Genomic DNA, 72,089 nt, shown 5'->3' with positions numbered 1-72,089 from the left:
AGGAATCCGCTTAAAGCTTTAAGCTTAGATTATGTGTGGACTCTGTGTATCAACCAAGCCTTTACCAGAAATCTGCATTGACACCTGTTCAAATATGAATTAAAATGCCATTTTATTCCCATTCGGTTTGTGTTCTTTGTGCAGAACTATTTGGAAACCAGGTGGGATCGATCATGAGTGACTGGCAGGGCAGAATTTGGGCTCTCTATGTTGTTCAGAGTTAACACCATCAGATGGTATCAAAACATCATTTGATTTCTGTGTGATTAACTTGCCTTACATTAATGAAGACTTTATTAAAGATTTAGGGCATGTAAATAGTTGTATTCATTGGTCATCAGACTATGGGCCCCAGTTGAATATGTAAAATATCCTAAAGTAGTTCTTGCACTCAAGTATATGCATATTGTAAAATGACACAGTGAGGGGTTCCTTGATCATTTTCCGTTATCTTGCAGCCATGTCTGACTTGCTAATTAATGCAAATCCTAAATACACCTTTTTAAAGCAATTTTGACTTTATTGTCTAATGCTCGGAGAGAAGGCTGTCTATTAGTGGCTCAAAGAGAATGGTTTATATGTAACAGGCCAGAGACATAGTACTGATAGATGGAAAAGTAAACCAGGCAATTACAGCCTTTCAGGTTCGGACTTAAACCTGCATGTAGAATCTGGATTTGAAACCCTTTAGATTGTATGTGGTTAATCAAAGACTCTTTTGTCCTAAATAATGAAATATGCTACGCTGCTGAGGCTAATGGCATAAAGTTGGTGGCCATAAGTCAAAGATCACTAGGAACACACCTGTAGTCAAACAAACTTGGGTTTATTGATGTTTGCTGCAGCACGGGAGACCCTATACCGTGGGAACCTGGGGTGACCTCAGGAAAAAGGTAATAGAAGGAACTTTGGGCTTGTGCTAGGTGATTTTGGGGAGGGTTCAAGGAAGCTGTCAGGAAGAAGGAGTAGTTCTCCATTTGGATATCTTAACGAATTTTCTCTGTGAAGCCAGAAGAGGCTGAATCTGTAGCTGATTTAACATTCAAAAGTCAGTCACTCACATTAGCTGGGAGAGGGAGGTATTTGGTGACTTCAGTGGTTTCACGGTGACCTAGTGTGCGTCTGTGCTCAAACATCATTATGAACTGAGTTTGTTTTAGTCTTGCTTCGCCATGGTCACAGAGTGGGCTTGTCTGATGTTGGTCATCTGTGGGATTGTGTTCAACAGGAGAACACCATGGCCTCAACGTGTCTACCAGGCCAGCTCTGGGTACGACTTTGTCATAGTCAGCTCAGGCTGCTATAACAAGACCCAATAAACTAGTGGCTTATAAACAAGAGAAATTTATTTCTCATAGTTCTGAAAGTTTGAAGTCTGAGCTCGGGGTACCAGCATGGCTAAGTGAGGGCCCTCTTCCAGGTTGCAGACTCTGCCAACTTTGTGTACCCTCACAGGGCAGAAAGAGAGCATGCTAGCTCCCTGGCCTTCTCTTAAAGGCACTAATCCCATTCATGAGAGCCCCATCTTTACAGCCTAATTACCTCTCAAAGTTCCACTTCCAAATACCACCATTTTGGGAGGGACACAACATTGCATCTGCTGTACCTTCCTTCAAAAGAATGAGTATGACGAGTAGAAATGGGGATAATTACTATTTCCTTCTAAGAAAAATATTGGAGTTTGATGTTCCTTCAGCTCAAGGTATGGGGAAATAAATGTTTGCTTCAAAGTGGGAAAAGAGCTACCCTGATTCCAATTTAACCACGTTCAACAGCCCTTTCCTTCAGAAAATGGAATTCCTCTAGTTCCATAGAACCACCAATCACCCCTACAATCACCCTTCTCTACTCCTTAGCAGGAAGTGTTCACGAGCAGTCAGATCATCGTCTTAGGAAACCAGTGGATATAACAGAGGTCTTCTGCAAAATGTAAAATATCTCATTAAGGAACTGTGAACTCAGCAATGTGATATCCTAACATTCCAAAATCTTACTGAAACTTTATATTTTTGTAGCTTATTTCTTAAATCTCTAACTTTTCCTCTCTGTACAGGAAAATTGGAAAACCTCAACAGTGAAGTCAGTTTCATTACATACAGTACAACTTTCAACCCCTTCTGCTCTTTGTATGAGTTGAAGACAAGCTCATGGATCAGTGTAGATCAAAGTTTTATTTAGCTTAAGGATCAGGGTTTTTTTTCTGTCAAGATTCCATTATCATGTTGATATTTGGAAAATGTTCTAAATACATTTTTTCAGCATTTTTAATCGTTAGCTAGAAATTCAAGAATAATAAAAAAGAATAAAATACTATTTTCCTGTATTTGGTTGAGCTGAAGAAAGGACTGTTTTTTTGTTACTTATGACTAATTTTTAAGCTTTCCTCCACCACAACCACTTTATTTTCACAGCTTTTAACCAAGGTCACGTTCAGGTTGCTCAAATCCACTGAGTGCACCAGAATATATTGTTCTTCCACTGAAAATTTATTTAAACATCCATCTGGGATTTTAGTCCTTCAATCTAAAAAAAAAAATTTCATGTGAATGAAATATTCTTTGCCATTATTTAATAAAGAAATATAAGGTATTCCTTAGACAATTGTCTGTTAGGTAACATGATTTGGAAAACACTGCCTACTATTAGGTAGTCATTTCAGTGTGTTAAAATTGTTCTTCTGATAGTTAATCTCTGCATCGGTAGCAGGTAAAATGATTATCCAATTCCTGGTAACCTGCTGGACTCACAATGTCCAGATTCTGCAGGTGCAGAAAAATAAATAATTCTTAGAAGAAAAGTGAGTCCCTCAGGTTCCTAGAGAGTCTGTACTTTGTTTAAAACAATTCATTTTTTTTATGTTTGGTGTAACTTTTCCTTTGATTATATGGTGTTTTTTCCCCCAATATAAGCACTACACCCTTAATAAAACGATTGAATTTTAAGTTGCCTGAGGGGAGAGAGTGCATCTAATATCTGCTAGTTTACTAGAGGCCCAGGAACAGAACTCTTCACTGGTAAATCCTCAAAATATTTTCCTTGATTTACTTAGAGGTAGTCTGAACTATTGTCTGAATTCTATTTCTATTTCTACTCTCGTATTCAATAAATTCAGAAGACTGTGTGCCAAATTCTGCCTTATTGAGCTGCAGACATTTTCCTCACTTGGAAATAATTTTATCTCCTCACTCTATTCATGATTAACTTTGGAAAAGTTTAAATTTGGATACTTTCCAGTCCTTTCTTAGGACCACAGTAGAATGCTACTATCTTGATTCCTTGCAACTGCAATTATAAAGATATGCTGGGCTAGTAGAATCTTAGATAACGCATTAAAAAAATTTTTTTAAGAACCCTAAAATTCACCATAATTTACAGGTAAAACAATAGAGCCAAGGAGAGGTTAAGCCACTTTTAGTAGGTTTTAGAATAGGATTTAGAACCGATCTAATTATCTCAGATAAATTACGTTGTTAATTGATACATGATTTTCATTACCGTTGACCCATTCTCCTTGAATATACATAAAACATTATCATTAGGGATCACTTGAAATAATCGAGGTGTTTTTATTGTTAGTGAGAGATATTGCTATAACATTAACATTACATTTTTAACAATGAAAAGGATGTTTTACAAGGACATAGTTTGTCATAAGTAATATTACTAGAGGCCAAAATGATAGAAGAAGCAGAGATATGCCTACCAGTATATCATATAAGGGACTTACATATTAAAATATAAGCTGTACTAATGAAAAAATCAAATGTATCAGAAACTACGTACGTAATATCAGAGAGAGAGTAAAATGTTCACAGTTGCCAATACAGGAAAGGACAAATAAAGGGTAAGTAGAAGAGAGAAAGAGAGTGGATTAGCAGGGATCTACAAATTAGTTCTTTGCTTGTGCAGAGCAGACATTAAAAAGGATGTTCTATCCTATCGGCTACTTGAAGTGGACTTTTATCACCTGCAGGCCAGCCAGTCCCAGATTTACGTTTCTGGCATAATGGGAAGCTGGCTTCCTGCTTACACAGTCCAGGTATAGCTTCCCCTATACCTGGGCTACTTAACCTCCACCAACAGGTTCAGCTCTAACCCAACCGATTGGATGATTTGGGCCAAGGGCATTAAAAAATACAAAGATCCATGGATTCACAGCTTGACAATTCAGCATCAAATTGGCTATACTGCTTTATTGCTGGAACCCTGTCCATCTTGCATCCTGGTTCTGTTTAGTATCTCTTTGCCCTGTTCTTTGTGGCTTGGCTTAGCCTCGTAACCTGTGTCTACCGATTGGTTTTTGTCTTATTCTTCATGAAATTAGCTTTCATCTAAAAGTAACAGAAAACCCAACTCATGCTATTTAAGCAGTAATGGGGATTTATTTGTTCCCATTACTGGAAGAGTCAAGATAATCTGAGTTTCAGGGATTATTTGATTGAGCAGCTCAGAGGAATCATCAGGGTCTTAGTTGCTGGTCCATTGCTACACTGTCTTGCTTGTGTCAGCTTCATTCTAAGGTGAATGATTTAGTTAGCTGCTGCAGTAGATAAATCCTGAATTCTTGGAGGCTTTACACAACAGAAATGAACTTCCTGCTCACATCATCATCTGAAGGACATAGGTTCCTCCCAATTTGCGGTTCCTCTCTCTTCTAAGTCTCCAGAGTTCTCTACAGACAGGCAAAAGAGAGCTTGGGGGAGGCATACCTACTTCTCGTCACTGCTCAGAAATAACACACAGTTCAGTTTATATTGGTCACCAGAATTTAGTGACATGTGTATGTGACCTCCCTAAGTGCAGAGCATATAGAAAATGTTTTACAGCCCCCAGGAGGAAGAGGAAACAGGTTTCAGTGACCACATAGCACATTGTCTGCCATGGTTCCCTTCCCAATGGAAAAGCAAAATGGCTGTAGCACTTCCGGGATTCTCATCCCACACCACATCATCCCAAACTGGAGAGCGGACCGTTTGCTGGCCAACAAGGCAAAGGAGAATGAGAAAACCTCCTTCCCCAAATCCCCAGCATGCCACCACTTGTCTCTTATTAGCACAGATGGAGTCTTAAGTCAATTACGGAGCCAGACTCTTTTACTAGGCCAGGGAAATGCCATGTCTTGCTCCATATTCACTAAGCAATGTAAAAAGAGATGGGACCACTTTTAGCCCAATCAACCCTTCTCCTGGAACTAGGAGTGGGTCAACTTCACCTAAAGAACATGGACTGCATGCAGAAAGATACACTCCTGTACTGTGTTGTTGGTAGCAAAAGGGAAGGAAGAGCATATACTGTTGTGTTCCCTTACAATGCATACGTCTCTGTCTCTCTCTGGGCTGGATTTGCCCTTGCTCCCCTTTCCTGCATCCTTGTGCATCTCCAATCCTCGTGTGACTTTAAGTCAATCCCCAAGTTTCCAGTGTAGACCACTACTGTGTTTGAATTCAGTGTGCCTTCTATTTCAAATTCTTTCAATGTCTTGTTTGACTCCTGGGAAAATGTCAGCCTGTTTTCTACTGATAGCATCTTCACTCCAAGCTCTCATCCCTCTAATTCTGCAAAACCAATTGATTGGCTGTCTTGATAGCAGAAGTCTTCTCTGGCTGTAATCCTTGCTATTCCCAGTCTGGCCTGTCAGACTTCAGCACTGACATTCTACAGGAGTCAGTTTGAAGACTGACACCTTGTCTTATGACTTAAGTAACTGACATGCAATCACTCCCATTTTGATAGGGAATAAGTTGAGCACAAGAGAAAAGAAGGTAGAAAGAGGAATTGAGGGACCACTATGTAATAACAGTGCTGCAATTATTTTTGAGCTCTCACATATGGTGGGACAGGCAACTTCATCAAGTCTAATTTTATTGAATTTTTATGATAGCCCTTTGTCACAGATACTCTTCATTTGCCCTTTAACAGATGAGGAAGTGGAAGCTGGGAGAGGCTCAGTATCTTTCTCAACGTACATAAGCCATGAGTGATGGGGTCAACATATAGACCCAGACTGTGTGACTATGACAGAAGGCAAAGAAAAAGTAGATCGGGACTCCAAAAGTAAAATGTACCAGCTTCTCAATTTTTTCAGTAACTGGACCTTTCTACTTTTATTAAATCAAAACTCTGCTTATTCATTTACTGTTTTAAGATGCTTAATATTGCAAGGCACTATGCCAAGACGTGTGAGTGGATGAAAAGATGAATTATACGTGAGGTGACCTTACAAAACTTTTTACCTAATGTAGGAAAAGGATATATTAAATGGGATATTAATATGTTTAAAACACACTAAATTAGGGGCCACCTGGTGGCATAGTGGTTAAGTTTGCACACTGCATTTCTGCAGCCTGGGGTTCAAAGGTTCAAATCCGGGGCGTGGACTTACACACTGCTCATCAAGCCTGCTGTAGCAGCATCCCACATACTAAATAGAGGAAGATTGGTACAGATGTTAGCTCAGTGACAAATCTTCCTCAAGCAAAAAGAGGAAGATTGGCAACAGATGTTAGCTCAGGGCTAATCTTCCTCACTAGAAAAAGAAAAACACTAAGTTAAATAAATAAAATATATTCAATATTAAAAATGTAAACATACTTAAATGTTGAAATGTATGTCATGCATATATCAGAGGATCAGTGGCCCACTTACAATGCCTAAAGTATAAATAAGAGGTGGGGAAACAGCATTGAGCATAAGCTGCTTTTCTAAGAATCTTCGAAGAGAATAGTCCTAGGAGTGGTGTAGGGTTAAGGACACGTTATTACATTACTTTATTTTATTTTAGAATTTGAGAAGATTGAATAAGTATAGGTTCAGGAGAAAGAGCCAGGAAAGGGAGAGCCTGATGACTAAACAGAAAAGGAAGAAAAAAATTCAGATGCTTTTTGTTTAGTAGATTAATATAGACTTTTAGTAGCCTACAGTTACTGGTTTCTAAACAGTACCTTCTCTTGCGTGTTTTTCTTTGGCTGTTTCATCTCTTTTGGCTCTCAGGCTCAGAGAGTTGGGTGAATGAAATGCCTCAGTTCATGCTACAGCACTATCATCATTGGGTCTGTGCAACATCCTACGCTTACTTTTTTCACTTACATCCTTATTTCCTCTTATCTCATGTCCCCACTCCCGTTTCCCTTCCTTTCCAATACTTCAAAGGCAACCATTTTATTTTATTTTATTTTTTATTATTATTTTTTAGTGCAGTATCATTGGATTATAACATTATATAGCTTTCAGATGTACATTGTAATATGTTTTGAATTCTGTGTAGATTACATCATGTTCACCACCCAAAATCTAATTATAGTGCATCCCCTCACATGTGAGCCTGGTCACCCCTTTTGCCCTCCCCCCTCCCCCCTTCCCCTCTGGTAACCACCAATCCAATCTCTGTCGGAGGAAACCATTTGAATCAACTTTATCTGTTTACCTTTGTTTCATCATATTGCTGACAAATTTTGTATTATTGTTTTGTGTGTTATCACAAAAAAAGCGCATCATATCTTTAAAGTCGTGCATATCGCTCTGCGTTCGCCGTTGCTTCCACCTCCTGAGTGATAGTCCTCTTATGAGTCACCTATGGCTCAAGGTGAGAATTTCCTCAGGATTACAAATAGAGAGGAAAGTTATTGATCTCTTTGAAAAACTCTACTGGGACTTTAGACTTAGAAAACGTTGAATATATAAATTAATTTATGGATAATTGATATTTTTATAAGATTAACTCATCTTATCCAAGAGCTTCCAAATAAAAATTTTTGTCTATAGACATCTTATACATGTTTGATTTAGGTAATATTTAGGATATTTCTTGGTTTTTCTTCCTATTTTATCTTATTTTTACATATATTATTTCATTTTTTATTTTTTGACGATTATTCCTGGTGTAGAAAAATGCTATGAAATTGATTTATATCCAGAAAATTTGTTGAAGTCTTACTTGTTCAAATAATCTATTAATTCTATTTTCCCCTGGTAGATAATCATATAATCTGTAAATAAGAAATTCTCTCTTCTCTTCTAATACTTACACTTCTTCTTTCTTTCTCTCTTATTGGGACTTGGACCTGGAATTCCAGTGTTATGTTCAATTGTATTAGTGATAATAGCCTTTTTCTACCTCCTAAATGTAAAAGACTACACCATTATTTTCTCAATTATGTTTAACATCTGCCATAGATTTTTTTTATATAAAAATTTTCCAAGTTAAAAAAATTCCCTTCTCTTCCTGGGTTGCCAAGAATTTTCATCATAAATATCAAATGCTTTTTCTATATTGATTGGGGTATTCATTAGTTTTATCATTTAGACCAAGGATTGGCAAACTTTTTCTGCAAAGGGCCAGATATTAAATATTTTAGACTGCAGACCACATACAGTCTCTGTCACATATTCTTAGTTTTATTTGTTTGTTTGTTTACAACCCTTTAAAAAAGTAGAAACCATTCTCAGCTCAACGGCCTTATAAAAACAGCCTACAGGCTGGATTTGATCCATGGGCTGTAGTTTATCAATCCCTACCTTAGATTATTCCTGTGATAAATTGTAGGGACAAATTATCTGATGTTAAAAATCCTTGAATTCTGGAATTCACACCACTTGATGGTGTTATATTATTTTTAAATAATATATTGGATTTGGTGGCCTAGTACTGTATTTTGCCTTTAGGTTCATAAAGTGTAATAGACCTGAGATTTTATTTTCTTCTATTATTTGTGTGGCTTTGAATCAATATTCACAAGTCTAATATTAGGTTGGATCATATGAAATTGTCACTAATAAAATGGGCTATATAGCTTTCATGCTTTTTCAGTTTTCCAGAAGTTTTATAAGACTGCAATTAACTAGTAATTTACAGCTTAGCTGAATTAACCTATAAACCAAATGGGTCTAAGGTTTCTTAACAGAGGAATATTTTACCATTGCAATGGTTTAATACTTATTGGTCTCTGAGTTCCCTATTTGATCCAATTTTTGATATTTTTTGTTTTTCTAGGAATTTATTCATGTGATCCAGTTTTCAGATTTGTTGGCGAATGCCGGTTTTAATACACTTTTGATATTCTTTTAATCTCTATGTGTCAGTGCTGATTTTTCCATTTCCATTCTATATTTTATTTATTTGCATCTTTTTCCTTTTTACTTCTTCCCTCTTTTCTCTCTTAATCGGCTTTGCCAGCCATCTATTTTATAAATCAGTTCAACAAATGTGATTTTGAATTTGTTAATATTTTCTATTCATTCTTTCATCTGTCTCAGCCCTTATCTTTATTTCCCAGCTTCTCATTTCTTAGAGTTCCCTTTCTTGTTCTATTTCCAACTTCCTGAGTTGAATATTTAGCTCATTAATCTTTCTTAACTCTTGATAAAAGTATTTAAAGCTATCAGTATTCCTCCAAGTTTGGCTTTAGCTGTTTCTCACAAATGCTGAAACTATATATCTTTTTACATAACTATTATGTATCTATACTTGTATTTATCTAATTATCTATGTATCTATCATTTTTTTCATTATCTATTTGCAAATATATTTACATTTCCTTTATAGTTTTCTAGTTTTGTTAAAGACTATTTAACAACATGTTATTTAGTTTAAAAGCATATGGATTTTTCTTAGCTGTTCTTTTTTATTTATTTCTAATTTAATTTAATTTTGGTAAAATAAAAATGTATAAAGTACTGATCCTTTGGAATTTATTTAAGTTTCTTTTATGGCCTTATACCTGACATTTTTTTAAATGTTCTATGTGTTCTGGAAAATAATCTATATTTTATGCCTGTTGAATAAAGCAGGATAGGTAGAGAGAGAAGAGATCTATACTAGCTCAAGATTTTTCATTGTATTCAAGTCTTCAATATCTGTGTTTATTTTGGGTCTACTTGTTCTATCAGTTTCTGAGAAAGGTATTCCAGAAACAACAACTATAATTGTTGATTTATATCTGTCTTCCTGCTGTTTAGTTGTAGCTTTGATGTATTTGGAGTCTGTATTTTATTAGATGGACATATGTTTATGGGAGATAGATCATCTGGTCCTATTGTATCTTTTACGGAAACAATGCTCTTATCATATCTTCTTACATTAAAATCTGTTTAATCAGATATTGGTATTGTTTCCTCAGCTTTCTTCTTAGTTATTTACCTGGTATATATCTCTCCATGCTTTTATTTTTACCCTGTTTGGGTATTTTTAAGTAGATCTCTTATGGAGAACGTATTAGTGGATTCTATTTCTGAAAGTCTCAATTACTATATTTTAAATTTACTCAATATCAGGCAAATCTTTTGATCACAGTTTCATCTGTAAACCCTTATGGAGAAGTAAATCCCAACTCTGAGTTTTGCACAGGGATGTGGGTAAAGGATCAAAAGTGGAGACAATCGGTACGTGTTTCCATCACCTCCGCAGGGATTTTCCTTCCCTGGTTATTATTACACAGAATCAGCGTCAGCTGTCTGGGATGTTGCTGCCAATTTCCACTAATAAAGAGCAGGCAATAATTATCCAAAGATAACAGAGGGAGAATCAAAAGCAAAATTTTACAAAGATTTTCCTAATTTCTTTTCTCACCGCCACCTTCAGTGGCCTCCTGTGCCAATTTTCAGCCATTCATGGTTCAAATACACACCAATTTAGGAATTATGCTTTTACTGTTGGATCTACAAGAAAAAATTGGCTAGCCCAAGGTCACAAATATTTTTCCTATGTTTTCCTCTAGAAATTTTATAGAAAAAAATACCTTACAATTAGGTCAATGATTCATCTTGTGTGAATGTTTGTGTTAGTTATGAGGTATGGATGAAAGTTCGTATTTTTTCGTATGGCTAACCAATTGTCCTAGCACCATTCATTGAAAAGGTTGTCCTTTCCCCATTGAATTGCCTTGTCACCTTTGTCAAAAGTCAGTTGACAAAAAAAAAAGATCAATTGACCATATATGTATGAGTCTATTTCTGGACTTGCTTTTCTGTCCCATTGATGTATTTATCTATCTCCATGCCAATAGCACAATGTCTTAATTACTGTTAAACTTTGAAAGTAGGTTTTAAGTCTCCAAATTTGTTCTTTTTCAAAGTAGTTATGTATTTTATAGATCAAATTCATTTTTATGAATTTTACAATCAGTATGCGTATTTCTACAAAAAGATGTTCAGGTTTGTTTTGGAGGGTGGGTAAGATTGCAATTAATCTATAGATTCAATGGGGGAAAATTGATATCTTAATAATACTGAGCTTTCCATTTCTGAACACAGTATACCTCTTCATTTATTTAATTTTTTTAAAACTCTCTCTGAGTAATTTTTTGGCTTTCAGTTTATAAATCTTGCATATTTTTTGACAAATTTATCCCTAGGAATTTCATAATTTGATGCTATTTTAAATGGTACTTTAAATTTCAGTTTCAGATTGCTTGTTGCTAATATATAGAAAAACAACTGATTTTTACATATTGATCTTGTATTATGCAACCTTGCTAAATTCACTGCTATTTTTATAAATTCCCTGCTATTTTCTACATAAACAATCAGATTGTCTATAAATATAGTTTTACTTGTTCATTTCCAATCTGGATACTTTTATACATTTTTTGTTGCCTTGTTGTACTGAATAGAATCTTTAGTACAATGTTGAGTAGAAATCATAAAAGTGGACATTTTTGCCTTATTCCTGATATTTGAAGGGGAAGTAATCAGTCTTTATTAAGGTCAAGGAAGTTCCTTCTATTTCTTATTTGCTGATATATTTGTCATATGCCTTTTCTGCATCTAATGAGGTAATCATATATATCTTTTTTTTACTCTGTATTTTTCTGATAATCCACATTTCATCATGTTTTATTCTTCTTTTAAACCATTGGAATAGATTTGCTAAAATCTTAAGAAATCTTGCATCTGTTTTTGTGAGTTATGTGGGTCCATGCTTTTCTTTTCTTTTTTTTTTTTAAGATTGGCACCTGGGCAGCAACTGTTGCCAATCGTTTTTTTTTTCTTTCTTTCTGCTTTATCTCCCCAAACCCCCCCGTACACAGTTGTATATCTTAGTTGCAGGTCCTTCTAGTTGTGGGATGTGGGACGCCACCTCAACGTGGCCTGACGAGCGGTGCCATTTCCTCGCCCAGGATCCGAACCCTGGGCTGCCGCAGCGGAGAGCATGAACTTAACCGCTCGGCCACGGAGCTGGCCCCATGCTTTTCTTTTCTTGCATTGTCTTGGATATCAGAGAAATACTGAGTTCATCGGATGAGTGGTGAAGTATTCTCTCTTCCTATACTTTCTGGAAGAATTTATGTAAAATTGGTGTTATTTTTTCCTTAAATATTTGGTAGAGTTCATCAATGAAACCATCTGGGCCCCAAGTTTCCTTTGTGGGAAAGTTTTCAACTACAAATCCAATATCTTAATAACTGTAAGGCCATTCTGGTTATTTCTTCCTGATGGGCTTTGATAGTTCATGTCTATCAGTGAATTTCACCTCGGTTGTCAAATTTACCATCAAATTAAGTTGTTTACAACATTTCTATATTAATATTTAAACACCTATAAGACCTGTACTTATGCCATCTCTAACATTCCTGATATTGGCAATTTGTGCCTTCTTTTTTTCTGATCAGTCTGGCTAGACATTTGTCAATTTGTTGATCTTCTCAAAGAACCAGCTTTTTGTTTCATTATTTTCTCTATTGTTTTTCTGTGTCCAATTTCATTGATTTCTGTTCTTAACTTTTATTTCCTCTCCTGCTTACTTTGGGTTTAACTTGCTCTTCTTTTTCTAATATTTTAAGATGGAAGCTGATGTCATTGATTTCAAATATTCTTTCTTTTCTAATACAGGCATTTAGTTCTATAAATTTCTCTCTAAGCGGTGCTTCATCTGCAGCTCACAAATTTTTGTATGTTGTGTTCTCATGTTCATTTAGCTGAAAATCTTTCTAGTTTCTATTTCAATTTCTTCTATGACCAATGCGTTATTTAAAGGTGTCATACTTAGTTTCCAAATATTTGGAGATTTTCTAGATATCTTTCTTTAATTGATTTCTAGTTTAATTCATTGTTGTTGCTTTAAACCACTAAATTTTGGATCGTGTGTTATGCAGCAATTAGGTAATTGACAAAGAAATTCTCATAAATATCCAAGCAAAGTGAGATACCATATCAGTCAGGGTTTTGTAAAGAAAATAAGAAGAGATTTAATGTAATAAATTATGTGAACACAAAAGCATTAGAAAAGCTAGAAAAACAAAGGTCAGGAAAGCCATCAGTGACTTTCAGGAAATCAGGAGGTTGCAGGCAATAGCAAAGGAAACAATCGGGGTTTCAGGACACCACTGCAGACAGTATCAGCTGCCTGCAGCATGGCCGCAGGTATTCACGGAACGCCTGAAGCTGCTGGAAAAACATCATGTCTGTCTTTTACCCACACACTGGCCTACTGCTTCCAGAGCAAAATGGCTCTGATTCTCTTTCACCTTCCAATTATTGTGTGGTGCCTTTCAACAGTGGAACCTAAACTAGTAGCTCGCTGAAAAGGGATCTTTGGAAAAGTAGGTCCTGGGCTTTCCATATTCTGGAGAAACAAAAGGATAAGATAATTCTTAATCCTCTTTTGGCTAAATCCTAAAGCAGGATAAATATTCTCCATCTCTTTCTTGTCTTGTTGGAGAGTTTCCTCCTGATTTATTCTGGAGTGTTGACCATAATGCTGGGAGTGGGACTAAAGTTGATGAACTGGGTACAAACCCGACACTCTTTCCAAGTCTCCTACGGTGCATCAGAGCATGTGCCCTAACTGAGTTCCCTTAATGGTGTGTGTGTGTGTGTGTGTGTGTGTGTGTGTGCCAACTGCACACTGTTCCAGACGTATAGTGTTCCATAATCATAAAACAATAATTTCATCACTTATAAAGTACTTCCATACATGTTGTCTCATTTTATCCTTATAACATTTTTCAAGTTTGACAAGAAAACAGGGACTAAAGGAAATGAAGTAACATTCTAAATTCTAAATGTCATGTGACTAGTGATTATCAGGAGGACACATAGGTATCAGATCTGTTGCTAACCCAGTGCTCTTGTTATTTTCAACTTCCTCATCTCCAACGGATGAGAGGAAGATTAAATAATAAAAGGTCAACTTCTAATAGTATATAATTACATGATTTCCGGCAATAAGGTTCTTGGAGATACTGTTGAATGTGAGGCCATCGCCAGTTGGAGTGAACTGTGTAGTTAAATTACATGGAAACAGCTTGGTAACCAGTGTTACCTAATTTAACATTAAAGCTTGTTTCATTTTTTTACAATGACAAATCAGAAATATTCCACCCCCGACCCCGATGATAGGTAATAATTTAACCAATATATGGATTTCAATAAAATTTTAATTCTTTCTCCTCATCTTAACAGGATTAGTGTTGAGTTCCATGTCTCCCATTGATGAAATGTATAATTCTGTTACTTTTTTCGAGATTTAAAGTGTAGATAGATTATAGATTTCACTGCATTTTTTCCTAGAGATGATTAGGATAGCTGATTACTGCTGAAAACTGAAGTGAGTTTAAGTAATGCTTTACATCTGATAAAGTAAAAAGAAAAATAATGAAGGGAAGTACCCTAAATTTAAGAAAGTTTAAAACAATTCTGGTGTTTCTGGAGCTAAATTCATTTCTGAAGGTATTAGCTTTAAAAAGTCTTGAATTATTCTAGATTATTTAGAAAGGAATAACATTATAAGATTAAGAGTTAAGCTGAAAATTCAACCTTGCTGAAAGTTTTTTTCTTTTATTTTTTTAATCAAATACTATACATCTACTGTATTGTAGAAGAAAAATGAAATTTAATTTATGCAATAAATTAAATGGTATCTGTAAATGAATTTGGGCTTAAATAATAAAAGACATAAGCAGAATGATAATCTCTATAATAATTAGGTTTTTTATATAAACATATATTTTAAAGGTTTTGCTATTTAAAAATTTTTAAGATTTTAAGGCCTATAAAAGAGTAGGTTTTATAAGACAACAAACTGAATTTTTCAGCAGATTATTATTGGGAATCTTACATGGGAATAATGATGAGTAATTGTTGAAGCATTTTTATCGATTTTTATACAATTTGATTTGCGGTGCAGGCTACTTTTGGCAAAGTTTTTGGCCCTGAACCTTCGATCTGAGCCCTCAAATTTGTAATGACAGATAATGATTGAATTAGTGTGCATCAATCCAGGTTTTAGAGATGATGCCAACTCCTGTCGTAAGAATTTATTCAAATTTTGGAAGATATTTCTAGCTGCATTTAGCTTCAAGCTGAGGTGAGGTGCCCTTCCAGGAGACACAGATCCTTTGTAAAGGATGCTGCTGGACCAAGTCCCTCTGACTCTTTAACCACAAGGTTCTGCATTTAATTCGCAACATAAAAAAAGTTGTTCTCCAAGTACTTTTCAGAGTCCTTAAACTCAAAGTCAGTGCTACATAGTATCTCTATGAGTGTGAGAACAAGGAGAATTTACCGGGCAATTTCTCATAGAATATGCATCCAATGCCATGGAACAAAGGATTTTCATAGAGTTTTTGCTCGGGTGTTTTGTTTTGTTTAAATTTTCTGATGAAAACAATTGGAATACCGAAGGATGTTACACATATGCATTCACATAGAAAATACTGCACATAATTTCAGGGACTCGTGGACCTCCCATGAAGCCTAAAGTTGGTCCAGGGATTCCAGGCAAGGACTCTTCCTACTCAAGGTACTTCCAGATATACTGCTAACCTATCAGAGGTGCACATGAACATTTTTGGCTCCCCATAGTTTCCATTTGGTGTAAGGTTAACAGCCTATATTGAGGATTCTGTTTATTGCTGTAAGAATGCACTAATGCATATTGTAATCCTTTACTCAGCATCTTCTTCGTAAATATTTTTGAGAGCAGTACTTTCTGATCTAAGCAGCAATCCAGTGTTGTGCTCCTCGTAAACAATTGGTGTTTATCTTTTGGATTCTGAGTTGTGTAATTGATTGTGATTTCCTCTGGGAGTTTTGTCAGCAGCTCACCATTATCATGGAGACAGCCTTCACTTCATCACATTTATTTTGTGTATTTGCCTCATTGCTGACTCCATTTTACATTGATCCTTGTTTTTCCTTTACCATATTTTTCTCCTTGCTTCTAATGTGAATGATAGCACTGTATATTTGGACAACATCCTAAATTTTTTTTAGAAATTAAAAAAGAGTTCCATTTTAAATTAGAAACTGCATTTGTACATTTAAGGAAAAGAAGTCAACTGATTAATTTTTCTTACTAAGTATTAAATGTAGTGGTGACAATGTGGCAGTGGGAAATACATAAGTCTTAGCATCAGACAGATGTGAGTTCAAATACTGTCTCTGCTACTTTCAATAATCCTGACAAAATTTTGTAATCGCTAGTGAGCGTTGGTTCCCTGACCTCTAAATGGAGATAACAGCTTTACTAAATGTCTCGTATTTGCCATACATCATGCTAAGATATTTATGTAAGATATGCATTGTCTAATTATTTTGATACCCTAGGAAGAAATTATTATTTATGTCTTACAACTGTGGAAATTTAAGCTCAGAATGATTAATACACTTGCCCAAGATTAATACAGCTAATAGATCCAGGTCCAAAATAAATACAGCTAATGAAATCCAGGTCCAATTTAACTACAAAACCATACATATTTTTTTTCTTTTAAAACATACTGATTTGTGAATACCAAACTTGTGAAAATCCATCTAGGGTAGTAGAATATACATCCGAATTAATGAGTGAGACTCACAACTCAAAACTGTATGTCCTAAACTCAGAGAATCTCCAACTGTTAAGGCCACCCACTTCCTGATACTATTATCACCACCACCCGCTGTTGATATAAGATGAAGGTTAACAGCAGAAAATTGTAGAAAATTTTATCAAAAGAAGTCATTCCATCTGCCCATCTCCCATTCAAATGAGTGGCATGCTTTTCCTTCTGAAAACCAACGTGGGAGGCCCAAAGAGAATCCCTGATAAGTTTGGGGTACCTGTAAAATGAGGGACCTACAGTTCATTTTCTGGTTGGATATCTATTTAGCCATCAGACTTTCTGCTTTCTGTGCTACCAAAGCATTGGCAAAAAACAGGAGAGATGAAGGTTTGCTGGGATTTCCAATCTGAGAGAAGAAAGAGAGGATGATAATGTCATCTCAGTGTCTGATCCCACAAGTGTCTCTGGTCCGAGAACTCACCAAGAGGCTAGCTAACACATGGAGCCATGGTTTGACAGGGGACCATAGGAGTGTGGGTCAAAAGCATGCACTTTGCACAGGAATGGAGTATGAGGCCACTAGAAGGACGAACGTGTATGGCTTACACCAATGCCCAAGTGAGCTGCATGTGAGTGCGCCTTTCACCAACAGGGCTTCACGTGTCAATATCAAGCCCACAAAAAAATGAGCTAGTTGAGGAGTTTGTGCCAATTAAAGACAGGGCCATAGTTGCTTTTTTGTGGTTTTTTTTTTTTTTTTTTGAGGAAGATTAGCCCTGAGCTAACATCACCAATCCTCCTCTTTTTGCTGAGGAAGATTGGCCATGAGCTAACATCCATGCCCATCTTCCTCTGCTTTATATGTGGGACGCCTGTCACAGCATGGCTTGCCAGGTGGTGCGTAGGTCCACACCCGGGATCCGAACCGGTGAACCACAGGCCACCAAAGCGAAGTGTGCGAAATTAACCACTGGGCCACTGGGCTGGCCCCAAGCATAGTTTTGTCATAGGAAGTCATTCAAGGAGACTGCCTCCCTCCCCTTCCATCCATCTCTAACTTTTCTAGAAAGGTGCACACTGGGGAGAGTGTGAGGTAGCGATTTGGGAACCAGAACATTCCCCCTCTACGCACACTTCCATGCCACTAAAGTTTAACCTCCTGGGGATAGGGTGAGAAGGAAAACAAGAGTGATTGTTTAATAATAGAAAGTTATTGGAAATAAATTGTTTAAGTGGATTGAGATAAAGTCATGGGAGAGGACATCAAGCTGAATGTGTCCCCTAGAGCTGTTCAGTGATGCACCTGTCACCTGTGGATGGACTGACTGCTCCACCCGGTACACTTAGTGCAGTTGTTGAAAAAGTAAAACCCTTGAGTAGCCTTGATGCTACTCAAGTCCTTCGTTTAGTTGCCTGGGACATTAAAGGTACACAATAAGCAATATATTCTTCTCTCCCAAACCACTTTCACTTCTCCAGGAGATTTTACAAATCCAAGTTTCAAGTACAACTTTACAAATTAAATATGTTCACTGAAAAACTGATGTCAAAAGTCTTCAGCCTTTTTGCTTGTTTGTATGGAGTCAATAAATTTTATTCAACAAGTATATATTGAGAGTCAAGTGGCCACATTTGATAATCTTTAGGAAACTGGATTACAAGCAGAAGTAGCCTTAAACTCTAGATGAGTTACTTGCATTTTTTTCAGAAAGTTTTAAGATTGTGAGAAAAATTTCATGCTTTCTGCCATTATTACAATTAACTGCGGACTAAATTCAGGAAGTACAGATTTAAGAATTATCCATAAGTGTCCTAATACCAACCGTTAACAACAGAAGAGTACTCAATTTTTGAAGTTTTGCTAATTGCCTACCAACATCTCCATAGAAATTAACTCTAATTCTTACAGCACCACAAAAAGTAGGATTTATTATTCTTGTTTTTCAGTGGAAAAACAAGCAAAACCCTGAGACTTTGAGAAGTTAATTTCTTTATCTCTGTGATTGGGCAAGTTATTTAAAGTATAGCTGGTACTAGTCATAATAGTGAGAGTAGTAACAAAGTGGTGGGAATATATGGCTTGTCCAAGGTGACGAAAATGCTGAGCTTCGAAATGTTCAAGGTTAGACATTGAATTTCTTGTCTATTTCCAAGGCTCTGGCTTTTTTCACTGTAAAACACAGCTTCTCATAGAAACTGAAATGGTCACTTGGTTCACCTTTCTTTTTCCTTTCTTCTTCTCGTCTTCTTCTTCTTCTTCTTCTTCTTTTTTTTTTTGTGAAGAAGACTGGCCCTGAGCTAACATCTGTTGCCAAACTTCCTCTTTTTGCTTGAGGAAGATTGTCACTGAGCTACATCTGTGCCAGTCTTCTTCTATTTTGTGTGGGATGCCACCACAGTGTGACTTGATGAGTGGTGCTAGGTCCGTGCCCAGAATCCGAACCTGTGAACCCAGGGCCACCAAAGTGGAGCATGCGAACTTAACCACTACCCCACCAGGCCGGCCCCTTGGTCACCTTCCTTCACATCATCCTAGAGCTTCCATGACTAAGTCTGAGTTTCATAACTAGCCATAAACACTTTCTTATTTAACTCCAAATTCGAATTAGATCTCAGAACACCATTTGTTAATGGAAACAGATCATTCTTCACCTACAGAATGGGAAAAGTAATGAAATTGACCTGTAGGTCAAGGTCCTGGCTTGTTTAAAACTCATCCCAGTGGTTTGCTGCTGCGAATCCAGTGTCCTGACTCCCAGGGACGTGTTCTCTAGTGGCCCCTGACCGTGTGCAAAGGCAGAGAAGGTTTAGTAAAATATTTTTCCCTAGCCTAGACTTATCTCAAAAGAGCATTTTTTAAAAAGAGTGATTAATCCTTTGGTGAAGTGATGCACAGCTCAGCCGGAGGAATAGGAGTTGTTAGCATTTGATGATCTGAGGGGAGATTAAGGGTAGAAAAACACGCCAAGTCTGCAGTACTAGAAAGTACTCAGTATCTGAAAGGGTGTTCCTATCACTGCCTCAAGCCACATGAGACTCAAATGCATCATAACTATACTTGTTTCTGGCTTTGAACACATCCTATAACACCAGTAAGAACACAGTACAGTGTCAACTATTGCCCGACACTGAAAAATCATTTTGTATATGGGCCAAAAAATATCTCATTTGTAAATGAATAATTATAGACTCAATTAGACTGTTATGGGTAAAAGTAATTATGCCTCAAGAAGGGTGCCTACCCTTTCACATGTCAAATGCCAATGTTACTTTATACCATACAGGTCATAGACACGGAGTAAGTGAAGTGGTCTTCCGTGTTTGGGAATTAAAGCTGTGCTCGTGCATTTGAAGTCCTTATAGTACAAAAAGTAGACATTTTGTATTTGCTTACCCAAGTGAGAAAAGTCTTATTTTAGGCAAAGGAATATTTTGCTTATACTGGCATATTCTCTCATGTGTGCATCTTTTAATAAGAAAATTTTATGGAAACCTAAAGTTTATAGAAACCTAAAAATTATTATACTTAATATAAATAATTTATTCCTGGATTTAATATTTAAACACAAATGTTGAAGAGAGAGTTTTAAGGCAAAATGCAAAGAGAAAGTTAAACAGGGCTATCGGTTGCTGTGTTATAAATAACTTATACGGCTATTGCTAATAGATTTTTAGGTCATTATTTTATCTTTAGTGTTATTATGGTGGACCCCTTTTTTTAAGCAGCTTTTAGCTTGAGTGGAAACCAGGAACCTGTGGGCATAATGTTAACTGCAGAAACCATTTTGCCCAATTTGGACAACTAGAGACTGGGAAATGAAAAACAGAAAAACCACTGATCTTTTGTGAATCTTCACGTAAATCTCTGAATTTCAGATTATTAACATAAGATTAAATATTTGAGTGGTCAGGATGCTAAGAGATTAAAGGATTAAGTGTGAGGAAGCTAGGAACTAGAACAGACTCCCAGCAGAAACCAAGAAAAAAAAATGAAAATGAATAGAAAACAGTGCTTTTACTGTCAAAAATAAAGCAGAGAGTTCCTTCACCATTTCATTATACGTGTGGCCCTGCGTTCTCATCCGGTTTATCAATAATCAAATGTTCAACTGATTTCTTAACCACACTCTTACCATCTGGATACTAATAAGAAATGAACGAAGTAAGTTATTATGATGAGGAACTGTTAAAAGCATGAGGAATGACATGCTGGTAGGTGAACCAGCTCCCCAGAAATATTTCGGTCTGCTCTGAGTACAGCATTTGGCAATAATTCTGATCATTACCTGTATTAGCATGTACATTTTATTTATCTTTTAATCTTCCAATTTTCACTTCTTCTCTAGAGACAAAGAACAAGCTACTGGAGTAATAATACTGACAAAGATTGAAACATGGCAGGTGAACAATAAATACTAGTTGATGGTGATGCTGACAGGAAACACGAAGAAAGCTTTTAGCAGAATAATGATGAGTGCTTTTCTCCTTTAGAAATTAAAATAAGAACTATTTAACCGAGTCTGATGATTCCATATGTACTCAAGCTGTGTTAAAATGTTCTGTGAAAAAGAGGTTATTCTAAAGACAAATTAAGCTGTGGTTAATAACTGTTCAAATGCCTTTACTTTTTACATGACTATTTCAACCCAAAACGCGTGTCGTAATGTCCAGCTGGTGTTTACTTGCACAGAGCACTGTACAGTTCATTCATACGTCCTTTCTAGCAACACCTGCTGAGAGCGCACAGTGTGCTGGTCACTGGGACACAAGGTGAACAAAACAAAGCCCCCTTTTGTGGAGTTTACAGCTAGTGGAGGTAGACAAACTCCAAACAAATCTTAAGAAATACCTGGCATGTCAGATAGCAATAAGTGCAATCCAAAGAAAACTAAAGCAGAAGAAGGGGCTAGAGACGGGTGGTGGTGAGGGGTGCTGTCTTATACAGGCTGGTGAGGGAAGATCTCTCTGAGAAGATAACATTTGAGAAGACACCAAAGGAAGCGAAGTGAGCCAGTGGATATTTGGGGTAGAGAATTACAGACAGAGGGGAAGAGAAAATGCAAAGACCCTGTGACAGAGCAGACTTGGCCTGTTGGAGACCCAGTAAGGAGGCCAGAGTGGGCGGAGTCAAGTAAGTGAGGAGCCAGAGCAGAAGGTGAGCTCAGAGTGGGGGGCAGATCAGGGAGGAATGGGCCAACCTTTGCAGGGAGGGACCCCGGCTTTTGCTGTGCATGAGATGGTGAGCATTGAATGGTTCTGCACAGGAGAGTGATGGGCTCTCCCACTGAGAAGGATTACTCCAGTTCTGTGTTGTGAATAAACTATGGCTGCGCGAAGATGAAAGTAAAAAGACCACTGAGGAGACGTGCGATAATCCGGGTGAGGGAAGGTGGAGATTTGCTCGTGGGTGTAGATGTAGCAATGGAGCCTGTAAGAAGTAGTAAGATGCTGAATAGATTTTGAAAGGTGAGTTGATAGGATATGCTGATAGATTAAAAGTAGGGGGTGAGAGACAGAAAGTCAAAGATGAGTCTGAGAGTTTTTGCTCAAAAACTGGAAGAAAGTAGCAGCCTTTCACTAAGATAGAAAAGGAGGCTTGAGCTTTAGGGGTAAAATTGGGGATCAAAGAGTTCAGATTTGGGTTTATCAGGTTGGGGATGCTTATTAAACATACAAGGAGAAATGTTGAGTCGACAGAGAGGTACAGAGCAGGAATTAAATAGAAATAACATAGAAGACATTGTCAAATGATTGCTGTTCACTTGGGAAGGCAAAAGAAAAAAGAACGCCCAGTAAAGAATTCAGAAATATTACAATGCAATTAAAATAATAAAATTAAATAGATGCATATTCAAGGAATTCCCCTAATTCAAGATATCTTCAAAATACTCAAATAAAAATTAACTTTTGAGTTTTCTTTATGAAAAGAGCTCCATGGCTTTTAAGAAAATCCTGTATCAAAAATGTAAAAATTAACCTCCAAAAATTATGAAGGTTAAGAATTTCTTCATAAGGAAATAAAAAATGAAAAATCCTATGCTTTGCTTTGAAATCATCAGCTCACTAGCTTCTCTAACTCCTTATATTAAAAAAAGCTTACATGAATGAATATGCTGCTTTGTAAGCTAATAGTTCCTAAGCCAAATCCACCATCGCAGAAATTGTTCCCTCTTTTGGAAAATGTATGGGATTTTACCTGAAAATTTCCACAAAGTCAGATAGTCAGCTCTACAAAATCCAACTGAGGGCAATTAAAGGAAAATATTTTTCTTTTAAATTTGAAAGAGCCCAGTGTTAGAATCACCAGAAAATCCTGTCCAAAGTTCTATTGAATATTTGTAGCAAAGGGATACCAATATTTTTCTTAAAAGAAACATGGTAAAATAATTATGGGGATGTATCTGAGGCTTCTTTGCTACTGAAAAGGAAGAGAAATTTAAGAAAGAAATATCAAGTTTCTGGATCTCTGTACAAATAATCAAGTCAGAAAGGGCCAAGAACATGGAAACGTGATCTTTTTTAAATGAAAAGTTCTTTTTGGAAATAGGGTTAGAAAATAGATTTAAATGGATTAAGGATGGGGGTAAAAAAAATCTTTAAAATATAGAAGAGCAGTAAAAAATACTTTCACATATAGAATAAATGACACCAATTGCCTGCTACAGTTATGAGCAAGCCCTGCTCCTATAGCAACAACTAAAATCAATACAGAGAGAAATGAACCATCTCTTGTTTCTTGATATAAATATTTTCCCCTTAATAGTCCAATGAAATTGCCAATACTTATTTAGCTACAGACAATAGTATAAGTAATTGCTAGTGTGTCATTCATTCATGTTTGCATGTATACATTTGTCTTAGAGCTGCCTATAATTTACCTTCAGAAAAAGTCTTAGAAAGCAGGTTAGCTATAACTAGGAACAAATCTGGACTTACGGAGAAAATATGTAACTCATCCTCTGCTCAAAGAAGCAAGCATCTCGACGTGTTATACATAATGACTCATTTTATGTTATACATAATGACTCACTTTACATAAATATCACCATACACTACTGGAATGTAAACATAGACATCTATTGGATCAGATGGACATAAATCTAACTTTATTTTGAATAGCCCAGCTAAATTTCATTGTTTCCTAAAGGCTATGAGTGCCCCACTATTTACCACAAAGGAAGGGACATATATTGATATACCTAATTGATGAATATAATTCACAAATTCATTTGAGACCTATAAGAAAATGCTTTTGGAAAAATCTCTTAAGGTTACAATTATGAAGAAAATGTCCATATCCTTTGCATCTCATCTTTATCAGGAGCTAATCTGAGCAGAGCTGTATAAGGTTTCGATTGGAAACAGGAATACTTCATGGTTTCCTAGAATTATTTCGTGATTGTGCCTTGGTATGTGAGACCGTTTTTCTCACTTGTAGCACACTCTGAATTCACTTTCCTGATCTCTGATTTAACTGAGTAGCATCACTAGAATCACTCTAGACGGAAATGGTATTTTGTGGTTGTACCAGGTTACGTAGAGAATCATTTTCGTCTGTAAACATTTGGGAGCATCCCCGTGATGTCTGTAATCTGCAGATTGACATGTGATAGAAGTGTGATGTATGGAACATAACTAGTTGGAAATAATGACACTGTTGAAAATTTTCAGGATGACTGGACTTGAAGAATTGGCTTCAAATTGAGGAAAATGCTTATCTTTGCCAAATTTTTGATTGTGAAAAACAAAAAGGAGGGTGGGGGTAGGAGGATGGGGCAGAAGAGAAAACAGGTATTTACTATCACATTTGCTGTCAAAATGAACCTTTTGTTATAAGTACAATGGTGAATTCAGGAAACTATCCAATACTGTCACTGATCCAGTCATTTTCCGTGGTTCTGAGACATTTCAAGAAAGAGATGATGGGGGCCGGTTCCGTGGCCGAGTGGTTAAGTTCACGTGCTCCGCTGCTGCAGCCCAGGGTTCGGATCCTGGGCGCGGACATGGCACCGCTAGTCAGGCCACGTTGACGTGGCGTCCCACATCCCACAACTAGAAGGACCTGCAACTAAGATATACAACTGTGTACAGGGGAGGTTTGGGGAGATAAAGCAGAAAAAAAAAAAAAAGGAAAGAGATGATGGAGTGTTAATCTGATTATGAGAAATTGCTCTTCTTGGGTTGACTTCATTAAGAAGCATATTGGAAACAAACATCTCGACTTCAATAACGTCACTCAGGAAAAAGGCAGAAACCTCTTTTAACACATTTGAAAAGGCTTCCCCTGCAACCACAGGTGGCTCCTAAAGAAATCACTCCCAGAGCATCATATCCTGTTATCCCTCGTCAACTACCCAGCCTCTGCTTTCACAGTTTCTACCGCTTACTTTACCTCAGTAAGCCTTTGAACCCTTCTACTTTGAAAATTAAAATAGCTCATGGAATTATTTTGTTTTCCAATGAGCAAGGAGATCGAAGACTGTCCTGCTGATTGAAATGAAAGTAAATGAGTACGGAGAGGTGTGGTGTTGGCCAGAAGAAGTCTTGGGAGAGGGTGGAGAAATGAATTAACATCTGGTCAGGAGAGCTGAGTGGCCCAGAAGGACAGTAGACATACAGGGATACCTAGATGTGGAGTAAACCCTGAGTCCTGAGGAAAGAGTCCACGTTGTTGAAGTTGAAACTATCACTCTTGGCACTGTTTGAAAACCTAAACTGATTCTCTACGAATTGTCATCTGGCTTTTTAAAGTTACAGGATGTGGTTGTCCCTATGTCCCACCTCCATTCTTTTCTCCTCGGTTCTCATCCACAAGCTGAGCTAAAGCACAAATGCTTTCCCTTTCCTCTTCATTCTTTATCTGAAATCTCTTAATAGTGCAGATTTTAAGGTGTATATCTTATGTATTTCAGAGACAGCAACAAAAGCAAAAGAAGCAACATCAGTGACTCCCCTGTGAGCTATCCCCTCACAACTAGGTGTAATAACTTTCTGTAAAAAAAAAAAAGGGTACATCTGATTTCTCCAGGGTGCATTTAGCTATATTGTCTGCATGGAAGATGTAACTGAGGGTTACCTTGGTTTTACAGCAACTTCTATTTATTAAACAAACTTTCACTTCCTCCAGTTTTCTAAATGAAATTATGGTATTCATTGCATTTGTATGGAGGGTTCTTATTTCTCTACAGCTGAACACAATGACGTAACTTAAATATCGATAAGTAGAACATATGACCCAAGGCTAACCTTTTGTTTTCCCTTACGACAAACGAAAGTAAATGACAACATTAAACCCACACTAAGTATAAAGATTTACAAAGAATACTGTTTATTGAACACTTACTATATGCCAGATACTGTGCCAAGTGCTTTAAACAGGCTATCTCATTTAATCCTGACAATGGCCATGTGAGGGATGAGTCCTTATCCCCATTTCACAGATTGGGAGACTGACACCCAGCGAGGCTAAAGAATTTGTCCAAAGTCAACCACAGTAAGTAGTAGAGTTGAGATTGGAATACAGGTCTGCTTTTCAAAGCCGTTGCTTGAAACAAGTGCATTAAGTTATTTTCACTAAAGAGGTTGAAGAGATTTTAAATGTCAAGGAAGCCTACTAAATTATGTAAAATAAAACATTAGGAAGAAAGAATGTTATCTGCCTGGCTCGAATCTCTAACTGATACTTTAAAAAGGACACTTTTTATTCATTTTAATATTTCACTGAGTCTAAAACGATTCAACTATAATAATGAAGATTTGCTTATAATTCTGTATTGAACGTATACTATCCTAGGATTGGAAAAAATTGTCAATTTTAGTCCACCATTCTGTTCCTGACTTTGTTAGTGAGCTCCATTCCAGACTGAAGACTATTAATTAAGTTATCTTAATCTCAGAAGATGGGTTCTACCTATGCCATTCCTGTGATAGTTTTTAAAGATGTTGTGTTTTTTAAATGCGATGTATTTTAAAACATTTTAAATATATTTAAATAGCAAAAACCACATTTTTATTATTTACATTTTCCACAATTCAATTACAAAAGAAGTCCCTAATTTACAAATTCATTTTATTCCACAAGGTTTATTTGTGGGTCAGTTAGAAACGTGGAACATATTCATCCTTATAAACAAAGTTGCAAATGGGAGTCTGGTTCTCAGGCCAGTCATAAACGCCTTATAAACCCAGAGTAAAAGCTGAACTACAGCACTTGGAATATTATGGAGTTCCCAGTCTTCAGAGTAGGTCATTAGTGATTCAGAAAATTTAAGGTGGAGGAGAAAGATTCAATTAAACACAAATACTTAATAGGAGTTCTCTATTTATAACAAGAAATAATACATAAAAAACAACCTGTAAGAATATTTCACTTCCTCTTGTTATAAAACTGTGCTCAGTAAGTGTGATAAAATGGTTGTCAATAAACGTAGACTTCCGCTTCCAATATAACACTCCTGAGGGAGCTGGATCAGAGAGGAGCACTTGGGATAACAAGAACTGAGGGATGAACTTAGGGAGAAGATGGTCCCCCAACCCATGACCAGTGCGGTATGCAGGCTTGATTCCACGGGTCACTCACATGCACCAATGGTCCCCACAGTGGGCTGTGCACTTCCCAGGAAGTGTGCCATGCGATCCATTGGAGTGGAAGAAGAAATGCTTGTATGTTTTATGTACATATATGTTTGGATATAAAATAGAAATTAAGCTCTCTTGACACCCAATTGAACCTGGAATCCTCATTTGGTCCAGATGGTTGTCTGCCAAGTCTAGTATTTGGAGTATTGAGGGAAGAGTGGGAGATAACAGTGGTGGTGTTCTGCTCCTTCTTCTTTTAAAGTAACTCTTTGTTGAAACATACGTTAAGTGCACAAATCATAAGCATACAGCTTGTGAAGTTAACACACCTGGATTGATAAATAGCCTGTCACCAGCAGCTCAGCAGCCTCCTCAGCTGCCTTCCTCAAAGCTGAACACTCTTCTGACTTCCATCACCATAGCTGTTTTGCCTGCTTTTGAACTTTACGTAAATGGAATCATGCAGTCCATACGCATTTGTGTCTAATTTGTTTGCTCAACATTATGTTTGTGAGATTTCTTTCAAGTTGTTCTAAGTACTTTGTTCATTTCAGTGACTGCATATTATTCCATTGTGTAAATATGTCATTATTTATTCATTTATTATAGTGCTAATGGAAATTTATGATGCTTCCAGCTCGGGGTTTTAAGAAATGATGTTGCTCCAAACACTTTTGCATGTGTCTTTTTATGTATGCATTTCTGATGAGTATATATCTAGAGATGGAATTACTGGGGCATAGGACATGTGATTGCTCCAATTTACACTTCTGCCAGCAGGTCCTGAGTGTTTCAGTTGTTTCATGTTCTCACCGAAATTCATTATTATTTTCTTTAATTTTAACCATTTTGGTGGATATGCAGAAATATGTAACTGTGATTTTGATTTGCATTTTCCTGATTGAAGACTCAGTACCATTTATTGAAAAGACTATTCGTATCTCCACGAAATGTTCCTTTTTATGTATTTGCTTTCATCATTTTTGGACACATTACAGTTTACATATGCCAAATTAAGAGGATTTGTGGATTCCTTTTCTTAAAGAGAAGCATAGTACATACTTCATAAGAAGACGTAGATGATTGGGAAAATCTCTGGCATTTATAGAAGTTACTGGTTGTTTCATAGTGAAGAACTAAAGATGAACCAAACAGATTTATTTTCAAAAAAAGATGAGTTCCAAATTTCTTTTCTTTTTCTGTGATGACCGCTGGCTGATACTGTCTTGATATATTCCAAGACAGTATTTCCAATTAAAAAAAAAAAAACTTAATCTTTCCCTTCCAAATGGAGGTGAATTTAAACAAAAAAACCAAGTAAGCAAATGTTTTTCAAGCAAAAAGTAGAGATAGCAAAGGGATATGCATATTAGAAAATATTCACGTTACATGATTTTGCTTCTGAAAACATGTCACAAATTTTAAAATAACATTTAAAAATGTAAAAACTTGGCAAGAGAATTTTCTAACTGTTTAAAAATTGCATAAACAAAGAATTTTAGTTAACTTTGAACACATTTATTATAAATACAAAAATATAATAGCTTCTGATTAGTGTCATGGATAACTGATTAACATTAGGAAAGATAAAATTTGCTACCTAAATTTCAGCAAAAGCCTTTGTGTAATGGATGGATAGACTAAAAAATAAGTATCGTTAATTAGTCAGTTCAGTCAAGATTTGTATAGCCCTGTGAAATATCTTTATCAGCTATCAATGATTAGCCCAGTATCAAGTAAACCAAACTCAACCAGATCTTCTAGTCTCTATATGACAAAATGTGAAAGCAAGATTTAAAAAATAAAGGAGCATTCAGTCACATTCTTCTAACAATTTCATCAATACAGCTTTTTAATGAAGGTGTATTAGTTTTCTATTGATACACAACAAATTGCCACAAATTGAGTGGCTTCAACACTCATATGTTAGCACTCAGTTCTGTAGACAGAAGTCCAGCACAGTGTGTCTGGGCCCTCCCTCAGGGGATTACAAGGCTGATATCAAGATGTTGGCTAGACTGAGTTCTTAACTGGAGGCCCTGGGGAAAAATCTGCATCCTAGTTCATTGTGTTGATGGGGGCTATAGAACTGAGCTCCCCCATTTCTTTCTTGGCTGTCAGCCGGGGCTGCTCTCAGCTCCAGAGGTGGCCTGCATTCCTTGTCGTACGGTCTCATGTGTCTAGAAGCCAGCAATGAAACAAAGAATTCTTCTTATGCTTCGAGTCTCCCACTTTCTCTTTGACCAGCGCTCTGCTTTCAAAGGGCATATGTAAATAGATCAGGCCTGCCAAACAATCTTCTATTTGAAGGTCAACTGATTTTGGATGTTCGTTATATTTGCAAAGTCCCTTCACAGTAATACCTAGATTAGTGTTTGGTTGAATGCAATAACTGGGAACCCCTGGTACACAAGGCACTAGGAATCTTGGAGGGCCATCTTAGAATTTTGCCTGCCACAGGGGCAAAAAAATCACATGAATTTCTTGATTATTACAGAATAGTTATTTTGCTGTATGTAAGACAAGAAATAAATTTTATGGGATAAATATGAAATTATTTATAAATTATTAATGTTCTATTTATTATTCAAACATTGCTGTACTGTCAATAAAAAATCAAAAGGTGGACAATAATGATGGATTTACTTGTCTGATTTTTTGTGCCAATTTTCAGCAATATAAAAACAATAATTTTACACATATTTTTAATTTTTTAATTATGGAGATATTTGTCTAAACGGGAATATTTGATTTAACAGTTTGCTATTCTAATTTATCATTTTTCCTGTTTAAATATACAGCATATGGGATGGCCTTATACATATGGCATATGGAATATAGGGATGGGCCTGCTCTTTTCCCAATAAATAGATTTCTCCTTTTTTTTTCAGGGTAAGTAATTAAAGGGCTTACTAATATTAGTATATGTGGGGCCGTTATGGAGGATCAAGAGAATTTATTTCTCCACATTCCTTGATTTCCCCCAGCTACCTGATGGTCTCTGGGCCTGCTAAATCACAGATTTATTGTGTTTTGTTACATGCACAGAGCAATCCCATAGCAACTCCCGGTCTCCCTCTTCTAAGTTATACCACTGAACCTCCCCACTCTGGACCACAGAATAAATAAAATATTCCGGCTGCAAGTCAGCTTTCTGAGTAACTCCCACTCTTTACATTTGGCCCTCCCCTTGCTCCCAGGTTCAGATGATAGGACAAGCTCTTGCTACAAGAACAATCTGGTTGAAGTACTTTTTACAAGCTTATTGTACTGGTAGTTTTACTCTGCTGAGACGATTTCCTATTATAAAACAGAAGAGGGTTTTTTTTGCCCAATAAAGTTCTACCTGGTAGCATCTCAAGCATTGTCATGAAATGATGAGAATATATTGGGCAGTCTAAGAGAGAGTCAATTTGAGGCAGGGTTTCTGAGGTAGCTCCCTTAAGCGATCCTTTTTTTTTCTCCCCCATAATCTATCAGCAGGAGCAGCAACTGTGATTTGTATGGATGGGTTCCTTTGTGTTCTTGACCTCATACAAGGAACTCATTCATGCAAACCGGATTAACCACATGTCAAATCTTAACAGCACAGTATTCAAAGTGGGTGCAGCATGACATATATGCAATGACAGTCCTACGTTCTTTATTTGAGACATTAAAGTTGTGATATTTGGGTCGACTAGACTTCTGAAAACAATTAAAGTAATTCCCAATCTTGATTACATTTTAAAAATGCAATTATCTGGAGAAGAGAAAGGAAATAATACCAACAAAGACCTTACGTTTGTCCTGATGGCCATGTGGTGAGAAGCTGGGAAGTATTTAAATTCAATACCCATTGGCAATTCACAGAGGAGGCCTGAACTTAGTGCCAGGTTCTCTAACTCATGGCACTATTTGATGCTTCCGTGAGCAAGTGTAGGTCTCTATTCTCCTCTGTTCCCTGGCAGGGGAGGGGAACGCAACTTTGTTTAATTGTGTATCATTTCCCAAATTGTATGTTACCATTCCCCAAGATTCGATGAATCCAAGAAATAATAAACCAGCCTATGAGGAAAATAAGCAGCTGGATTTTCTTTTCTCAGGGGCGTGGTCATAACCTCGTTACATGAGAACCAAATAACTCTGGAAGCATCTAAACTTTATTGTATCTTTAGTCCAAGAAAGATAATGAAAAAAAAAAAAAAGATATGTTTGTATCTCTAAAGTGTTTTCCATTTTAGCTAGCCAGAATATTGGGATATGCCATTCCTAAATGTTGCAATAATGGCTTACACTTTAATGTGTACCTGGGCAATGTGGAGTAAAAGGAAAAAAAAGGGAAAAGGAAAATCGTACTATACACCAACGCTATTCATGAGAACTTCCTGAAGATGGAAATGCTCTGTATCTGCACTATCCAATATGGTAGCCACTAACCAAATGAAATGTGGCTAGTCTGCATAAGGAGGAAAATTTTAATTTTACTTAATTGCAATTAATTTAAATTTATATTCAAAGGGCCACATATGGTTAGTGGCTTTCACATTAGACAGCACAGTTATAGACATAAAACGGAGACATGATATTTTGAACTTTTGTTCAGAAGGATATTTACTCAGAAATACCAGAAATTAGGGGCTAATTAATTTCAGACTCTTACTGTATTTTCTGATTCCCAGTCGAGAACTAGCCCTGTGTTGCAATTTCACTATGGTCCTTCACTCTTTCTAGGTAATGATTAATAGTACCCAGGCTGGGCTTCCCTAACAGGTTGTAAAAGCTCCTGGAGAGAAATAACATGATCTTAAAATGTATTTCTAATGTACTTTAACCCACCTTAGACATTGAAATATTTATTATGACAATTCGCTTGGGAAGAGCATGATGTATGTCTTTAATGGATAAGGATAATTTAGACCAGAAAATGTCTAAATGTGCATATTATAAAAATAGCGAGATGGTTTACAGCACAGACTGCATATCTTTCTTTCTGAAGTTTTTGTGTGTCTGTGTGTTTGTGTGTACATGGTTAACTGTGCGGATCCCAGGCAGCAGACACTTCCTTTCCAGAGCACCCTAGATTTTTGTCTTTTATCTGGCTTTGGCAATCTTATATTACTAAATTGGTCCCTAAAGTGATGAGTAAAAAAGTAAAAATTTTACAGCAATCTCAGACTTCTGAAGTGATCTTGAACAAATCAAGAAAACAATATGAGTAAAATTAATAGAATAAACAGTAGTTGTATAGTCTATTTATTATAATTTAAGTTGTAACTTGTGACCTCCCCTGTTAAGAGTCATCTTTCTGTGATATAGTTAGCAGTAAAAAAGATATATTTCACACGTCTAGAGTCAAACCAAGTGGCAATTGCAGCTCCACACTGCCCTCTTCTGCCTGCCACTCTGGGCGCCGCCTGGGGCCATCGCTTACTTCACTGTGATTACCCCCAGAACACCGGTATCACTGTCCTCCCATTATCATGCTCCTGTTCTCATTGGGGAAAGCCCTACTTCTCTCTACTGCCCTCTGCTATAATTTCCCATAGCCCCACCAAGAACAGAAGGGTACAGACTCATGATAACCAGAGGGAATTTTAATCTGGAGTAGTGGTCTGAGGAATGGACGGGAAGCTTAAGACTGGATGGTAACATTCAAGAAAAAAGAGGTTATGACCTTGAAAAGATCCTGCGTGGGCTCACTGCTAGCCTTGTTTCCATCTGAAGTACAGTCCTCCTGTCACCTTCTCAGAAAGAGTGACTCTTTACATCTTCACTCCTGAACTCAGGGTTGTCCTCAGGCTCTCAAGTCTATTTTCTTTCCTAACTAGGGCAACCCTCAGGTCCCCCAAACCCACACGGTCGTGTTTATTTCCCTTTGTCAGAGATACTCAGAACAGTCCAGGATGGACTGTGGACAGGTCAGGATGACCCTGCCCAATCAGGTCCCTTTGTGGTTCCACCTCCACTGTGACCAGCTTTCCCTGGGATGGATCCAGTTCTTCCACGGGTTTTCCCCCTCCTCTAGTTTCTCAAGTAACAATGAAAAGAGCAAATCTCTGTATCTGACAATGTCTTCTGATAGTTCTACTGCTTGGTTTCTGAAATCCCCTGATAATCCTCAGATCCTTGCTAACTTACAACTGAAGAAAAGAAAGAAGCTGTGGGATAACAGAGAAACAAATAGTAGGACAGCAGTAACAAGTGACACATCATGGAGAGAAGACAGGTGAGCAACTAGAACAACGTAGCCGACTGGCAGAACTTTTGGTAAAAAAAAAAAAAAAAAGCAAGATATGCCTTACACATAATGTTAAGTCAAGGATTGGGGGAGGGAAGAAGAGATGTTTCCATACTGCAGTGTATAATTGATGTAAAATAATTACTCTGAGTTAACAAGTAAAGGCTTAATCACATTTAGTGTATTTTCATTATTAAGGCAGGGAAGAATATAATAAACTTTATGAAGCTGTTTATATATGTTTCATATTCTGACCTCTCACCTAAATTTTGCATAATTTGGTTGTTTCTGAATTAATTTATGTGATTATATCACAATGTCAGCTAGGTAACTTCTGAACTAAAGTGTTTTTTTCTTACTCTGACTCATGCTGACATTCAATTATGGAGTAGAAGAAATGATCATTTTAAGAAGCTAGTTTCACGTATTTTTCTTGTAATATATTTGATAAATTACTGTTTAGTAATTACTAAACACTTAGATAATTGAATTGCTAAATTGCTATTAGAAATTTTTAAATTACTAGGTAATTTTTGCTAGTTTAATATATTTCTATTAAGTTGATTGTAGTTTAGTTCTGTAGTTGCGTCTGCTGGTTCTGGATTTCACTGGCATATCAAACCTCTCAAATCACTTACTTTCTCAGCCTGATCTCGACTAGAAACATAATTGAAATGGAAAGCAGCTATTGACTGTAAAGTCTTCTCATGTATTAAGAAGTAGACTACTAGTTATATCTTAATATTGTCACTAATTATCTAACATGGAAATTATTTAGTTTCCCTATGTCTCAGTTTGCTGAGCTGGAAAAATAGGAAAATTTTCTCCCTTCATTTCAAAATTGATATGAAAAAGTATTTGAAAGAGCTGTATTTGAAATTGACAAAAAAAGATAAATTGTATTTTTATTATTTTCTTGTTAAAAATTTTGTATTATTTTGTATTTCATATTAAAAAGTTTATTGTATTTTTGTTATTATATTTTATTATATTATTTATTATTTTATATTCATCATAGGAATATAGCTGTTGTCTAATGAGAAAGGAACTCTTCCCCATCATTTTCTTACACCAACTCTTTTGTCATAATAGAAATAGCACAAAATATGGCTTCAGAATCCTGAAAGATGACATGGAACTTATTCCTTTATAGAAATATAGCAGTATCTGCTAGTGACATTATCAGGATTGTCTAATCCATATGAACTCCTAATGGAAAAGAATTCCCCACCTACACTGGAAAGAGAATTTTCCCTGATTCCACCACTTTTGTATATTTTTGAAGTGGGGCATAATAACAATCCTGAAGGATGGAGAATTATTATCTGATAATAATTCTGCCATTTAAATAATAATAAATTCAGGGATTTCCATTGAAAGCCAGATACTGCTAAATGCTGTAGAGGATATTATTATGAGTAAATAAAGATATATTGATGTAGAACTAACAAGAGGAAAATGTTAAATGGTAAAATTGAATGAGTTTTTCATTCTACTTCAGGGCATTGAGGAAGACTGCATTTGAGGGAATTTGAGATCTGAGTCTTGAAGACTGTGTTGGATTTTAAAAGAAGAATAATGAAGAGAGAGATTTTCTATCTACCTATGACAGAACTACATAGAATATGTATTGTATATTCCAGTTGTATAGATAGGTGTAGATACAACTATACGTGTACATGGATGTGCAGATATATGTATATGTTTATACAAGAAGAGAAGTAAATAGCATGTTTATGGAATCATGGGAAATTCAGTGGATTTGGAAATTCAGCAGAATTATGAAGGAGGGTCGTGAGAGAGAGACTGGAAAGGTGGACTAGGGGAGAAGATTGTGAAAGTACTCTGAATGCCATATATATTTTGGACTTTATTTTATGGATAGTGGAGAAATATTGGCACTTTTTCATTATGGGAACAAAATTTATGTGTAACAAGCAAGTTGGTATTTTAGAAATTCAGTCAAAGCCTGACTGGATGAGAATGGGAAGAGAGAAGACCATCAGTGAAGAGACAGAGACTGAGCTGATTGCTCTGGTCAACAGGGAAAGGAGGAGATGTGGTTAAGCGTGTTACAAGGAGATGGTCTGCAGGACTTGTTGGCATACTGAATTCAAGGTAAAAGAGAAAAAAGAATCGGAGATGACTCTGGGACATAATCGATTAGATAGATGAGGTCAATGGTGACGTAAGTTAGTGAGATGAAAACTCTAGAAAGAGGAGCATGTTGTCAAGGGTTCTTATGTTGTGTTTAAGTGTATGTATCTAGTATTAAGTTTGACTTTTTTCAAGTGGAACTGTTCTGGGTGCTGAAAAAAATCCATGTTGTGGCTCTGTGCTTGGGTTTCTGAAGTAGGGCAGAGACACAGGTTTCAGAGCAAAGTTGAGGATGTCAGATGGCTCAATATTGAGTTAACCAATTTATTTACAAGGTAATAGCAGGAGATGGGCTGGAAATGGAGTAACATTTTTCCATAGGCAATGATTTTTGAAATTTCCACCTTTGAGTCACATCCTCCAAGGTTGCATTTCTCAAAGTACGGCCACCAGAGCAGCTGTAGCAATTTGGAACTTGTTCAAGATACAACATCCTAGGCCCACCCTTTACCTACTAAATCAGAAATTCTGAGCATTTGGGGGCTAGAATCTGTGTTAAGAATCCCCACCAGGTGATTCTGATTCATGCTAACGGGTTTTAGCCTTGATTGCATGGTGGAGTCATCTGGGGATCTTTAAAATCTACTGAGGCCTGGACCACCTCCCACGATTCTGATGTAGTCAGGTGTGTGGCCTGGGCATCAAAACTGGGCATTCTGAAAGTTCCCCAAGTGATTCTGATGTAAAGCTGGGCTGAGAACTCAAGGAGGAGCTACAAAGACATCCCCAAAGGAGTGTTCCACAAACTAAAGCACAAGCCAGTCCCCTGGGGCCACTCTTAACAATGAGGATTTTGATCCCGGAGGTCTAGGGTGCAGCCTGAGATTCTCCTCTGTGAGCACGACCAGAGCCCACACCTCAAAGAGCTCCCGAGCACACTTATCAGCACGTGTGGCACATCTTCCACAGATGTAAAGAAACGAGCGATTAGCAAGGGGATGACTCATCTGGCATGGGAATCTGTTATTCAGGAAAAGAAATCAGAGCTGGAGTAGGAGCTGATCAAATTTACAAACATAGCCAATTTTAAGAATATTTTTACATTAAATTGTCCAAAACTACAAATTCTTTTAAAGAATACTGATTCTTTAAAATAAAATACTGGACCAAGCTAACCTGAAGTGGTCAAAGTTGAGTTTTCACAGGTAGGCTCCGAGGGAATCACTGGATTATCTTGTTTCTGACCACTCTTTGCTGGAGAGGACACAGGTGTAAGTTCCTGATATAACTTTGAAAGTCCTATTAGCCATTATTCTGGAAGGATTAACCCACATGAGTTCATATTAATCCACTCACAAGTCAATGGGAAAGTATCTTCTATTTGTACGTCCTCACTTATTAGTAAAAGTCAACCTATAATTCCCCAAATGGGACTGCACAGTCTTTTTTTTCTTTATTTTTTGCCATTTTCAAAGAAATGCACCTTTGTGGTTTTAATGAAGATTCAGTTTAAAACGTGGTGAAGGAAACCAATTTGTGCCCTTTCACCAATGACAGCAGTAGAATCATTACTTGTTTAATTGGGCTCAGCAATGTCCTAAATTAGCAAAGCGTTGACCTGAGCCTGAGGTGACAGCTTGCCCTTTGGCTCTTGGAATTCTAGCTGCTGCTTCTTAATCAAAAGAAAAATAATCAAGCATGTTAGAAGGATTAAATAGTGCCTTTCTATTGAATGTTTAGGCTTCTAGAGTTAGGAGACATAGACATTTCCTGTTGTAAATTACACTCTAGGCTTGTTAATTGATCAGTGAATGAGCAAACTGATCTTAGGTGGGGAAACGAATGAGACATTAATAGTAGTTAGTAAATATTAAAGAAAAATGGTTGAGAATAGAGTTAGATACTACGCATTCCTACTATGAGTTAACCAAAATATAAAGCCATCTCCAATTTTCCCAAGGAGAAGATCCAAAATGAGGGTTGTTTTTTCACTAACCATACGATATTAACATTTAATTACATATAAAATTATAAAATATCAACTTCTAATATTTAATTTATAACTTCTAAATGTTATAAAAATATATTCAAAATCACATATGATCATATAATTACTTTATTAATATAGAAATATGCTTTTCACATTTCCTGACAATCTTTTATTCAAGCTCTCCATATGCATCTTCCAAAGTAGTCTCATCACCATCAGAGTTGCTTGTTGAATCCTCTGATGCATTTGTCAAGAGCACGTTAGTTTGTTGGTCCACATTTTTTGAGATAAAACATGTTTTGGGTCTGTATATGATGTTCTCACTGGAAAATTTATCCTGAGAGTAGACAATCACAAAACATTAGTACATTTGTTCTTTATATTTATATCCTATGTACATGCATTCATGATTTCATGACCTCCCCAATGTAACCACTTCCTGCTTTGCTTTTTAAGTAAACTTTAAAAAGTTTGTTTACAATCACACACTTGAACAGTGGAGTCATGCCCGTGAGAATAGTCTGCATTAAAGTTTTTTCTTGCTTTCTCATCAATTTAGTCAATCAGTTACTACAAGCATTGACACACATGGTTTCAGACTAGTCTGTCTTCTACCTCAAACAGTACTTGATTAGTCAAACTTTAATAAATTTAGTGAAGAGAGAGAGGACCAGCAATAAGTAAGACCTTGGATATAAAGTAACTCGACCCTCTTATCTGAGGGTTAATATTTTAGGAGAAAAAAACCCTTTATCTTATATTTAAGTATGCCCAGCAATAATAAGGTTTAGTTCATAGAAATTCTACCATTATTTGAAAGCAAATTCATGCTAATTATCACTTCTGAATTCTACATTCAATTGTATTTGTATTTTTATCTAAAACTGATTATAATTAATAAAAAATTATAACATGCAACTCAGGAAATTTTCTAAAGGTGTTCATATATTACGTAAAAAGTGATATACACACTACTCACTCTATTTTATCAGTCCAGGGCCCCTGTGGAATATACTTCTTTCACAATAAAGTCTTTCCGCTGGGAGAAATAAATTACTACGGAAGGTGTCTGGAAGCAAAATGAATTCAACCTTAATTTAATCTTACGGATTTTCCTTTTAAATTTTAGTAATTTCTAAATTTGACCCTACTTTAAAAAAAATTGTGTTTACTTGTATATTAGCCAACTTGTGCTAATGGCAGCAAAGTCAAAATTGCGGCAGCTTTCCACAATACCCTTGTTTTACTGTTGTGGATGTAACTTGAAGGCTGATCTCTACTAGGCTCCTCTGGGCTCAGCCCAGCTCCATGAGTTCCCTCACTCCTGCATCCCTTCTGGGAGGACCCACCGTCTGAGACATGATGTTCTCATGGCAGAGGACAACTGCTCAGGCGGGACAGAGCCGACACATAAAAGGCATTTAAAGCTTCTACTTGAACAGGTATATATCACATCTACCCACATTCCATTCACCAAGCAATTTGTACGACTAAGCCAATGTCAACAGGGCTTGAGGATCTATTTCCTGCCAATGGGGAAGCATGACAAGGCTGGGGAGGACATGAATAATTGTGATAAACTACCTTACCTTGTTAACTGACAACTTAATCACTTTGCTGAGTGTCTGGTAATTTGTAAAATTTGCTTAAGCATCTTTAGAACTAAAATTAATGTCAGCAAGTTTGAAGGACACATATTGCTTTGGGGTGCCTACAATGGCCATGAAATTGGATGAAGATCAATCATGTGAAAGTTGAAAGAAGATATTGAATATGTTTTCTATTGCACTTACAGTTTCTCATGATGCCATTAATAATAATTTCTCTTATGCTTTTTTTTCCCTCGGAATAACTTCCATGTCTAAGGTCTATTTTGGAGTTTTTCATTCCTATGCTATTCCTGACCATGTAGCATCCAAGTCTGGCTCTCCTCCAGCTCTCCCAGAGATTCTAAGAGATATTTGATTTCCTTTAGTATTTCTGCTAAACTCTTTTCTATATGTATCCTATGGAATAGATGTGTGGCTTTAAGAAGTAATATATAAGAAGGTAGCTAGCATATAGTAAGCATTTTAAAAAGTCACATCGTTTTTCAGTCTGTGGTTCCATTTTGAAAATGTTGATACATTTGCTTCTTTTAAAAAATAATTTATTGTTGATTTTTTTTATGTCATCATGTCCTCAAATTCCTAAGAATTTCTTATCCTGATTTTTCTTGTTGTCTCTGAAAGCCTGGGGATGGTAATGAACATAAGAAAAAAAGCAATTTTTTGTCCACTTTCTGAAGATGTCTCTAAGCCAATCATATGTCAGATTATCAGAGGCAACTTCAATTTAAAATATGCTGTTTCACTGTCCCCATCAGTATACTTTTATATATGACATCTATGTTTCATGTTTTGGTTCATGAAAATGCGTTATCTTGGAGCTTCTGGGTTGGTGAACAAGTGGCGATTCGGGGAGTGGCACGCTAGGAAAGGGCATGGAAGCTCCAAGCCCTTTCCCCATACCATGCCCTATGAATCTCTTTCATCTGGCTATTCTTGAGTTATATCCCTTTATAATAAACAGTAATCTAGTTTTGGGTCCTGCTCCCAGGTGGTGTTCCTTCTTAGAAAACTTGACAGAAGAATTAGAAGAGAATCCAGAAAGCACGGTTTACAATGATTACAAATTTGTCACCAAGAAAGACGTTGAAAATCTAGGGCTCACACATCTCATTGGATCACCTTTTCAAAAGGCATATCTGCATGGATTTTTCATGGATATAAGACTCTATCATGAGGTGAAATTGACGGTAAATCCACTTGCTTATGAAGAATATAGGAAAGATAAGATCCGACAGAAGATAGAAGAAACACGTGCACGGGGAGTCCAATTAAAGTAGTTGCCAAAAGTTAACAAAGACCTGGCTCTTAATTTAATTGAAGAAGAGGAAGAGAAGCAAAAATCTACATTGAAAAAGAAAATTAAGAGTCTTCCTAATATTCTCACCGATGATAGATTTAAGGTTGTTTGAGAACCCTGGCTTCCAAGTAGATGAAGAGAGTAAAGAATTTCGGCTTTTAAATCTACCTGTTCGAAAAATCAGTGAAAAAAGGAAGAAGAAACAAAGACTTAGAGCAATAAGACTTCATGAAAAAAGATGAGGAGGAGGACTGGAAGGAAAACCAAGTGATGAAGAAATTTCTGAGGGTTCAGATGATGAAAAGGTCTGAGCTGAAGAGATCGGGAAACAGCACAGACTTCTCCACCAGAAGGAAAATGTGAAGCGGCAGAAACGACTCAAGGAGGACCAGAAGCTGGTCCTCAGGCCCGTTTTTCTGAGATCAAAGCAGCAGAAGAACTCAGAAGCTTCCAAGGTTCTCACACAAAGCAGAAGCTGATGAATGAAACCCTTGAAGATCATTTGAAACTTGAAGCTAAAAAATGGGACATAGAGTGTATCAGATACCATAGTCGGCAGCAAACAATTGACATTCGTAGTTAAAAGATCCGAACAGCAGAAGAAGCAACAGGAGGCTGAGAAACCACTGGCAAGAGAGGAGAACACTTCCTGGTTCAGCTGGTCACCTGAAGTGAAGACACAGAAGAGGACAACCATTTCATTGAATCTGGAAATGGCGTCCTACATGTGATTCAGAAAGAGCACTTCTCCCTCAAACTGAGCATCCTTAGAGTACATTAAACCCAGACAGGGGAACACACATTTTAAAAGCTTCATGTAAATCCTTGATACATCTACATAGGAAAAGATTTGACAACTTGTTCCTATGCCTGATGGGTCAGACTTTGAAACTGGGGCCTCCAACTGGTCAGTGTGGGGCCCCCAGGGTGCTTTTTCTAAGTTGTTGCTCCCCATAAACATTGTCCTTCTCTCTCTGGTTTTAATCAGGTAAATCAGGATGTTGTTTTTTAATATTGTGAAACCATGAAATGAAAGGTTATCCTGTGTGAGAAAGGAAGATTGATCATGTTCTGGGAACTGTCATTCTTGCAAAACCTGCTGCCATTAAGCCACCCAGAAATATCATTCCTGTTTTGCCTAACGTGTGTGTATTGGTCATGTTTGTGTTTATACATATATGTTGACAGGCTGTTGCTTGCTTATGTGTTTGGGATTTTTTTAAAAAATATTTTCATACCAAGAGAATATAATTTAATGGTAATAACATCCTAAAACAAGAAATGGAAGCTACTGGTTATTCTTCTAACTTGGCACAAGATTAATACAGATTTTTTTCTGTTTATTAAGTGCAATTAGAGATAAACTGGCTGGAGAAAACATTTATAAAAATAAATACTTCCATTTGAACAACAACAAGAAAATATGCTATCCTTAAACATAACTGCTTCTGTTGAATATGAGTAAAACCTAACTCCCACATCTGTCACTCCATTAATCATCTGGATTGGTTTGGCATTTGGCTTATCTGGTTGACATTGGATATGTCTTCCCTGAAGCTGCATGTTGAGAAAGCAATGGAACCAAATCCTGAAGAACTGTTATGCAGCCAGGGTGTCTGTCCTCCTTGCTGGAGCCTCCAGACTAAGTGAGTTGTGTTCCTTCAATAACCCAGATCAGTGGGGGTGGAGGGAGGCAGGGGCTGGGAGGGAGAGGGGGAGCGGGAGGGAAGTAGGGAGAAATGACAGCAGAATGGGCTACCATGTTTGGGATCTGTGGGGTTAGGCTGGTCCTCAGCGTTCTCTATAGCTGTTTAGCTGTTAATTTGTTTTGTTACCTAACACTGTATTTTGAATATGTTGCCCAGTCTACAGTATATTCTACTGCACCATTGTGATGATTGCGTATGGTGTTCTACCATATGCAGATTATACAACTTTTTTAACTAGCTTCTTATTTATTTTTCTCTAATAATTTGTTTTTCAGTCATAAATATTTTTCAGCAAGCATTTTTATAGATAAATCTTTGGGCAAATGCATGATTATTTCTTAGGAAAAATTTCTAAAAGTGAAAATCCTAGATCAAAGAGCATATACGTTTTTCAGTTTTACAAATATATATGGAATCTTTCTCTGGAAAGTTTGCATCAGTTGACATTCAGTCCAATAGTGCTTGTGAGAGGCTCTGTTTCCCCACTCCTTCACTGATAATGGATATTATCATTCTTCCTTAATCTTGACCAACCTGAGAGTCAATTAATAATGAGCTGTAATTTTTTTTTTTAGAAACCATTTATTTTCCATCACCCTTATTCCCATTTTCTGGCTAAGCGTCTGTGGAAGAACAGCTTAGGACCACTCCGTTGCTGCTCCTACCCGTTCAGTGGCCTGAGCAGTGGGAGCTGCAGACCAGTCTTTGGTGGCAGACTGAGTGCTCCAGTCTTCAGAAGGGAACTGCTGGATAGGCGCAGAGGGCACCTGCACACATTCAGACCAGCCTGCGACTTTGGATTGAGTAGCAGTAAATTTGAGAACTGGAGCAGTCCATTCATCTGAAATTCCTCCTTTGGCACAGCCTCTTCAGCAGCAGCCTACTCTTCCTTTGCAATCTCTTCAGGATGCCTGTAGAGGTAGAGACCAGGCATGACCTTGGATGGGTGTTCATGGAAGACGGTGTCATGCATGTACAGAGCTTCCCAGGCCAGCATTTACGTCAGATCCACTGAGTGAGTTCCCTTAGAGTAGCAGGAGATGGCAATGTCCACATAGCACTGAGCAGAGTCTGTGTTACACAGAGAAATGGTAGGCAGGTCAACATGAGATGCCTCTGTGAAAGGCTGGTGGTCAGCCCTGGGATCATTAACCACTGGAAATTATGGCTCCCTAAAGGCCACCTGGATCTGGTTGGTAAAGTTCCCAGGAGTGAAGTGACAAGCAATAGGAGTGGCTCCAGTGGCGCATCAACCTTCAGCACAACTCACTGGCCAGTATTCCTGGAGCATATGTTACTGATACCAGCCGGGTTTTCAATGGCACAAGCTGCCAGCTGAAGCTTCTCCCAGGTTCTTTTCAGATGTATGATGTAGATGTCATCATTTTCCCTTTTATAGATGTATCGTTCCATTTGGAAGTCAAAGTTGGTGCCACCTAAGTGAGTTCCTGCTGCAAGGAATTTGAGGACTTCCTCCTCCTCCATTTGCAGGACATCAGGGGCCCCAGACGCTGTGAAAGTTTCCATTTAAGTCATGACAGGAACCCAGAACAACGCTGCATGGACCCCTCTCTGGGTAGTGCATAAAGGTAATGAGTTGTATTTTAATTTGCACTTTTATTATTATCAACTTTAGGAATTTTTTTGTGTGTACTTTTTGTTTATATTTTTTTATTTGTGAATTACCATTTGATGTTTTCCCATGTTTCTTTGGAGACTTGGTCTTTTGCTTACTCAGTTGCTAGCATCTGTTATGTAGTAGCTAAATTAAATAGTAATCACTCAAACATGTTGCAAATACAGTTTGTCAGTTTTGGGTTTCTTTTTAAAATTGTTTAAGAGTATTTAACAAGAAACATTTATTTATATTTTTATAGTTTTGGGGCAAAAATGAGGTATTGAAAGTAGATTTTCAGGAAAACCAGTCCAGCAGAGGTGGGCAGGCTTGTTTAGACAGGAAAAGCTGTTAGGGCATCAGTCCACAATCAAACAGCAAAACAAGGGTCTGCAGTCAGAGCCAGAGATGGAAACAAAGTGTAATGAATAACCGTCAGATGCTTTGTAAGGGAAGAAGGATGCGGATTAGTTCAATGCAGGATCTGAAGAGATGTGAGCATCACAGATGATTCTAAAGTTAGAGACTGATAAAAATGTAACAGTGTGAGAAGCATAAACATTGGCACACTGTTCCTTTATTTCTTTCAAGGTTTGTTTTGTTTGATTTTAAATAAATTGAGTTTAATGTGACAGCAATCTGCATATATGAACACTGAAGAGCTCTTAGAAATTTTTTTCTACCATCTCTTTGATAAGCATTTTTTTTTAAAGATTGGCACCTGAGCTAACAACTGTTGCCAATCTTCTTTTTTATTTTGCCTGCTTTTTTTTCTTCCCAAATCCCCCCAGTACATAGTTGTATATTTTAGTTGTGGGTCCTTCTAGATGTGGCATGTGGGACGCCAATTCAACATGGCCTAATGAGTGGTGCCATGTCTGCCCCCAGGATCCGAACCCTGGGCCTCCGAAGCAGAGCATGAGAACTTAACCACTTGGCCACGGGGCCGGCCCCTGATAAGCATTTTGAAATAATCAGATTCATGCTTTGTTGTATTTTATTATTTAAATGATATTTGTGTTGTCAGCTAGTGGCCACCAGGTAAAGAGGATTTTCACAGTCTTCTCTCTAACTTCCTGCTTTGGTTGTGATCATCCTCACGTCCCATGTTGGTCCAGGGTCTTAGGTGAGTGGTTATAATTATCTGCTGTGACATGAGACACTCGTATCTAATCTGCTTCTGTCCCTGCCCTATGTTTCAGAGTCACCACCTACTGCCATATCTAAGCTCAAGTTTAGTATATATATGGAGTCATGGGCAATGGCAAATGGCTTGACTGATCAGCGCCTGGAGAGAGAAAGATTGAGTGAGCAGAGTCAAGGAAGGCTGGGGCAGAGGCCTGAGGGATGGACATATGAGAATGGGCACCACCTGTGAGAAGGAAGAGTAGCACTGACACATTGCCGTCTCTGAGTATAGAATGTGACACCTTGTTTACAAAAGGTTGTCACAAGAATCCCATAGACAGGATTCTCTGGTACTTTCTTTGTCCATCTGAGAATCCCTTGTCCACAATTCCAAAATATAAAGATTTTGGAGATCCAACAGTTATTTATTTTTTTTTTTGCAAACTTATTTGGCAGCAGAAATTTACTTGAACTGACAGGATATTTATAGTTTTAATTATTCATTTTTTAAAAATTGAGACATAATTAATATATAATATTGTATTAGTTTCAGATAGACCATATGATCACCACGATAAGTCTGGTTAACATCCATCAGCACACGTAGTTACAATTTTTTTTCTTGTGATGAGTACGTTTAAGATCCACTCTCTTAGCAACTTTGAAATACACAGACAGTGTTATTATCAATAGTCACCATGCTGTCCATCATATTCCATGACTTGTTTATCTCATAACTGGAAGTTTGTACCTTTTGACCCCCTTTACTCGTTTCACCCACCTCCCATCTCTGGCAAGCACTAATCTGTTCTCTGTTTCTATGACTTCAGTTTTGCTTTTTCTTTTAGATTCCACATATAAGTGAGATCGTACAGTATTTGTCTTTCTCTGTCTGACTTATTTCACTTAGCATAATGCCCTCAAGGTCCATTCATGACCCATGTTGCCGCAAATGGCAGCATTTCCTTCTTTTTATGGCTGAATAATATTCCTGTGTGTATCACATTTTCTTTATTTATCCAGACATGGACACTTATGTTGCTTCCACATCTTAGCTATTATAAATAATGCTGCAATAAACACGAGGGTGCAGATATCTTTTAGATTTAGTGTTTTTGTTTCCTTCAGATAAATACCTAGTAGTAGAATTGCTAGATTGTATGGTAGCTCTATTTTTAATTTTCTGAGGAACCTCCACGCTGTTTTCCATAGGGGCTGCACCACTTTACATTCATTCCAACAGTACAGGAGGGTTCGCTTTGCTCCACATTCTCTCCAACATTTGCTATTTCTTGTCATTTTAATAACAGTCATTCTAACAGGCGTGGGGTGACATCTCATGTGGTTTTGGTTGGCATTTCTCTGATGATTAGTGACACTGAGTGCCTTTTCACGTTCCTGTTAGCCATCCGTATTATCTTCTTTGAAAAATGTCTATTCAGATCCTCTGGCTATTTTTTTAATCAGATTGCTTACTTTTTTTTTGCTATTGAGTTGTATGAGTTCTTTATATATTTGGGAGATTAACCCCTTATCAGATGCGTGATTTGTAAATATTTTCTCCCACTTGGTATGTTGCCCTTTCATTTGGTTGATTGCTTTTTTTGCTGTGCAGAAGCTTTTAAATTTGATGTAGTCCCATTTGTTTATTTTTGGCTTTGTTGCCTTTGCTTTTGGTGTCAAATCCAAAAAAATTATCTCCAAGATCAATGTCAAGGAGTTTATTGCCTATGTTTTCTTTTAGGAGTTTTATGGTTTCAGGTCTGATATTCAAATATTTAGTCAATTTGAGTTAATTTTTTTGTATGGTGTAAGATAGTGGTCCATTTTCACTCTTTTGCATGTAGATATCCAGTTTTCCCAACATCATTTATTGAAGAGACGGTCCTTTCCCCATTGTCTGTTCTTGGCTCCTTTGTTGTAAATTAATGGACCATATATGTGTGGGTGGGTTTACTTCTGGGCTCTCTTCTGTTCCAGCTTTAATTATTATTAACAAAGCCATTAAACTGAAGAGCCCAAATGCTACATGGTTTTCCAACACAATGAGGATTACAATGGTGAGAGGAGAAACAACGTTGTTACGAATGGAGGTCACTCATTTCCATTTTCTGGCTGAGTCTGTGGAAGAACAGCTTTCTCATTACAAATATGTAAGCATTTGCCAAAGAGTATACTCCTTAAATTTCCATATTTTTCTATAATATTTCTATATTTTATCTAAAAATAAAAATTAGCAAATTATCCTCCATTAACAGCTCAGGATTATTATATCAAGTTTTCTCTTTCACATATTAAAAAAATTGCTTGGTGAGAACAGAGAGTAATCTCTAGAATGACCCCAACTAATAATTAGAATTATTCATTTTATCTACATTTCTCCTAAAGATTGCTTCCATGTAAACCCTATGGTTTTTGAAGGGTTCTCTGGCATTATAGCTCCATCAAGTGGTAACACTGACATGAAGCTTCCAGTTTAATTTCCATACTAGAATTTCTATCAAGGCTGTGTTTATAAATAATTATTTCTTTGTTTCAAAGCACAAACTGAGCCATTTTTAATTTGGAAAATGTAATGATTTTGTTTATAGACAGAGATGGAGTATTTAGATTTTTTTGGTATGGAAACTAAAGAATCACTTTTTCCTACTATTTTCAATTTGATGCTTTGAGTATCTTTCAAGTATCATTTGCTTCTGGAAATACTGTTGTCCGCCCTCAGGTCCTCACTGACTTTTGGCAGGAGACATCAGTCCCTTACCACATGGGCCTCTCCATACAGCTGCTCACAACATGGCGTCTGCTTCCCTCTTGGAGAAATGGATCCAAGAGAGAAGGAGAAAGATTAAGGGAGGAAGAGCAAAAGGGAAGTCACAGTCCTTTTGTGACCTAATCTCAGAAGTGACATCGCATCACTTTTGCTGTTTTTTCTACTCATTAAAAATGAGTCACGCAGTCCAGTTGCGCTCAAGGGGAGAGGGTTACGCCACAACGTGAGCACCAGGAAGCAGGGATTCCTGGAGGCCTTCTTAGAGGCTGCTGACCACGCGAGCTTTCCTGAAGTTAATGTACAACCTCTGAAACGCTCATACTTTGTAAAAATTCACCTATATTATTGTTCTCCTACGGCAACCAATCATTTTATTATCAGTAATAGGGTTTACTATGCTCCAGGTACTATTCTAAATGTTAGCCACATATTTACTCGTTAATCGTTAACTCTCTAATCCTTTAACACCCCTCTAAGGTAAGCACTGTTATTATTCCCATCCCACAGATGAGGAAATTGAGGCACAGAGAAATTAAGTAATTTGTCAGGATTTGAAACTAGGCCCTCTGGCTCCAAGGAGAGTATAAAGTCGAACATGATTTCTATTTGCCATACAACAGAAATTGTAAATTGAAAATGAAAAACACCATTGAAAATAAAAGTAAAAACAGAATTTTAGCAATGATTCTCAGCTTTCCACTGCTCCAGCTCATACGTCTTGTATCTAAATACTGTGACCCTACTTCTGCTCTGCCTGCCAAAACCCTGGGTTAGGCCGGTATCCTGGTATAATTGTTAATAACAATTCTTTCACCCTCAAAAGTGTCCATATTTGGATGATAAATTATATGATAACTTTCAAAATAAGGCTATCAAAGTGTTCCAACACATCTAAAGAATACCACACATTTCATTATCAGAGAAAATTTAATCTTCCCATCACGCCTCCAGGTGCTTCTGATGTGGCCCTAAGGGTTGATAACCACTGTTCTAGATGGTGAAAACCGTAAGAACATTAATGGTAAAATAATATCTCAGTACAGTTTGTCTCCAATAGGGAGCAACAGAAATCGTTTAGCCAGCTCGCACACATATGTGGGGGCAGAAACTCAAATATAGTGAATAATTAATTATAATAATACCAAGTTGTTTTAGAACTTATCTATCATTTTGTCCTTTAAAAGTACAATGTAATACAGGGATCTGGTAAATGGATTAATTTTATCAATAAAAAAATATCCCAACTAGATAGATTATATTTCAAGATTTGTTTAAAAATTATTTTAAGCTGCCCAAGTTTATTAAGCTAAGTTGTTAAGCAGGTAAACGCCTACATCATTTATAAAACACATTCATTTTTGAAAGTGATAAGGACTAAGCTGATTAAAAATTGTCAAAACATATGTTGCAGAGCAAATGTACAGAAAAGAACTAAGAACATGCAAATTTCCAGATAATGCCATAGCCCGGAGACAGGTTGCGCTTCAGTCTTTAGCCAGAAGAGGGCATTACATGACTGCCATATGATGGTGTATTAGTATATACTTTTAAAAATTTAAAGACTAGATCTGTGGGAAAAAAAAGTGATGAATCATAGCATCCAAAAACTATACACTGAAATCTTTTAATGAAAATAATTTTCCAAATGATTCTGCTTAAAGCGCTCAGCTTTCTTTCTACCTGAGAATTTAATAACCTTCTTATTTCATTATACGTATGGTCACTATGTTTTATTACAATGAAGGGTTTAAGATGGAGGAGGATCATTGTTAAAACTTGACACTAAGAGCCCCTATTGTAAGTTCCTCATTTTACAAATGATACAACTGGAGTTCAGAGATACTAGGTGGTATGCCTCAGACCCCCCCAGGGCTGGCGCTGTCATCTCCTCTAACTTCCCCTCTCAGAGCAGCCCTTCTGTAGTCTCCAGGTCACCACCACATCAGAGCATCACCCTGAACATGGACACACAGGGCTTACTGATTCACGTCAGAACTTCAGGCAGCACCGGCAGCACCAGAAGAAGCAGCAACTCATTCCTAAATATTGAAGTTAATACAATTTAAATAGAAACATTTCGTTGTGGCCATACTTAAGAAATGTTTCTAGTAAAACACAATTCTCTCCTTTTCAAAGAAAAATTGAAATGGTCCCTGGGGAAAGAGGGACAGTGCAAGAGAAGACTACACTAGTCTTCCTGCTAGCCCAAATAACGTCAGTCTCTGGTCACAGAATGATAGCATTATAGAACTAGAACATGGGCAATCAAATTGTCTCTCTTATTTATAAATGCTTTATAAATGAAGAATCTAAGGCCCTCGGAGGTTAAATGATAGGCTCAAGGACACAAACCCGGCAAGTGCCAGAAGTGATGGATCACTTAAGGTCTGTGGAAAGCTGAATTCTATGATGACCTTCTCCCCTGGTGTTGCTCCTGGTGATTAAATTAACTTAAGAGGCAAAAGAGATTTTGCTGATACAATTAATGTTAATCAGTTGACCTTAAAAGAGGGAAATTATCCAGGTGGGCTTAACTTAATCACATGAGCCCTTTAAAGAGTAGAATTTTCTCCAGCTGTGGGCAGAAGAGGACATCAGAAATTTTCGAAGCATGAGAGGGATTGGACCCGAGAAACAAATGTTCTCCGTTGCTGAGATGGAGGGGCCAGGCGGTGAGAGAAGCAGCCTGAGCGGCCCCCAGCTGACAGCAGGCAGGGAAACGAAGAGCCGTAAGTGCAAGTAACTGAATTCTGCCAACAACGTGAATGAATGTGGAAGCTGATTCTTCTCAGAGCATCCAGATAAGAGTCCAGCCCCAGCTAGCCCCTTGATTTCAGTCTCGTGAGGTCCTAAACAGCAAACCCAGTTGAGCCCATGTGAAATTTTGACCTGGAACTGTGAGATGATAAACTGATGTTCTCTTGAGCTGTTAACTTTTAGTAATTTGACGCATAGCAACAGAAAACTAAAACTAAGTCTAACCTGAAAACAGGAAGCATTTGAGAGTTTAAGGAAGAGGGACTTCAGCATAAGGTTTTTGTTACATAAATGATGGAAGAGCAGAGAAGCTAAATGGAAGATGAGAGGCAGCTCTGATTAGCAGCTGCAGAAAGCTACTACCACCCCCAGGTCAGAGGAACCGTGAGAGGAGAGTTACCAAAGCCCAGGGGTTGGACTCACACAGAAGTTGGAACCACAGTAGCCTGTCCAGGGCACACAGAGCCACTGGGTGAGCTGTGGTAGTTCCAGACACACAGCCTGAGGCACAGAGAGGGGTGCATCTTCCTTCTTGCCACTTTCCAGTTGTCCAGGAGTGCCTCCCCTTGGCCAGGTCCTGTTGGATATTGGCTGACATCGGAGTCAAAGAAAGACAGCCTGATGAGGGCAGCCTCCTGCCACACGGAGCAGAGCAGGGAACCGACAAGAGATGGATCTTAAGGCAAATAGTCCCAAGACAGGCCCAGATGGCATCAGAACCTTCAAGAAGACAAGGCAGTTGGAGTTCAGGCACTGTGCCAGACAACTTATTTATGTTCTCTCTCTCTGTTCATAGTTGATATTAATATCTTATTTTTGCATTCCTACTTTACTGACTCGGAAATGGAGGTCCAGGGTGGTTAAAAGTTTTGCCCAAAATTATATTGCCTTAAATAAAAGACCTAGATAAACCCAGGTTTGTATAACAATCACAAGCCAACATCCAGGAGTCACGGTGAAGGCCTGGAGATCCCACCATTTGAAGTGGTAGGAAGACATGAACAAGGCAGACGAATTACCTGCAGTTTTATATTTTACTGCCCTACATAAAGAACTTTCATTTTTAGTGAAGACACAATGCATTTCAGATCATTATTTTCAATAGCTCAACAGTTTAATAGATTTTGTGTTCACCTATTGGGGTTAAGGTTACGATTCCTCCAGGCCTAATATGAGAAGTTTCCTGTTATAATCACAGAATCAAATCTGTGTGAGCCTCACAAGATTAATTTGTACACACATTTCCAGAGTTATTTTCTGAGATTTACGTTCTGAAGATCTATGTGGCAGTAATCTTATTTAACGTGAAAGAACTACCTGCTTCTTTTTAGTTTAAATTTAAAAATAGATTAATAATAAAATATGCTGTGATAGAAACACAAAGATAGAAGGAGAAATATTTATAGGCTAGCACAGTAGAACAATGATCTCCAAGTCTAGTAGAAATAACATTGGCTGGAGTGGGGAAAATATTTGACCTTCTATTTATATTTAATTTTTTCATAAATTGAGAAACAAATTAGTCTTTTCTATTCCTTAATATGTGGATTGATGTGGGAGCCTTCGTCTGCTCTGCAAGTCAGATCCTTTCATTGTTCCCACATCCCTAAAACACGCAGGATGTCCTCACATGTGGAAGGTATCGTTCTTACTTTTTGGTCTTGTATAAAATTTGCTAAGTATTGAAAACTTTCTGTTCCTATTAGATGTATTCATAGATAATACTATATCATGTAAATTGTGCTAATCCTAAAAAAATAAACAAATATCATAAAAAAGATCCCTTCAATAAAATCGTCATGTATGTAACTCTGATAGTGCATGTATAAAGAAAAAAGCATTAAGGAAATGACAGAGCTGACACCTCCCAAGATTAGCCCTTTTTCAGCCACAAGAAAGTAAAATGCATGGTGATTTAATTGAATAAAATATGTTCAATCACATTATTCTCATAAAACAATGTTCTTATTAATCATATTTTTACTGAGAGCAAAAATGATTTCTGTACCATTATTAATAAGCTAGAATTAATTATTTGAAATAGTATATTTTGTATATTTTTGTCTTTGCCACCTATTTTTATCTTTCTAATTTTCTGTATGTTTTAAGATGCAGACAGTACATGAGTACAGTTGCAAATAGAAACTAAACAGGGGTACACATATCAGGGTGCATGCTCAAATTTGATGGGAGTGCCTGATCTGTCAAATTTGGAGAACCTCGCTTAGACAATCTTAAGAATGCAGAAACACAAAAGAACAATTTGTAGTTTGCATTTTCATGAACCAAGGGTTAATTCATTAGTGTGATCTTGCCCAAGGTTACAGAACTATTACGCAGTGGATCCAGAATTTGAACCCAAGCAGTCTTACTCCAGAGCACAGGCTATTTCTCCCCTTTCTACCAGCACTTACCACATTTCCTAATTTACAAAAGTGTTTTGAGGTAGTATTCTGACTGCATGGACAGAAGAGTTCCTATATAGACTTATTTCTATTGTATGATGTAAAGCTTAATCAGAAGTTAGTGATGAAATGTTGTCTAATAGTATATCTTTTTATCTTCAGATGAGCCTTTTGTGCACAGAGCCCATAAGTTAATTAGGGGTGATTTCCTTTCTTCATATATATATGAAATGCTTTACAATACATAATGCATTCATTCATTTTCACACATTCAACAAGTACTTACTGAATATGTAATGTCTAAGAGCCAAGCTCTGTTATAGGTACAGATGAGAAAGGAGTAATCAAAATAAAGTCCCTGGTCTCAGGTAACTTCCTTTCTAATGTTGGACACCGTCTAGTCCATTCGGGCTGCTCTAACAAACTACCGTAGCCGGAATGTCTTAAACAACAAACATTATTTCCCATAGTCCTAGAGGCTTGGGGAGTCCAAGATCAAGGCACTAGAAGATTCAGTGTCTGGTGAGAGTCCACTTCCTGGTTCATAGACAGTCATCTTCTCGCTGTGTCCTCAGGTGGTTGAGAAAAAAGGAGGGAGCTCTCTGGGCGTCTTTCATAGCGACACTAATCCCATTCATGTGGGCTCTGCCCTCATGACCTATCACCTCCCTAGGTCCTCATCTCCTAACACCATCACATTGGGGGTGGGGATTTCAACATATGAATTTTGGGGAGACGCAAATATTCAGTCCATAACACACACTAACATTTACCATGTCAGGCACGGGAAGAAGGAATGAGCTAAATATAAACACAGATTTTTCTCTTCTTCAGTTCTTTCCATTTATGCTCTATGATTGACCCGACAAAAACAAGCTCTAAGCAGAGTTGAAAAAGAAGAGCTGTTTTTCATCAGCTCCATTTGCTTCCCTTTTGCAACCTCTCTTTATTCTCATTTGCCCCAATCCTTATCCAACCTGAACCCTTGAGCCTCTGGTCTGAAGGGCTGCCAAGGTCACTCATCATGTCACTCCCTTCTAGATCTCTCTCCCTGGCAGTGACAAATGCTCTGTGTGATTCTTGATTCCTTCCTGATTTTAAAATGTACCTCTCTGTCCTTCTCTCTTAAGATGATTCTGGATAATATTTTAACTTGATACATTGTTTTGATAAGAATGTTATGGGCTAAAAATGAATTAATAACTAACTACTAAGGAACATAGAATAATCATTCTACTAAATAATTCTATCTGAAGAATTTTGATATGCATTAGATTTGAATATAATGCTAGACTCTGCTCAGACTCTGTTCATAATTTACAGACTTTTGCATGTACAGCAAATCTGTCCCAGTAATTTCAAGGTGATCAGTCTCCTGGAAACCAAAGATGGACTCACCAGATGAGGAGTAGATTGAATAAGCAGGAGTTTGTCATCCACTGTTTGTGACAGAGTCACCAATGAAGGGCTGCTCTTAATTGCCAGATCAAGGATGCGAAGTGCAACACAACGTGGAAAAGTTATTCTAGCATAAACACATACAGGAAATATTCATGCAAGATTTAATCTTGCCATAGTGAAAGGCCTTAATACCTCATATATAGAAACCCTGAGGATAGAGCACCATGAGACTTTCTCCCAAATGCCCTGTGCCACCAGAGGGTGTTAATGTCTTCTCTGTTGCCGTCTCAACTTCCCCCGACACATGCAAACACACACACACAGTTTGGACCTTATCCAATAACAGAACTAGACAGGGCTGACTATTCAACAATCCCAAACACAAGCCAAGTATGAGACCTAATGGGAAGATGCAAGGTAATTAAAAGGATGAGGCGCTAAGGGAGACAGTCTGTGATGAAGGTGACTGCCAGAGGTTAGTGGGTGACCACATGAGGTGCTCCAAGAATTTAAACCTAAAACCATGTGCATTTTGGATAAAATTTAATAGAATAGAAAATCATTTCCATACTTCTACCCCTCTGTGGCCACAAACGCAAAGTAAAGGCTTACCTGTCTATGTCGGTTTTCCCGGCTGGTTCGCTCACATGATTATGGATTTTAATTCTCTTCTTTCTTCAATAAGGGCAAACGGGCTGGAAGCACAGGCAGCAGGGAAGCAGATGCTCCCATCCAAGCCTGTGAACTTGCATATATCTAAATCCATATCTGTATCTAAATCAAAATATCCATTATTCTGAAGGAAAGAATGTTCCACCATATCATTTAAGTTGTTAACAGAATGTGCCAATGAGGAAAAATGGACTTAGCACAAATTATAATTTAGTTTAGAAAATGCTTTCAAGTGAAGTGCACAGTACGCATAGTAATGATTTCACAGCTCGAGTCCTTTTGTGAGAACAGTATTTGAGATAAATTCTTTAACCAGAGAACCAGAATTATGCTATGCTGGAAATTTACCTCGTTGGTTTCCTTCCAAAATCTCCCACAGGGGATGTCACCTGGGTGGTGTTTCGGAAGTTCAAGTTATTTGGCAAGAATTCTTAAAAATTCTTAAAGGAAGATGAATTACTTTTGGAAAAAATGAAAGCCGTATGCAGGAGTCACATGGTAGAGTGGTAGATGGGCCAGAGAAGATGCGATTAGGAGGTACCCTCTTTTGTACCCTAGGCAGATGACTTGAAACCACTGGCCCTAAATCAGTTTGAAACCCCTGTGTTCTTTGTTACCCCAGGTGCTAAAAGCTAAAGTGTTTCTGAGTTTTTAAGAAGAGGCCAAAGTCTGGGGATGATAATTTTGAACCATGAAAAATGTATTAGGCAAATGCTTTAAGTGTGAAAATTGAGAAACAAAACATAGGTTTGTAGGGGAGGAAGAATAATTTTCCCCTTACCATTCCGATTTCTTGGCTGAGACCCCTGTAATAAAAGACAGCTTAACAAGAGAAAAACAAACAGCAGTTTATTAGCATGTACACCTCATGTGCACACGGGAGATACCCAGGGGAAAATGAGTAATTCAAAGAAGTGGCTTAGAATTCATGCTTAGGGGGCCAGTTGAGTGGTTAAGCCTGTGGGCTCCGCTTCAGTGGCCCAGGGTTTTGCCGTTTCGGATCCCAAGCGCAGACGTGGCACCACTCATCAGGCCACACTGAGGCGGCATCCCACATAGCACAACGAGAGGGACCTACAACTAGAATATACAACTATGCGCTGGGGGGCTTTGGGGAGAAGGAAAAGAAAGAAGATTGGCAACAGTTGATAGCTCAGGTGCCAATCTTTAAAAAAAATTCAGGCTTAAATACCATCTTAATAGGGAAAGGGAGGTAGGCCTTTTAGGGGAGAGTAAGTGATTTTTAGGAAAAATGACTGTGCCCTTAAAAGAATCAATGGAAGGTATGATGGTTTGTGACAGTTTGTCTGGCTGTGGCGTCGACTTCTAGTCTTGTCTCTTCCCTGGTTGATGAGACTCCCGGGGAGGAGATTGATGATGATTGAGTTCCTCTTGGAGGATCTGTCTTTAGGCAGATATGGGGAGTTCAGAGACAGCCTCTTCCTGCTTTCGCTGTTTTCCCAGTGCCTATAGCTCTAAATATCAATTTATGAAAGCAGTATATTTTGAGGTGGCATGTCCTGATCTCCTACAGTCATATTTTGGAGTGGCATATTCTGCTACCCTTCAGGTTCCAGAGAGTTTCCAGAACACTTCTCTGAAAGTGAGGTATGAGCTGAAAGTCAAGGATGTGTCAATCTTGGTGCATGATTCGATACTGGTTTTTGAGTAAGTCTTTGGAAGAATGGAAGGTGATAAGGACATGTATGCCAAGTTTTCATCACTCATTCTACTAGAGGGCTGAAAGATTTTGAATTAAGTAATGGGTTTATTAAAAATGTATGCAACGTAGAGGGGACCATGGAACTTGACCAGAAAACCGGTATAGTTCAAAGAATTGTTTGCGAGGAAGCATTTATTGCCAGAATCTGTAAATCAAAATCAATGATAAAATTAACTTGAGTGCCCTCTTAAATTTCTCACATAATGCAATTAACTTGGGTGGAGGAGAAGCTGAGAACACAGCAAATTTTTGAAGCCAAATAGATTGACGGGAGTGGTGACTCAGCACCAAGCTTGTGCCTTAGTGAGTAGAGCAAAACTTTTAGAAAGACAAGTCAGTGGGACTTGAGAACCTCCAAACTCCACCTTGGGAAGGGAGGTCAGGCATCAAGACAGAAGACTTTGTCTAAATTCCAGGCAAAGATGGTCCAGTTCTTGTCACCAACGTGAGTAAACTCATGTGGTCTCCAAGTACACACTGCCAGGTAATGGCATTTGTGTTGCAAATTATGGGGAATGTTTAGAGCAATCTCCAAAAGAGCGTATGGCCCTTGCCTGGGTCTTGCAGATCACTGGTTCAGCCTCACTTCACAGCTCTGTGACCCCACCCCAACTCCACTCTACCCTCAAGGTTCCTTCCCCATGGATTGGTAGAATGTGCTGATTCAGACAAAGTGAGTACTTTGTCAATTTATGGGGAACATACCAAGTCACTATAAATTTTTCAGTAATTTTATCAGTATATCTCACCAATTTCTCCTGACAAAACTTGCTAAGGTCCAGCCTCTGTGGCTTGAATGCAAAGATAAAAGTACAATAGTTGATTGTGGTTAGCATGGAATTTCCTGGGAAGGTTTTGAGGGTGGTGGAATGAATGCTGAATACTTTTGTGGGGTATGACTTTGAAAGCCTTCCTGAAGTAGATACATATTCATTAGTACCAGTTTCTTTCAAGAGTTTGCACACTACTATCACAAACTAGTTATGAGAAGAATTTAGCCACACTCCCAAAATACTCCAGCAATGCTAAGACATACCATATCTAGATGTAGGAAAACAAAGGGAATCCATTTGCAACTCAATAGCCAATGGCTTGTAGCCAGCCTTTCCCACTCAGGGGCCCAAGGAACTGAGTATGAACAACTTTAACTTCATGGTTTGCCAGCTCCTGAGCCACAGAATTTTCTCTCCATGAGGGAACACGTGCTGTGCAAAAGAGGAGTGTCATCAAATAATACAAAACCTTGAATCCACGCAGGAAAGTTCAAAGATCAATTATTTACAAAGAGATCAGTAATTTGAGATTTTTTAAAATAAATATCCATAACAGCTAATTCTCCAAGTTGGTGTTTTTGTTCATTCTTGATGATAAAAGAAATCCAGAAATTCAGAGAAGCAGGGATGGGTGTGTTATATACTTAAAACAAACAAAACAAAAGAACTAATAAAGATAAATACAATGCAAATGGAAAGGTTATTTGGGGCACCCTAAGCAAATAAAAACTAGTGGCCCATGTCTTACAGAGTTTTCTCTAGAAGCAAAGCCTGAGATGACAACTCTTGTTCAAATAATTTATTAAGAAATTGCTCTCAAGAGAAAAGGATCTAGGAATACAAATTTGAGTAAACAAAAAAAAAGCCCAAGCAAGAACATGTCCTTAGGTGGAAACTAGCTTTAGTCAGATCCCACAGGAAAGCTCTGGAACAGCTCTTGAGATCACAAGCTCAATCTTACCTTAAGGAGAGAGGGGGTAAGAAGGACATAGCCAACTGATCAAGGTTGCTCCTATTTAGCCAAGAACAATTCTCTGGAAAAGGAGAACCTATTCATTATTGTCAGCCAACCCTCACATCACCGGAGGGCTGGGTGCACTAGCTGGCAAAGGAGATCCCGGCAGAGCACCAATTGTATCCATGATTCTTCACCCCTTGTCTACATGCTTCTCGTGTTAAGTTCACTCCATCCGGGAAGAGTGTCTCCAGGACTATCACTAGTCACAATTCCTGGGGAAACTTCAGAGGAGAGTTAGTAGGTTGAACTATGGTTCCTAAGGCTTTAGGTGGTCCTGAGATAATAACCGATAGTCAACACGGCACGTTCTAGCTTCCCTTCCCCTTTGGCTGGTACTATGTGACTTGCTTGTTGGGTGAATCCAGACCCTCACCACTCATCATGAGGTCCTGGGTACTATGTCCTTATCAGGATGTAGTTTTAGAACCTGCCTATTTCCAGTTTCCACTGGGCCTAAGGGACCAAGAGATAGCCTAGGAGATCACTTTAGTGCCCAAAATACTCCTGCTTGTCACTCTTATTTAGTAGCAGCCCTACCTCCTATTGATGACTAGGTCTAATATCATGCCAGTAAAGTAACTCTTTTCTCTACTCACTTTCTTCCCGGCACAAGAAGTCCCAAGTGACAAGGCAGCAGCAGGAGACACTAAGGTGGCTGCCTATGATCCCTGCCAACTGTGTTCACGTGTTTGTGTAAATTTCTCTCCTTGGGTGTGAATGGGGCCTGTGATTTGCTTTTAACTAACAGAATATACTGAAGTATTGGCTGTGTTTTTGTTTTCTAGGGCTGATACAACACATTACCGTAAACTGGATGGCTTAAAACAGCAGGAATTTATTCTCTCACAGTTATAGAGTCTAAAAATCCAACAGCAAGGTGTTGGCAGAGCCATGGTCCCTCTTAGGCTCTAAGGAAGAATTCTTCCTTGCCTCTTCTTGGCTTCTAGTGGTTGCCAGCAACCCCTGGCATTTGTAGGCTTGTAGCTGCATCACTCTAATCTCCGCCTCCGTCATCACATGCCCTTCTTCTTTATATGTGTCTTCACATGACCTTCCCATAAGGACACAGTTATTGGATTTAGGACCTACCCATATCCAGCATGACTTCATCTTAACTTACTGCATCTGCAAAGACCCTATTTCCAAATAAGGTTATACTCTGAGATTCCAAGTAGACATGAATTGGGGAGGGGCACTATTCAACCCAGAACAGTTGTCATTTCCATGATTATGCTAGAGAGATTATGCTCCTTGATGGCTTGATGAAGTAAGCAGCCATTTTGGAGAAGCCCAGGTGTCAGGAAACTGTGCGCAGCCTCTAGGAACTGTGGGAGGCTTCTAAGAGCTAAAGACTGTCTCTAGCTGACAGCCAGCAAGAAGCTGAGGACCTGAGTCCTACAACCACAAGGAAATGGATTCTCCCAACAACTTTAGTGAATGTTATGGTTGAATCGTGTTCCCCAAAAAGGATATGTTGAAGCCCTAACCGTCAGCACCCCAGAATGTGATGTCATTTGGAAATAAGGCTATTGCAGATGTAATAGTTAAGATAAGGTCATGCTAGAGTAGGGTAGGCCCTTAATTCAATTTGACTGATGTCCTGAGAAGAAGAGAAGAGAGACACGCAGGGAGAAGATGGCCATGTGAGGACAGAGGCAGAATTTGGAGTGATTCATCTACAAAACAAGGAATGCCGAGGATTGCCAGGAAACACCAGAAGCTAGAAGAGGCAAAGAAGGATTGTCTTCTACAGGTTTCAGAGGGAGCACGCTCTGCTGCCACCTTGATTTCAGACTTCTAGCTTCCAGGACTGTGAGACAACACACTTCTGCTGTGTAAGCCACCCAGTGTGTATATTTTGTTATGCCAGCCTTAGGAAACGAATATAGTGAGCTTTGAAACACATTCTTCCCCAGGCAAGCCTCCAAATGAGGATGCAGCCTGGCTGAGACCTTGACTGAAGCCTTGTGAACTCTAAGCAGAGGACCCAGCTAACCCATGTGTAGACTCCTGACCACAGAAACTGTGAGATAATAAATGAATGCTGTTTGAAGTTGCTCAGTGTGTGGTAACTTGCTATGCAGCAATTCTGAACCTGCGTCTTCACCAATTGGAGATACTGTACCATATAATGGCCATTTTAAAAAATGCACATACTTCATTTTGAAGGTTAAAATCCCATTATTAAACCATGTTATCTCCAAGCTGGTGCCTCCACTATGTCTTCAAGAGTTGGCAACTTCTAGATAGTGTAGTTTGCGGTAGAACCAGCGGATCTCACGGTGCACCTTTGTCGTAGGGCAGGCCTCTTAGTCCACAGCAATGTTTTACAGGATCTTGTTGGAGGAACAGATCCTGAGAGCCCTTGCATAGTAGTTCTGGCTGAGAAACTAAGCAGGGAAAGCAAATCCATATGTGGAATATGTGTCAAACCTGGCCAGTATGAATCTTTGCCTTTCCAGAATAAAAAGGATCTGATATAATCAACTTGCCAGTAGCTGACTGATTAGTCTCCTTGGGGTATGGTACACTTTTGAGGGATCACTGTTGGTCTCTGTTTCTGGTAGATCAGATGTTCAGCAGTGGTATTATATGAGTCAGCCTTATCAAGAAGGAACCCATGCTGCTGGGCCTGTGCTTTGCATCCATCCCTGCCTCCATGTCCACTCTGGCCATGAGCTCTTAAAGGAACTGGCATGCTCCAGGACAGAGGCTGTGACATGAACTGGCCAAGTCCTTCTATCTACTTATCTCTTCCACAGTGAGCACCAATGTATCTATTCAGTTTTTCTTATTTTTGCTTTTATTATTTAGCCTGCATTCCTACGAGTTGCTTCTGTGCCTTCGTGGCTTAATGATCGGTCAATGATTTCAGCCTTAAGACTTCAACCTTTTGCCAGTTCCTCTTTGTGAGTTGGTGAACACATTCAAAATTGAAGCCAGCTACAAATCCTTCTGAAGAATATGGACAGCTAATGTGTTGCCCATCTTTATCTAGTAGACTCAGTCAAGCAGACCCATTTCTTTGAGCCTTTAGAGTCCTTCTTCCACATTTTGCCTACAGCAGTCTGGTATCTCTACTTCATTTACTGCAGGCCATTGCTTTCAAGAGCCTTCTTGCAGCATATTGGAATCAAATCCTGGAGCTCTGCCTAAAATGTAAAGTCTCCATATTGACAAACTCTCCCGTATCTAGCTTCCTCTTGACCCAACAGCTCATGTATACACTCTCAGGCATTCTCTTCTGGTTCATCCCAATGCATAGTGCCTGACTTTTGAGAACCCTCATGCCAGTTAGTCATTGTCTGTAATCTACAGTGAGCATGAGCATAGCCTCCTGAGTGAGGTGGCTTCTATTTGGGTGAGATTAATTCTTTCAAGAAGGAGGCAGCTGACATCATTACACTTGGCTGATGAGTGCATCTGAGAAAATGGCACCTGGGCGGAGCACCAACAGCATTCACTTTATCCTCTGCCCACTGGGGAAGCTTGCAGGGAGCTGCATGGGGTTCAGACACTCCCCAATCCCCACTCTGCTGTGTACTGTGAATGCTCCAGAATCATTATTTGAAATTGAAGTTTTGAACTGTTTGTGCATTCTGGATTCCATGTTTGTGCTTACTATTACAAACACTGAGGCTGTGTTAAGACAAACTGCACCACACCTCCTTGCATATTGTGTCATATTGAGAGAGTTGTCTTTTTCTGTTTTTAAAATATCTAAATTGCCTTTCATTTGTCCTATCTAAGGCCAGAAAATTCCCACTGAAAAGTAATCCCTTTCTGACGTACAGAGTAGAAGCCACCTTACAGAGTAGCCCAAGATGTAAGTTGATTGGTTATTTGAAATTGTTATTTGAAGTAACAAAAAAGAAAGGATATGTAAATCTCTTAAACATTTTATTTTGGTTTAAAACATATAAATGTACATTTATTTGCCAATTTGGGAATAAGACCTTTCCTTTTAGTGTGGGGTCTGTGTCTGTCTCTCACACGCAAAATACATCCAGTTCTATGTTCTCAAAAATAGAATGATGAGAGTTCTAATTCAGAAATTCCTATATTTTATAAATTTTCCAAGCCTTTAGAGTTGCCTGTCCACTTTAATTGAGCAGCAACTTTTTTAGCAACTCATTATTATTGACACTTCAAAAGCATTTATAGCAACAACCCTTTTCCATTATATACTTGCTCATTTGTTTATGCAATATTTAGTTGAATTACATAATTACAGTGATAATTATAGTGATGTAATGGTTCTTGGGAAAAGTGCAACTCACCCTTGGTAAACACGTGATTCAACCGATAAAAGCAATAGAGCACAGCATAGCAGAGATCAGGCTCCTGGCCAAATGTATTCACCAAGTCAGCATTGTCTGCTAATCTGTACAGTACGTTATTTGGAGGTCAAGAGAGCATCTGTTGTACTCTTCTCTTTACCATCTTGGAAAACAAGGGGCATGTTCTGACCTGACATTTACATCCTGAGGTCCCATGTACACTAACAGGAACTCCTCCTCAGTGGAGACCTCCCCCAGTGTCTTCTTAACCTCACTTTCCTCAGAGTTACATTTTTCACATTTATTTATTTATTTATCTAGTTCGGTTCTGGAACATTTTTTTTTCATTCAAAACCTTATAAACAATCACAATAGATTAAAAAGAAAATTCTGATTAAAGAAGGGACTTTGCATCTCATTTATTTTAAGTCTCATTTGCCGAGGAAAGCGGCCACTGAGTTGTAGGGGAACCCTTTGATACCACAGCTCTAAAGGAAGCTTTATTTCATAATTCTTCAAGTTATATTATGCTGTTGCCTGTAGAATATTACTCTTTTTATAGACTCAAATCTCTTATACCAAAAGTGGGGGTTTTCTGTTTGTTTTTTGTTTAGTAAACTGTGAAAGGTGCGGGTTGGGGGATGACAGTTGTTAGAGATCTTCTTTGAGTAGAATGTAAAAATAACTAGAGAAGAAGTGCGAGTCTTTTTCGGGGTGAACGTTATATTGCTGTCTAAACCGTGTTCTTCTTTTAACTCTGTCCTTGAAAGCTCAATCTAATTGTCATAAAAGATAGTGGCTTCAAGACTTGGAATCTGTGCACTCTGGATCGTCAGTGTCCTTGAGATCTAAGACTAAGTGTGTTTTATAGCTTTACACTCTTCTTGCCATAGTTCTGACGGTAGCAAAATTGGAGTATTGCACCACATAATGAAGATAGTAAGGAAGGGCTATCTGTGAATTGCTGCTAAGGATTTGTTGGAGGAGCCAGCATTTGACAGAGGCTTCTGGACTTAGAATCAAGGAATTTTCAGCTATAAAGGGCTTTAAAATCACTGATTCCCCAGAGGTAGTAAGTGACGTGCACACAAGCTAGTAAATGGCAGAAACTATGATTTGTCTTAGGTCGTCTTTAGTGCTCCTTCCTCAAGGCAAAGGCCCTTCACCTTTTCTGTCGTCGTTGTTGTTCTTGGTCTCCTTTGTGAATGCCAGGAAAATAATGAGCCCAGTCCTTGAAAAAATAGACACACCCAAACATACATCGAAGTTTACCTATATCATCTGGCTGGGAATCTCAATTTACTTGCCCATGGATCAAGTTTGAGCATGACAGAAGAATTCCTTTATTCAAGGTGCCAGTGAGAGAGCAGAATATTGTAGATTCAGTCTATTTTTAGTGAGATCTACAGTGCTAAGATGTTCAAGGACAGCTTATTTTTCTACGTTAGAGAAAAGTCACGTATATTCTTGGTGATCCAAAGTTCACGTGGCCACAGGGATCAGCGATGCGGCACCACAAACAACGTAAGCAGCCCAGGGAGAAAATGGGAGAGTTAGCTAATTGTATTGTGACCAAGGTCAGCTGTTACCTAGGGATGGTATCTTAAAATTCTACCCACAAAGATACTCTAAAAAAAAGAGAAAAGTGCAGCATAACTTTCTAACAGATGAGTTTTAAAAAGTCATTACAAAGGAATAAAGGTTGAAAGATATATTTGCAACCTACATTTGACAATCCTTTAAGGAAGCTCTTGTGACCATGAAGGAAGTCATCAGATCAGAAGTACGGCAAGTCTGGTAAAAGATGACCAGGCAACAGGAAGTGATGACCACATTGTAGTATGAGGAAATAAGGCAAAATAATGGAAGATATAAAGAAAAACTAAAGCTGAAGGAAGACTCAAAACCACAATTCAAGAACATTTTCCTGACTTAAAAGAAAATTTTTATCTATAAATTGAAAAGGCACGTCATATACGCAGGAATATTCAGCCCAAATTCTTAACTTTGAAATATATTCTAGTAAAATCATTGGCCTTTAGCATTAAAGAAAGAATACTTTGGACATCCAGGTGAAAAGAATAAGTCACTTATAAAGGAAAATAAATCAGGCAGGCATTACACTTTTTCCCAGCAACAATCAGTGCCAGAAGACAGTGGAGCGGCACCTACAGGAGATTTAAGAGAAGAAAGTATGAATCTAGGATTTCATGCCAAGCCAAGTTGTCTGTTACATGTTAGCACTGCACATGGCTTTGGACAGGAGAGAGCTCAGGGATTGTTATTGACAGGAGCCTTTCCTGAGGAAACTGGAGAACAAGTTCTCTCTTTCAACACGAAATATTTCATTTCACTCTCTGCTGCTGTGCATGGTTTCTGAAGATAAGTTCGCTGTGATTCTTATCCTTGCTTCTGTATGGGTAATGTGGTTTTTCTTCTTTGGTTTCCTTCAAGATTTTAGTTGTTGTCTTGCATTTTCTGCAGTTTGAATATAATATTCCTAGGTGAAGATTTTGGGTATTTATACTGCTTACTGTCCATTAAGCTTCCTGGATCTGTGGTTTGTCTATCAGTAATTTCGGAAAATTCCCAATCATTATTGCTTCAAACATTTATTCTGTTCCGATTTCTATTTTTCTGGCATTATCATCACACATATGTTACATCTTTTGCAATTCTCCCATAGTTCTCAGATGTTCTATTCCATCTTTTTCATTCTTTCTCTCTTTACATTTAAGTTTTGGAGGTTTCTATTGACATTTAGTCAAGTTCGCTGGTTCTTTCGTTGGTCACGTCTAGTCTACTGAGTAGTCTTCATTTCTGTTACAGTGTTTTTGCTTTCTAGCATTTCCATTGATTCTTTCTTAGAGCTTCCATGTCACTGCTTACATTACTCATCTGTTCTTGAGTGCTGTCCACTTTTCCCATTAGTGACCTTAGCATATTGCTTATAGTTATTTTACATTCCCAGTCCAATAATTCCAACATCTCTGCCATATCTGAGCCTGGTTCTAATGCTTCCTCTATCTCTTTAAACTGTGTTTTTCATCTCTTAGTATGCATTGTAATTTTCTGGTGAAAGCCAGAAAAGATGTACTGGGTAAAAGGAACTGAGATAAATAGGCCTTATATGCTTTATATCTATGTGGCTAAGAGTTAGGATGGGTTTAATGTCTGCTGTAGCTATAGGTGTCAGAGGCTAAAATGTCCTCTGGTGTCCTTGTTTTTATCTGTCGTTATCTGGAGATTTCCTTAGAGACTTCTTCTTAAATAAAGTCTGAGACATGCAGATCTTTTGGTTGTATCCACCGTTGTTATACATGAGCCTGCAGTACTGGGTCCAGCAGAGCTTACTGCTCCTGGGCTTTTCCTCTGGTAAGCCATGATTCTCTGCATCTACCTGTCTGAATCTCCAATTTTTGAGGTAGTAGTTTGCCATGTGACCTCAATTCTCTGATGGAACTAAGAAGAGTTGCTGATCCTCAGTTTGTTTAGCTTTTTTCTTGTGAGGATGGCGGTGACAACTTCCAAGCTCCTTCCGTGCTGGACTAGCAACCAGTAGACAAGCTCTCTCAAAAGAAGGAATAACCAGGGAAATTTGGACAAAGAACTGGTTGTGATCATTGAATACATATATTCAGATCCAAGAACATTATAGGAATGATACAACCATCAAAACTGGGGAAAGATAACAGTAACATAAGCATGACAATTGCTTCAACTGTAATAGCTTAGAGACAAAGGTAACATTTAAAGCTGAAAATTTATTTAGCAAGAACATAAATATATATATTTAACAATAGAAATAAACATGTATTCAACAATAGAAGTATAAATACCAAGAAAAATCATACAACTAGCTAAAATTGGGTGGAAATGGAGAAATAAATAGCCACCTTTAAAGAAAGCGTAGAATACGGTTATTGCAAAAAGGTAGGATTTGAATTAAAGGTAACCACTAGAGTTAAGATACAAACCTTCCTAAATATCAAAAATACTCCTTTTTAAAAAGATAGTGTGAGAATGGCCCTGTGGCCCAGTGGTTGGGTTTGTGTGCTCCGCTTCAGCGGCCCGTGGTTTCGCCAGTTAGGATCCTGGATGCTGACATGGCACCGCTCAACAAGCTATGCTGAGGTGGCATCCCACATGCCACAACTAGAAGGACCCACAACTAAAAAAATATACAACTATGTACCGGGGGCTTTGGGGAGGAAAAGGAGAAATAAAATCTTTTAAAAAAAGATAACGTAAAAAAAAAGATAGTATAAGCCTTCATAAATTTCCTAGCAGAGGTAGACTTAACATGCAGCTCACAAGTTTTGCCATTTATGTTTCCATAATTGTTGGTCTGAAATTTTATTATTTAAAATTTGAGACCTGCTTTGGGATGGTTAATTTTTATAAGTGTTCCATATATGCTGAGGAGAGCTTATATTTCCTCTCCAACTGATGGATCTAAGTACATCAAATTAGCCTTGGTAATTGTGTATGTAAACCTTTTCAATGATTTGTAATCTTTCTGAAATGTCAATAATAGAAGAATGTGAAATCTCCCCCAAATAATGTAATTTTGTCAATTTTTCTATTTAGCTCTCTTAATTTGCTTTTCAGATATTGAAATTATTTTATGAGTTGTATACTGCCTAAAATTATTAAATCTTTCTGCTAAATTAAACTTTTACCTTTTCCATAAAAATGCTGTCTCAATACAACTTTATTATACACTTATAGTTTGTCAGCTATTTTCTGACAGCATATTAAAGACATTGTTATCTTTATTCTGGTTTCCATTGTTTCTATTGAGAAGTCTGCCATCAGTTTGGTTTTTCTCTCTGACTGTTCTTAGGATATACTCTTGTCTTTGATATTCTGGAGATTCACTACAATGTACGAAAGTGTCAATTTCTTCGTATTTGTTCTGCTCTCTAATTATTGAACTTCAAGTGTTTTGGGATTTATGATTTTTATCAGTTTTGAAAAGTCTCATCCTTCACCTCATTTAATCTCTCTCTTTACTGCCTGCAAGATAATTTTATCAGAAATATTTTCTGTTTTACTAATTTAACATTGAATTGTGTCTACTTAGCTACTTAATGAAACCATTTAGGGTTTGTTAGTAATATTTTAAGAATATAATAAGTATCCCCCAAACCACAACTTGAAACAAAAGCTGGGAAACTGACAACAATCCTCATGCAATCACATGGGCATCCTCCCATCCTGTTGTCCTTCCTCCACTGTCTGAAGTAAACCATGTTTGTAATCTCCTCAATTTCCATTTTATATGGTCTTATTGAATTTTTTTGTATTTCAAAATAACTATTTTACTTTCAGTATATAATTTTATAAAAATATATTATGCTATATGCATTTTGGGGGGCTACTCTTTAAATAAATATTATATGGCCATCTATTTAGTTTTATATTATTTATTCTATCTTTAATATACTTATTTTTAAATTTACATGCAGTGAAATTCACATTTTTTTTACAATTCAATGAGATGGGACAAATGCAAAGAGTCATGTAACTATTGTGGAATCAGGATACAGAACAGATCCCTCATCTCCAAAAATTCTTTTACGCTGTTTAATTTTCATCAGATCCATTCCTTGATCTTAATCTCTGGTGACCGCCTCTCTCTTTTCCATTTCTATTGTTTTGTCTTTTCCAGAATTTCATGTTAGTTGAATCATATAGTAAGTAACTTCTTGACTCTAGCTACTTTCGCTTGGCATAATGCATTTCAAGAGCCATTCAAGTTATTCTTTTCTTTTTATTGCTGGTTGTATTCTGTTGCACGCAGATACCAGAGCTTTATCCATTCACCCCTTGAAACACATTTGGTTATTTCTAGTTTGGGGCCATTATGAATACAGCTGCTATAAACACAGGCACTTTGTGTGAATGTAAATTTTCATTCTCTAGGGTTAATACATAGGGGTGGGATTATTTAATCTAATGGTAAGTGTATGTTTAATTTTTTAAGAAATTATCAAACTGTGTCCCAGAGTGGCTCTACCACTTTGCATTCACATCAGCAATGTATAAGTGATCCCATCTTAAAGCTTTTTTTAAAATATAATATTACAAATTAAACTATAATGATTAGTCTTCTTGCATACTTAGTCTACACCAGTCACTCTGCATGAAGAAAGAGCACACTAGATAGAGAACTGAGTCATTCCAGTAAAGAATAAATCAATTGTGGTGTTTCAATCACTTTCTGCTTTTGAGTTTAACTTTGTCTTTATAAGGCTGCCATGTTGCTCAACTGCAAATTGCACCACTCACATCGTAGTCTATACTTTTGCTCCAAACACTGGTTTTTTTTATTTTTTAATTTTTTTTAAAGATTTTATTTTATTTTTTCCTTTTTCTCCCCAAAGCCCCCCGGTACATAGTTGTATATTCTTAGTTGTGGGTCCTTCTAGTTGTGGCATGTGGGACGCTGCCTCAGCGTGGTTTGATGAGCAGTGCCATGTCCGCGCCCAGGATTTGAACCAACGAAACACTGGGCCGCCTGCAGCGGAGCGTGTGAACCCAACCACTCGGCCACGGGGCCAGCCCCACCAAACACTGTTTTTATGTCTTTAATGAATGTACACAATGAGCAGAACCATCATGTGGGTGTATTTGTAATTTTTGTTAATTTTCTACCATAATATACTATCAAAGCAGATAAAACAATCAAAAACAGTTCCTAAAACGAATTTTGAAACCTTTAAAATGTGTATATAATATGAATTTTCACAGCAGCTTAAAACTATTTCCTAAAACGTGTTTACTAAAAAATCGGTGGCATGTGATGTTAATATGTTTAATTTGGAGTATGTAGTGAAAGGGAGGATCTTTGGTTAAATGAGTGTGGAATAACATAGTTAAACAAATGTTTTCACTTCTTGTACTATGCAGAGACTTTAATATTTTATATTATCTTATATTAAAGAGAGAGCTAGCCAAAAGACCATTTTCCAACTTACTTCATCTTGAGAACTTTCTTAGAAATTTCATAGAAAATTTTGAACTTGTAAGGAAATTAGAGAGAACCATTAGAGGAAAACTCACAGCCGCATTTATTCCTGGGGATCAGTTATTATCTGGCTCAGTTTAGTGTAGACCATGTGCGAATGGCATTACAAATTGAATGTAAAAAACGAAGTACCTGCAGGAATAAAGTGGATTGCTTAGAACATTTTTATCAAGAGAGGGTATTTGTAGATAGCACCAATGCATAATAGGTCATCAGCAAGTGTCAAAAACAATTGACAGAAGAGTTAGCATTTTTGGAGCTCTGGTTTTAGATGACATTTCTATTGACATTTTCTATTTTCTCTAAGGTTTCTATAGCCTGACAAGAGAAAGCTCATACTCAGGTAGTCAAGGATTTCCACCCCCTGGAGTGTCTGAGCTGTTAAATCTATTATGCTCAATTCAGGTGGTAGATTTTAAAAAGCACTACCCAGTGTAGCCTTGGGAGGCATTCACTCGACTCCTAAGATAAAGCCTAAAGCCTCTGTTGTGGACGAGTGAAATGGAAGAAACGTTTTAGATGTCTCCATGGGTAACCCAATGCTTTTAACTGTGTATTATTCCTCTGTAGGTGCTCTGGGCATGAAAAAAAAAAATGTGTTTACAGGGTTTTGCTTGTTTGTTCCAAATAGAGATTTGACAACATTTGTGCCTACAGAAATTTATCACTTTGCAGCATACGTTAGACTTAAGGTTGCATGTCATTTAATAGTTTCTGTATCCCAGGATCCCTTTATCTATCTATCTATCATCCCTCTTTGTATTTCTGTCATTTTATAATGAACCACAATTTCTGAAATTAGAAGAGGCATAAAAACAGAGCCATGTATTGTCACACGCTTAACACAAACTTCTCTCTCTCTCAAACACACACACACGCACAGACACACATACAATTTTCAACTAATTAATGGTGTTCTTGGGCAGTCAGATCTATGTTCTAAGGCTTAAAGTACATGATAAAATACTCGATTATGAAACCGAGAAAAATTGAATTAATTTGTGTTACAACTTCATTCACTGAAAGTAAGTGATGTAACATGTATTTGAAAATGGAGTTTGGGTTAAATTTATAAATTTTCTTTTTAAAAGTCAGGGAACATCCAGACACAACCTCAGTTCTAGTTAATATCTTTACAGGTCAAAACCAGTGTACATTACCCATTTCTCCCCAGTGTTCCTACTGTAATATGAAACCCAAGAGCTTGCTTATGATCCTTTTATCTTCTTTCTTTGATGATTTAACACACCAGTTCCTATAAAAATTAATACCAACAATGAGAAGAAGAAAGAGAAAAATAAGGAGAAGGGGAGTGGGAGGAGAAATAGCATTTATGGAGTGCTAAAAATTTACGTCTTCACAATAGCTAATAGTCTTACTTTTTCTTTTATCTCTATGAGTAACATTCATAATTTAATATTATTTAACAATATTCAAAATTTAATTAAAATCTCACAGTGAATATTAACCATTAACATATTAACAATTGCTAACAATATATTCTTTTTTTTTTTTTAAAGATTTTATTTTTTTCCTTTTTCTCCCCAAAGCCCCCCGGTACATAGTTGTGCATTCTTCGTTGTGGGTTCTTCTAGTTGTGGCATGTGGGACGCTGCCTCAGCGTGGTCTGATGAGCAGTGCCATGTCCGCGCCCAGGATTCGAACCAACGAAACACTGGGCCGCCTGCAGCAGAGCGCGCGAACTTAACCACTCAGCCACGGGGCCAGCCCCGCTAACAATATATTCTTAAGTGAAATTGTAAGTAATAAGTTGAAGAAAAGGAGGTAGCAAATTTACCTTTAGCCCCTAATATTTTTCTTATGTTGAATTACGAAGCATGAAGAATATATTCCTCTCTAACATCAATTCTTTGAAAAGACAATTAAAATAGGCAAACTGCTGGCAAAATCATCCAAGGAATGAAAGAAAAAGAAGGCCCAAATGGCCCAAATTAGGGATGAGGAAAGGGAAAACTCTAACAGGACAGACATTTGAAAAATAATAAGATGATATTTTGAACCACTTTATGCCACTAAGTTTGAAAACTCAAAGTAGCAATTTTTCAGAAAATAGTTTGTAGGAATTGGCCAAAGAAGAAATACAAAACCGAGTAACCCTGTTTTTCAGAGAGGTCAGCAAAATGCTCCACTTAAAAATCATTATTTCCAAGCACCATCTTGCAGGTAATAGTGGCCACGTGACCCTTTTCTGCTTAAAGACACACGAGAGAAGTTTGGTGAGTTGTATGTTCT

At 37.6% G+C, this 72,089-nt stretch overlaps 2 pseudogenes; one reads left to right on the top strand and one right to left on the bottom strand.

Moving 5' to 3' along the window:
• The first annotated feature begins 40,127 nt into the window (after positions 1 to 40,127).
• On the top strand, positions 40,128 to 41,257 carry LOC100072594 (nucleolar protein 10 pseudogene; annotated as a pseudogene).
• Positions 41,258 to 42,899: 1,642 nt separating this feature from the next.
• On the bottom strand, positions 42,900 to 43,788 carry LOC100072590 (small ribosomal subunit protein uS2-like; annotated as a pseudogene).
• Positions 43,789 to 72,089: the final 28,301 nt, after the last annotated feature.

The sequence above is a fragment of the Equus caballus genome, chromosome 2 (genome assembly GCF_041296265.1).
Source record: "Equus caballus isolate H_3958 breed thoroughbred chromosome 2, TB-T2T, whole genome shotgun sequence".
Taxonomy (NCBI): Eukaryota; Metazoa; Chordata; class Mammalia; order Perissodactyla; family Equidae; genus Equus; species Equus caballus.
Note: the sequence above shows the minus strand (reverse complement) of the source record. Positions and strands in the feature narration are given on the sequence as shown.